The 72,089-nt window shown below is 33.6% G+C and overlaps 1 protein-coding gene across 1 annotated transcript; it reads right to left on the bottom strand.

Annotated features, from left to right (window-relative positions):
* Nucleotides 1-19,488: 19,488 nt before the first annotated feature.
* Nucleotides 19,489-52,532, bottom strand: LOC118184584 (transcription initiation factor TFIID subunit 10-like). The gene is made up of 5 exons (XM_035354289.2): nt 52,311-52,532; nt 40,865-41,034; nt 33,450-33,514; nt 28,288-28,396; nt 19,489-19,683 (listed from the first exon to the last, which is right to left on the bottom strand). The coding sequence occupies exons 1-5, from the start codon at nt 52,345-52,347 to the stop codon at nt 19,594-19,596; spliced, it is 471 nt and encodes a 156-aa protein (XP_035210180.1). The 5' UTR covers nt 52,348-52,532; the 3' UTR covers nt 19,489-19,593.
* Between the last annotated feature and the right edge of the window lie 19,557 nt (nt 52,533-72,089).

Here is a 72,089-nt window from a genome sequence, read left to right as displayed (position 1 = left end):
GGTCATTTAGTGGTCAGAAAGACTTTAAAAAGGGTACGCGGGGCGGTATATTTCCCGCAATTATACAAAATAGTAACGGCGTATGTCAGGTCCTGCAATCAATGTCAGTTAATAAATGATATTAATTACAGCCCGGCCGGGTACTTAAATAGCATTCGCGCTACATTTCCGAATGAAATTTTAGGCATAGATCTTCTTGGTCCCTTCCCCCAGAGCGAGTTAAATAAAAATCGTTTTCTTTTAGTAATAGTAGATCATTTTTCAAAATGGACAGAAATTGTTCCACTTAAACGCGCGTCAGCCAAAACAGTCGCGGATGCATTCTTACACAGATACATTTTAAAATACGGTGCACCAATAAAAGTCATTAACGATAACGGAAAACAATTCATTAGTCAAATATTTGAAAACATATGCAATGGACTTGGCATACGCCATATCAAAATGGTTCCGTATAGACCACAGGCAAACATAGCAGAAAGAGTGAATAAAAACATATTAAAAATAATTCGCAGTTACGTGAGCACACATCACAAGCGCTAGGATGGCTACATAAATGAATTAGCTTATGCTTTAAGAACGGCAAATCACGATACTACGGGAAAAACCCCAGCAGAATTATTTTTAGGCAGAAAGTTAATTACGCCTTTAGATAAATTATTCTTTGTGCAACAAAGAGAGCAAGAGTTTAAACAGAAAGATGTGCAAAAACTGATTGATCAGGCGCTTAAAACCTCGGATACGGCAAGAAACAAGCAAAAAACATATTATGATAGAAAACGCCGTGAAGCAGATTTTAAAGTTGGAGATAAAGTATTGAAGCGGAAATTTTCTTTATCAAGTGCCCCAGACAATTTTACGGCAAAGCTAGCTCCAAAATTTGAAGGCCCCTATGTAATTCAGGAAATCAAAGGTGTCGTATTATATCTTAAGAACGAGAGAGGGGAGGTCTGTAAAGCAAGTCCCGACCAGGTGAAAAAATACTATAATCCAAATGATTTTGAAATCCTTAAAAGTTTCTTGCAGGACTCAAGTCTAAACGAAATAGAAGGTCCAGAGATAACAACAACTGTTCCACCACCCAAGAAGCAGAGAACTGAAGAGAGACCTAGCACTTCTACAACCCGGACGACGGTATCAAAAAGAAAAAAGAAAAACTTTCAAGCTCCAGCATTTAAGAAAAACAAGAATACAGATGCACCGCGTAAAGAAACCGTGGTAAAGAGCTAAACTCCACCTACAACGGATCGCAGGAGAAATTATACATCAAGGAGAACGCGCCCAGGGCCAGAGAGTCAGGTGCCAGCAAGGCCGCCGTTCCGGAAACTGAAACGGCAACAGGAGGAACAAAAATACCAGGAACAGAAGAAATTCAAGAAGGACTCCAGGCCGGAGGACGTCAAGACCACCCGTCCCATGGAAAAACGGAAACGACAACAGCCCGACGATTACTCCGCCAAGAGGCCAGCATGCAGAGGACGCAAAAGAAAAACTAATGTGGACGACACTCGGAGGTCAGTAAGGAGAAGATTGACGTCCATGAAACCTATAACTTGGGAACAATATTGCCACAAAAGAATGACGGAGTTTCAAGCATCGAAAACTCAAAGATAAGTTAAAATCTTCTATAAAATTTTTTTTTCTCTTTTGTTCCGAAATGTTATGCATAAGTACGAAGTTCTATGTTTTGACGAAAGTCAATATGTCTCGGTTGAGACTTAGTTTTGTTTTACTTTATTTAGCTAAGGCGAAAGTATTATTTTCTTTAAGCATAAAAGCTAAGAACAAGCATTTTCTGTTGGTCGAAAGACTAATTCTGTTATGTTAAAGACAAAATTTGGCCGAAGATAAAAATAACTTCGTATTCTTGTATTAATAAGAATTTTAGTTTCAGTGCCGCCAGCTTGGCGAAGAATGAGTAAAGTAAAAATTTATTTCTCTTATTCATTTTATGGTAAATTGTAAAAATCATATGTGTTAAAATTTTGTAAATGTACGTAAATACTTGAATGTTATGTAAAAGTAGAATTTAGTCTAGAAGCATAAAATTTTAGATGCTAAAAGTAAAATGCTCAAAAGGAATGAATTCAAAATTTAAGTATTAAACTGTAGATAAAGTCATGCTTTAGAGCGAAAGCCTGCATGTTCAAAGATGAATGAGGGGGAAGTTAGAATGAATGTGTTTTGTAGGGTTCTCCACCTACACTTGAATTTTTAAGAATGTTAAAGTAGCTCATTGAGTTGTAGAATGTCGAGTAAGGTGTGTCTATTTGGTCGTTAAATTCTAACAAATCATGGTGGTTAGGGGAAGTGTTGTAAGACTAAAACACGAATATTCCCGTTTGACACCACACATGGTGGAGAGCCAGGGTAAAGTTAAATTAATGCTTGAAAAATTGAATGAATGTGAATTAAGCAATAACTAAGGAAAACGAATCGTTTAAAAACAAAAATTTATTGTGTCAAGAAAGTGTAAATTATAATGTATTTAGAAAGATACTGATACTTATTCCTTCCAGATGCTGGAAGGAAAAGACCAAGATTGATTGATGAAGTCCAGGAAAAGTTGCTGTAAGAAGAGAGAGTTATAAGTATACACAGAATTTTAGTATACAATTTGTTACATAAGATTTTTTTTGTGTAAACGAGGTTCTCGAGAGTTAGTTCAGAATTATAGAAACTTACAACAGGTCGTTTGTAGGACCTGCTTCCAAGTTTTCCAAATTCTGGCAGCGGCAAATGTAGGGTTTATATTTATTTTAACTAACATTTATTTTAAGTTTAAACTACCTTTCCTGTCAAGCCTTACTTTTCCCCTGGAACTGCCAATGCCAGAGTATGTAAATTTTAGTAGAACGCGCAAGGGTTCAAATTCAGCGGAAGTATTCTGAGTTAAATAGAAAGGAAACGAGTTCAAGGTGTGCTGTTCTTACTTCACGAGCGCGGAAGTAGTTAGCCAGAAATTGAAGAACCCCGTGTTTCGGCCTGTGTGCTTGCCTGGAAATATTGTTAATCGTTCAACGTGATCTTCAAGTTTGCTGAATTAGCAGCGGTATCGTAAAACGCGGTGAGGTTAGTTACTTTTAGAGAGCCTCGTAGTTAGAGTCTTGTCTTTGGTTTCTTTTCAGGTTATTATTTTTATTTGACCGTCGAGTTGGCGCAGTTTGTGAGCGTCAAGAGCACGCACTTGTAATTTATTACATTGAATAAAAAGGGACTTAAACCCTTAACAAGACTCTGTCTTTTATCCAGTTTCAACAGTCACCTCTTGGTTGCGTGCAAGTTGGAGGCGCGCAACGCTACAATGTTGTAGATATCATTCACATTAGGCGTAGGCTGGAGTTGAACTTGGTAAATCGGAAACGGAGCTTTAGTCTTGAAATTCCGAAGGTGTGCAATTTTGTGCACATTAAAGTGGAGTGCAGAAAGAGCATGATGAATCTTATCCACAGCAATATTAGCAGGTAAACCTTTTATCACAGTTTTAATGGGTCGGACGCTTTTATGCTTGACAAGGAAGTATCCGATAGCGCGTTGGCTTAAGAGGTTCACAATTAAATTATAGTCATTAAGCGTTTCAGGGATTACACGTAAACACTCAGGATGAAATTTACCAATAAACGTAGCATCAGTGCTTTCGCCGATAAGAGAAAGTATCTGGTGATGTTCATCTTTCGTGTTAATCATCACATGGGCTCAGTACTGAAACTGGGCTCGGAATCACATTTTCCACATTACTGCAAGCTGTAGTGTCCATGCTTTCGTCAGTACCTAGAACATTAAACTGATTGTTCGTTTCTATCTGCAGGGCAGGTTCAGGACTATTCAGTCTAGCGAATTTCTTCGGCGTGATAAACTCCTTATCAGGATCAGCTTCAACATTTTCAGGTTCAGCTTCAGTATTTTAAGCAGCGGCACTTCGGGTATCCCAATCCGCTTGCGAAATAAGCAGGCTTCAGGATGGTTGATGCTGGCGAGGTAAGTTTCATATTTTCCGTGAAGGAAGTCAATATCGGATTTGAACTGGTTTCGCATATTGATAATATCAGCACGTCCGTTAGCCAAAAGTTCGAGATATTCAGGTTTCAGCTTCTTAATCATAGTATTTGCAGCAGCGAGATAGTCACGAGCTTGCTTGATATAATAGGAAGAGCTTGTACTGCAGCGTCATAGTCAGTAGGTTTGCGCGCACTAAATGCACGACTAAGAGGTAAAAGTAGATCACATTCATAAGTAAGTCCATTAGAAAGCGTAAATTTTATCGGGAAACAGGAAGAATCCATCCACAGAGGGCAACAAACTTGAGGTAATTCGTATCGCACGCACGATGAAGAATTTAATAACTTGCTTTGCTATGAGGTCATCTTTAGGGTTATCAACCAGATCATGAAGAAGTCTTGAGGGCTCAGCCTGGCTCTGGAGCTTTGAAGTTTCACTTTCCAAGTTACCAAGTTGTATCATTAAACTCATCTTTTCTTGTCCATCGGCTTCCCCAGTGGGGCATTGGCGTTAGCAGTTTCGAAGGCTGCCCGTAAGACATCCAGTTTGGCTAACTGATGGTCATAACGCATTTTCATGAAGAATCACATCCGCAGTTACCGTTGAGTAATCCGGGATTGATTCAGTTAACGCTGCCTTAGGATGTGATGGTATCGACTTCGGCATTGAAGACATCTCAAGCAGCAGAATAACTACCTTTCCGAAATTATATATCGAAATGACCTGCCTTATGGAAATCGGCGTAAAATGCTGGTACCTGGGCTGACTGTGCGCATGCGCGAACGTAGGTGGTGTGACTAGCCTCTTAGTTGCACCGTCGGGTCGATTAGCTACTGCGGATGCTTAAGGGGTCGATTGTGGCTGAATATGCATCGGCAACTGTTTGGCATAACCAAAATCTGACTATTTGGAAAAAATTGTCAATAAAATAGATAATTAATTATTTATTCATATAAAGCTATCATGTAATAAGGAAGAAACTGCACATATATAAGAGAAAAATACACAAACATTATTTAATATACTTTAAAAATCAATAATTCATTTTTAAATACATAAATGTTTTGTGCAATAAGTGGAATATAAAAAAGTAAAATGTAGATATACAGAAAAACACAACGAAAAAAGTATGAAGAACGCGAAATTAAGGAATCACGAAAAATCTGCGCTTATTCTATCATACATGAAGATCGTTGAAACTTGTTGTTAAGACAAATTCTGTTCAAATAAATGCAAATACGTCTTCAGTATGTAGCGTAGTCTTTACAATTCAAGAATTCCACAAGCTAACAACTGATTTCTTTTCACCACAGGAGGGGAAACTTTTGCACCCTGTTACTACGTCTGCTGCGGATACTGCTGCTCAGATAAATAAATAAAATACACAGCAGAAGGGATACCAGCCATGGAGGTAGGAAGTAAGATGGAGTAGCCATAACAGGTTTCTCCCGTAACCTGCTCTGAAGCACCGGCGATCCCTACGTGGTGACCAAAACATTGGGTCATTTACCATTAAGTTCAATGGGTTTTGAAGCGATCGGATGTTAATATTTTATAATTACGTCGTAAATATACATATAAATGTACATATTTTCTTTTTCTACAACACTTCAGAGTCCTAAGTATATGAAAACAACATATTTTTAAACAACATTTCATTCTGAATGGAATTAAATGCTATACTTTTCGCAGAACAGTTTTCTCAGAATGGTTTTTGGATGAAATATTTTCACACGTTTTCGTTAATTACATTATAAAAAAAATTTAAGGTAATTCGATTTTATTCGGTTAAGGTACAAAAATAAGGATCAAAGTTTATTGTATTATTAATATTAAAATTATGCATTATTTCTTTTCTATTTATAGAGCTTCTTCCTAAAATACTTTCTTAAATATGACATGATTTTTTTGGCTTCTGAGGCATCTTTTAAATCGAAAAATGTAAGTCAATTTATAATTAATGCTCTATTCGGTTCATTTTAAATTAGAGACTTATTAGGAATTAGCGAAATACTTTAAATAGTACTTGACTTTCTCTGAACATTTCTGAAAGGGAATAAATTTTTTTTTTTTTTTTTTTTTTTGTTTTTAAGTATTATTTAAAACTTGTAACTGAGTTATTATAAAATATAACGGGAATAATTCTTTTAATTATACTTATCAGATTTTTTTTTTACCCTTCATTTCAACAATACATATTCCAAAACTCTTTATTACGTTCTTAAGTGCACATCTCATAGCATTTGCTTTACAATACCTTTTAACAGATTGCTTTCCAGTACGAACAATTCTTGCTTAAATAGTTTTACAACGTATTTGTGAACAGGATTTCAATTTACGTTTACACTTCAATATTAAGGTTATTATATATTTAGATAACATTTATAATCATTATAAATTAGATACATTTAATAATTAGATTTCTTCACAGTTGTTCATAAATAAATAAATTCTTCATTTCAAATACATTGATAAATAATTTAATGAATATTTATGTGTTTTGTTAAAGGCAGATACATGCTTTTTGCAAGCACATGCATAAATACCCATATATATTTCATATTTTTCATTTCCGGCATGTGCAAATCTTTAATTTCTGTGCAATCACTATATTTTTTTTAATTAACCCAAATAAGTAAAACGTGTAAGCCCAAAGGGATTATTTTTCAGATATATAAAATTAAAATAATGAGTTTAAAATGAGCAACAGTAAAGCCTCTCCTCTAAAAAATTTTAAAAGGTACATGTTACAATAATATATGGATGTGAAAAAATTTACTTTATTTAAAACATTTTGGCCTTTGGAACATAAAATAAAAGTAGCAAATACTCTATCAAGGGTATCGAAAGACGTATACAATTTTAAAGGTACCGTAAGGTATTTTTCATTCTTTAAGCATAACATTTTTGTGAAAATTTATATTCTTGTAGTTCAACAGCTTAGAATTTTATAAAACAAATTCATAATCAAAATCGCTGTTGTTAGTTATCGAAATATAACCAAGATGTGATTTTTGCGTAAATGTCACTAAACTATACAAATTGCTATTATCTATCACACTATGAATGTTTCTTTCATGTGAAAGTGTCCCTTTTTCGATTTGTATGGAACTGTCGTGTGTCGAAATACTATCAGAATACTGCCAAGCGAGCTTCTGAATGTAAACAAAGAACTCCCCATCTCGTGACCGAAGCTTTGAAGCAGTGCTTCACTTCTAGTGCCGGTTGGCCACTCCTTCGTTTCTTACCTCCATGATACCAGCGATCATAAAACAAGGTATGAGCGTATTCAAAGTTATTTGCAACTATCGGCTACAAGAGCTTACACGCCGTTGTAAGAAAGGTTAGTCAATTTGAATGCTTCCATTCCTAAATTTCGACATTTCAGTTTAGGGATTCTCATGAAAAAAGAAAGTGCCGACAATATTCTGAAGAATATTTAATGCTTGGCTTTATTTCATTACCGAGAAACAGAATATTACCTTTCTGAAAAAACTTTAACAACGATGCAATAAATTTTTCAACAGTGAATGACCATTTAACAAGACTATATGCAGATAAATAAGTAAAACAGTATGCAGTATTTTAAATCGGATATTGTTCGGAGAATAGCCTTGGATGCGCCAACTTGGCTCCTTTAAGGATATGGGCGACATTTAATTATGCCAACGGAAGTAAATATCATGTGAGGAATAGGCGCTAGGGAGAAAAGAAAAATATATAGGGAAAAGCGGGATTAAGATGTGTTTATATTTGTTTGTATCTGATTTCTAATTTGGTTCTGTGATACTGCTAAATTAACATTAAAAGTCGAGTAATGTGCGTTTATTGCGAAAACGCAGGGCAACTACTTTTTGATCCGATTTCATATAAGTATTAATATATCACATTCCTGCTCATATGATCTACAAATGTATCAGATAACTAGCTACTTTTGACACTTATTTCTGCATGTGTATTATTTTACAACTTTTTCTGCTTTGAAAACCCAAGTATTGAAAAATTATGTGTATGCTTTTGAAAATGTTATTTCAGATATTCTTGTATAACTAACTATACTATAATCTCATATTATTCAGTTCTCATACAACTACGATAGAAATATGCTTCTATTATTTACTTTAAAAATGCAGTATTTGATAGCCTTCCACATAGTAGCCATTCTAGAATAAGTTCTGTAATATTATATAATGTTCATTAAATTGTCTTATGCATTATTTTGTCTAAATATTCATTTTCATAAAGAATACATAATCAATGTAAAGAATGCGAGTTCAATATATTTTAAAGACAGAGATAAAAAGCAAAAAATAAAAGGGAGACTACACATGCAACCAGATAAAAGTGACCATATTCTAAAGAAAGTTAATAAAGATAAATTCAAAGATAAATTTTCAATGCTCTGAAAGCGAGAATCAAATTACGTTTGACACCATCGACATCTAAGGATTATGAAAGAGAATTCAAAGTTTCATATAACATTTCCTATTTAACCGAAAAAGGAAGATGCAAGTATACAGTTGCTAAAAATGTATTATTACCAATGTTTTGAGAAGTAATGAAAATGAAGCCGGATCAGATTTTACAAAGTCTACCGTTTGGTATTGTTACTAAAAGAAAAATATTAAATATGACAACTATATATGTTATTATGCACACTGCGCAACGCCTTAGTTCAAGCTTTTTCAGAGTGTTTCTTGTTTGTCTTTAATTTACGTTTGTTAGCATTAGGAGACCTATCGTGGTGCCACGAACGTGTATTTAGGGGGAACGAGTACTCATATTAAACGATATATGTTAGTTTCCAGTGGCGAAGCGCTTATTATTCTTTGAAGTTCGTTGAATAATGGCAACTGTAGTATAAGAGTAATAAATACACGAACTTCTTTAAATAATTTTATTAAGAAGAAAACAAAAGTTAAGCAAATGACAGTCAAGTTTTTTTTAACAAAATTCAATTGTTATTATGTATTCCGATTATTTCAGTTGCTCCACTTGAACAAAGGAAAAACGATGTAAAGACTGATAGGTAGCGCTAGCGATTCAGTACGGTAGATCAGGGATTCTCAACCGCTATCCAACGGACCGTCACTGGTCCTCTGTTAATATATATGCAATGATTTTGTGATTTTTTTTTTATAATTTTCTGTGATTTTTCTCAAAGGTTTATTTACTTATATAATTATACTCGAATTACAATATTAACTCATCTTTACATTCAAAGCCGGATTTACGTATAAGCTACACAAGCTATAGCTTAGGGTCCCCACTTTCTTGGAGGCCCCCCCCCAAAGTTAAAATATAGTATAAATAATATTAAAATATATTATAACAGACTTATAAAGGGCCCCATATCTCAAATAGGCCTAAACCTGGCTCTGTTTACATTTAATTATTGTAGGTAAATGATAATAAGAACGTTACAGTTAATTTATGTAGTAATTCTTGAACACCTTGTAAAGTTTTTTTTTGAGAGGGGGGGGGTACCCACAGGTCTACGAAATGTTTCGAAAATTATATTCGCGGCCAAAAATTGTTCAGCACTGGTCTAAACCGCCATTCCAAGGACTGCTAAAAACACAAAACTGATACCCCCCGCAGGTCTGTGAATTTCGATAAAGAAAATATCGCAATGTTTAGAGATCACGAATTTTCCCCAAAACTTCGTAACAAATACTGTCCTGAGTCCTATCAGAACATATATATATTTTTTACCAGGAAACCTTACAGTGTGGCAAATACATAAAGATTAGGATTTGTAAAGATTTAAAAAAGGTGAATCAGAGGCCGATGATCATTAAGTAGAGGCTTTATTAAATGATGGAATATCACGCACATGGAACAGCACATTTCTACATATCACACCATGACCAAAAACTACTACAACTGTTGCCAGATCAACCTAAGCAAAAGTATAAAACAGTTACGGTTAAAATACATGACATTAAATTAGAAACGGGGAGTACGTGTGATTGTTCTTAACAGGATTTAACTGATGTGCTCAAATACATTAACATGTTTTGCAGGGCTTGCGTATGTTTGTAAATTTCACATAAACCTCTGAAGTCGAAGACCTGGCAGATTCCATCAACTAAGTTCAGCGCACAGCATAATAAACTTCAACCAAGACCTTCCAATAACGTCATAGATAAATTTAGTATTACCAGCCACAACTTTCTATTCCCATTAACTCTATGAAATGCAGTCATCCAAAGATTAATTTGATGAATTTCAAGATTCCTATTAAATTATTGTCACCGTCGCTGACGGAGTGGGTATTCGAAATTTCGGATCATACAGAGGTGAGAGGCACAGACGCAAAGGTTTTAACAGATGAAAACTTCAAGTCATCCGAAATAAAGTTTTCTGGATATTTGCAAATGCCCATATCTTTGTGCGAAACAACGTATTGCACATGGAATTAAAAATTCTCTCTACAGCTGAGGAAGTGCAACAAAAGCCTTTTCTTTAAAACCGTTTATTACTCGAGAGTGAATTATTCACCTGTTTTCAAATATAACATTCTCCATAAAAATAGGTTCATTAGGCCATTTGCTGTACATTTGCTTTGTGATCAAATCTTCGCCACCTAATACATTGCCCATATTTCTTTGATATAGTTTCAATTTGAGAAGAATATCCCAGTTCAAGGACACGAAAATTATAAAGGGATTTAACTATTAAAATATGGTAAAGTGCAATGAAGAAAGGAAAACATATACTCAACAACTGAATGGGTTTTACCCAGTGAGCTCTAAGCGAAACTCTCTAAGCTTCACTTAGAGTTCACTGAATTTAAATTGCAGACAGGGCCGGCGCTGGATTTTTTGCCTCTGTTGTCAATCACTCAGACTCCTAAATTTTTCCGCGCAATGCTAGTATATATTTCGAAAATTTTGCCATCCTTAAATTCAGCCATCTGCCACGGATGTACTTGCTTGCACCAACTGGCAGAACTCAACAGGATTAGGATGTATACTCAAAAAAAAAAAAAAAAAAAAAAAAAAAAAAAAAAGTAACCTTTTTTTTTTAATGTGTTTCTGTCACTGTCCAAGAAAATCCTTAAAAGAAAGGTAACTAGGTTTGCAACTGATTATGAAATTTGTCCTCAATTAAGAGGTATCCCTGAATATAGATTTCATTATATTGCATTATGTGATCTTTAAGCTAATTTTGAGAAAAATATACCAGTTTAATTCAGGGTATTATGATATGTTACCTCGACTTAATAATAAATCTGCTATCAAAGAATTAAAAGAACAAGAAACTCACTCGAGTGATATAGGCAGATAAATATCAGTCAGTTATTAAAATACTTACATAACAAATAAATAAGAAGAAATAAATTCCATAAATTTATTTGCGGAAAGAACTTACAATTTGAGAAGCGAGTAAACGGATAACAAATTTATTTTTGATTGGATTGTTATGAGTAAAATATTAGGAGGAATAAAAAGATACTCATATTCCTATGATTACGACAATTTTGGACTACTCCGAAAACAAAAAAATTCTGGAATTTGGGAAGGTTAGATATTGATGACGAGGTGGAAATTCAATAAGGAAAGGAATAGGGAAGAAATACCGTGACTTATCAATAGCGAATGGAGGTCCAAAGTCAGCGTACCTTGAATTGATAACAGTGATCTTAGCTGATAATAAAACGATCTCTAAAAAGAGACTTTTCATGACCATTACAAAATTAACATCAGTGAGAAAAATTCGCAGAATGTGATGCAGATTTTGATGAAAGGGAACATTTCTTGTAAGGCTAAAAAAATTTCTCTCTCAACACGTCTAGAGAAAGGTCCAAATTTTCTTGTCGCTTTTCCTTAGATTTAGAAAAGGAAATATAGAGGTAATGTCTGACATAAAAAAAGCATTTCCTGAAAATTTTTACAAGGCATAAGGAATTTTTAAGATTTCCATGAAGAAATGAAAGAAATTATATTATGAAGAAAGGAAAACGAACATTTTTAGAAATGTAACAGTAGTTTTTGGATCAAATGTAGTCTTTTCTCTTAGAGCCCATGATTAATCTCCCTCTCGAAAATGGTCTACCAGAACTGAGATATTACAAAAATACTTAAAACATCCTCTTATTTCGACAACTGCGCAGCTTCAGTTGACACAAAAGAGGAACTGAATCATTTTGTCAAAGGGTGTACAAAGTCGATGAACTTGGATAAATTTAAGCTGAGAAGAATGGGGGACAACTTTCGATAATTCTGATGCCGAACCCGCAAATGTATCGAGATATCTTTGGATTAGGCAAGGTTAAATAATTAAGCGCACAAGAGCCATTTACTAAAAAAGGATGTCTCTGCGAAATGACTTTCTAAGGGAAACGGTTTCGTATTCAAGTTACAGACAGGGGAAAGCCATCTACCATGCAGACATATATGGTTAAAGCAAAGCCGGCACTGTTACATCCATTTTAGCATATTAGGTATATGGGCCTTGGCAACTGTTAAGTTCCCCCCCCCCCCCAGAAGGAATTCCAAAGCAGAGCACCCTGGGAGCCGGTCGAAGGACTCCCACCTCTCTTTTCCTACCAAACTCTCGAGAGGACAGAGAATTCCTCCTCGCAGTGTATTTTGAGTGCCCTTTGCCGCACAGACACTAGATGCTAACATATTGGGTTGAAATATAAGTAATGGCAGTTTTTTTAGTTTAAAAGTTATTTTAACAAAACAAAAAACAATAAATAATATCAGAGTTTTTGGACTTTTCCCATAGACCCAAGGTATCGAATTATAGTCATTTGGCTACAACCCATTCGCTCGGCTAATTCTAGAGTGGTTTGACGCAAGTCTTCGTGCAGAAATCGATTAAAACGCTCTTCATCAAACTCATTTGGTCGTCCAGAACAAGCAGCGTTTTCGAGGTCGAAATTTCCATTTTTGAATTTGGCAAACCAGTTTTTTGCAGTTCGTTCAGGCACTGCACCTTCTCCATACACTTCACAAATCTCTCGGGCAGCTTCTGCACCATTGGCGCCTCGATTAAACACAAAAAGAAGGTGGGTTTTGAAACTGCTTATTTTTGTCGACTTGACACTCCATTTTAATAATCTGAAAAATACCAAAAAATAGCTCAGACAAAGAAATCAAATACGCCATCTTGTAGAGGAAAAGATTCTCTTTCGAATAACATAAAACAATATGTCAATACATTTTATTTTTACAGCGTAATTTTAAACACAACATAAATGGCCAGTACTTATGTTTCAACCCAATATATCCATGCCTTCTCGAAGCCTAGGAATATACTTTCTGAGCTTCAAAAGATATTTGAATATATCAATAATTCCAAAAGCTCATACTGCAAGAAAGCTAAAAGACATAATTAAAGTGGGATGAAGTTTACTTAAAGAATTAGAGAAAAATTCCATGAAGTGGTTAAGAGATGCTTTACTTTTGGCTCATGTAAATACACCTAGGATGAGCGATACTGTTATACTGCAGGATTTCTTACAGTTTGGGCTAAGCACATAAGGGGCGTTACACAGCAGCTGCATACTTAAAAGCGGTAGGAAAAGAAAATGTAAATGTTACGATTTTACAGGTCTCTTGAAGAAAATCACTGTACTTAAGCTGGAACACCAGGCATGCAATAATAGTGCCTGTTTATACAATTCGTTAAAATAAGTCCTAGGTTTATTGGTGAAAATTTATTTCCGAACAGATTCTTTCACTTCATTGAATTGGATAAGGAATGAATAGCTCTGGAAGACTTTCATTCAAAATGGACTGAAAGAAAGAACTTTTAAAAAATCATTCTGAAAACTGATGGCATGTCCCTTCTAAACAAAATACAGAACTTCCTTCTAAAACAGAGCTTCTTAAACTATTTTCAATCGCGACACCTTTTCATCAGAGAATTTTTTCGCGATCCCAGATATTAAATATAAAATAAAGATATAAAAATAAATATCCTCCATTAAATAATTTACTTCTTTGGCAAACAATACACATACAAAAAGAAGTAGTTTTAGGATTTATTTTAAGCAAGAAAAAATTAAAGAAAATTCTAATGAGACAGATGTGTGTGTTTTCTGCTACACAACAGATTAAATGTTGGTGTGATATTTGACACTGCTGGACATAAAGCATCTTAAACATGTTTCAACCTTGAACAACATTTGGTTTTAATAAGCGTTAAAGCTGAAAAAGTAATTTCATAAAAATATGTAGTTCTGAATGAGAGAAGAACATTTAATGCCATTTCAGAAATAGTGAGAAATCTAGTTTTAACTCCGATCCAGAATTAATCAAGGATTTTTGTGAAAAGTCAAGTTTTAAGTTTGAATCGCTACATAGCTTTACAAATTCCTTTTGCACTTTATATAACAGGTAATTAATCACATTAATAATCAATTATTGCAATGTCTTTAAAAGTCTGATCTCATTAATGTCAATTAATGTAATTTCTTTAAGTCTTATAATTACAGTTTCTTTAAATTCAATTATCCAACTGAATTTTCATTACCCCAAAATTTCAATTTGCTATCTCATTTGGAGTCGCGGCTCTGAATTTAAGAAACTCTGCTGTAAAGGATGTTCCATAGAAGCCTCGAACGTATCTACCTGGTGGGTAGGTCCTGCGTGGCTAAAGGATGAACACAATTATCCAGGCAAATATGTTGATCTGGTAGATGAAAGAGTTGACCAGTTAAGGTTTTGTTATTTGAATACAGCAAAGCAGTGCTATTTGCCTCCGGGATGGCCCCTTTATACGGAAAACTGCCTTGTATACATGTTACACATGGGAAAAAATAAAAAACATGAAAAACGGCCCTACAGTGAGATTGAAAACTTCCAAGCAATTTACTGGTCTTAACCACTCAGCTACTCGTGGGGATGATGAGTAGGAGGAAAGAAGAGTAATTTTCTTCGCCAACACGTCCGAAATTAAGTATTTGGAGAAACTATATGCATATAATAAAACAGTCAAAATAACGTGTGGATTGTTAATATATCAAGAAAGGTATCATATATACGTGTGGATTGTTAATATATCAAGAAAGGTATCATATATAACAAAATCAAATTTAATGATTAAAGAGCTACCGAGTGTTGAAACGTAATTGATGAAAATAATTCGAAAGGGATTGTTTAATGATGACAGTTCTAAGAAATTGAAATCTTTATGTATATTTGAACGCACTGAAGAATATTTGCTTTAAAATTATTGTTGTTGTTTCTTGTTTATTAATTTCATGGAAGAATGGTTGCCAGAGCCTCAAGAAGGTTAGACTTCTATTCCCACTCCAATTTTGAAACCCGACACTGCGGGCAGTAGTCCGAGGGTCTCCTATTCCTCTCCCCTACCACCAATCCATACGAGAGGATTTTCAGCTCGCCATATACTTGGAGTAGCCCCATGCCCCAAAGACAGTATACATTTACAAACATCTATGCTTTCTCTGGGATTCGAACCTGGGCCCTTCGGTACCGCAGTAGGCTACCCTAACCACTATACCGTCTGAGCAGCTTTAAATTAGTGTAAACAGCAAGCATACAGTTTTAAAACTATGCTTTTGCATCTGTTTTAAAGTCTAAATTTAACAATCCTAACTTTTCATAGCCAATTGGGTGTCACTTTCAATTGTACACCCGAGGCAAGTGCTTCACTTGCATCTCTCTTGTCCCAGATCTGATTGTGTAGAACGGGGATAGTCAACCTGCTCCCTACCGCCCCCTAGTGGGCGATTTAGGCTTTAATGGTGGGCGGTAAAGACAGTTTTGACCATCCGATGATTAAAGTCAGTTCATCTGTGCGCAGCTCTCTTCATGTTCCCATATATTTGTAAGGATTTGCCACTTTTCTTTATTATATCTTAACAATGCGTAAGGCTAGAAGAAATTTTTCTGAAAAACGAACTTTTCCTTTACCCACCATTGAAAGTATCCTAGCCGAAACAGTTTCGCTGGAACTGATGTCCCAGCTAGCAACGTGGGACGTAAATTTTCTGTCTCTTATAAGCAAAATATAAACAAGTGGATAAAATTAACTATGCATATTTTTACTATGCTTCCATTAAAAATATTGCTTTGCTTTTATGCTAAATTAAGTTACTCCAAAAAAGATGGGTGGTACGGAAATTTTACTACCTACAAAGTGGGTGGTAATAAAAAAGGTTGACTTCCCTTGGTTTAGATCAGAGGTTCTGAACTATTAGGGAATAGCATAATTTCAGGGTAGAATACAGTCTGCTTTTATTTAGCTATTAAATATTAGTTTTAGTTTATGGGTAAACAGATTACTTTGATTCAAGTTTTGGTATTTACCAATATTTTACACACTTTTTGTTGTTTAATTTATAAAGCATGCTAAAAATAATTTAAATCTTAATAAATGTATATATGTATTTTTTACGTTTTTGAAAGGAGGGAAGGGCGAATGAATGATATTCTAGAAATTGTGAAAATGATGCATGAAGCAAAGAAGGCTGAGAACCACTAGTTTAGATACTGTTACGAATTTTGCACCTTATGTACATAATTTTAGTGAAATTATACTACTTTTTGTAAAATATAAAGTGGAAATATAAAGAAGCAAACTTATCTCACTAAATTGGCCAGATATTGCCAAGTTGGCGATTAATTTTTGCCGCCTAAGTTGGCGAGAGATCATCAAACTTGGCGACCATTTGGCCTGGTCCCTTTATAACAGTGTAATGAGGCATGTAATTTATCTTATAAGTAACTGTATCTGACTCTTCCAGTAATTTCGAGAAGTAGAAGGTACTAGCGATTTCTTGGCGGCTGAGGGGGGGGGGAAACTACATAAGGTAGAAGAGAGCTCAGTTTCTCAGTTATTACACATATTAGCACAATTTAAGACTATTCAGTTCAGCGTTTGGAGTAGTGAGATATTTCCATGTCAGCTTTGCTCTTTAGATGTGCTTAGTAGTTTGAAGTGTAACAACTGAATGTGCTCTGTGATACTGTGAAGAACAGAACGAGTATTTTAGTAGAAAGTTCCATAACTGGTGAAGTGTTTATTTCGGTAAAATGAATTTTATTAGGCTATCATCCATACTGTGTACATTCAATCTATTACAAGCAAATACATTGGAATAGCTAAAACATTACGCCCACCTCCCCTTAAATCTCGACATCCACCTGATGGTAAAGCACATATAAGCCTTGGAAAAATATAAATCTAGTGCAAAGAAATCACAATTACCATACAGATTATTTTGGGCTCTCATTATGGGTTGGACCCCAGATTTATGTGAATTTGATATGCCTGAACATTTTTTTGTAAATGACCATTGTGGTTGAAGGTTCACAGACTGCTGTAGTATCCACAAAAAGCATCTTACTGATGGTGAAACATAAATGCCAAGGGAGTGGCCATTCCTGCATCATCAAAGATAAAAGGTGCCATAGGTTTTCACATTTAGTTTCATGCAAATTAGTGTAATTTCATAGCTCAGTTGACAGCTGATTTTGATGTACAGCAAAGCAGAAGTCATTCAAACCAGCCAATTCATGTTTCTGTGAATCCCTACAATAAAGGATAGACTGCACTACCAGATGCTCTCCCTCAAAAAAGTCCTCCAGTGAATACATTAGCTGTAATTTTCATAAGGTCTTTTTTCCCATTTCTATTGCCGTGAAACAAAATGCATCATTCTTTAATCCCATATAGATATATCGCCTTCACATGAACTTCAAAAGGTAACAGTTATATATTTTGATTCTATTTTTGCTTATTGATACCTAATGTGTTCAACCAGTGCCTTCAAAAATCAGGACCTGTGTACAGTGGGTTCAACTTAGGCTGATGGTGGTTCAATTGCTGTGGAGGATAGTTTACTATAGACTATAGACAAAAACCTATGTTTACCATAGACAAAACCAGGAAACCTATAGACTACGTGAATGTCATTGCAGACCAGTTACACCCATTCATGGCACTTGTCTTACTAAACAATGGACTGTTAAGGCAGAACAACACTCCTCCCAAAGGCCCAGATTGTATCCTCAAGGTTTTAAAAGTCTATTTCAGAATACAACCTATTTTCCCGGCCACATAATTCCACAGATCTCAATACAATATAGTAGCTGTGTGGCATCACGGGATAGTTCCTTTGAACTTATGATCCACCTCTATGCAATTTAAAAAACTGACAGACATGTGCTCTGACATTTGATATGCATTTTCTGTGGACACATACCAGAAGCTCACTGAGTTCACAGGCATTGAAGTTGCTGAGTGAACTAAAAGTGGGCCAACAAGGTTTCAAATAGAACTATTTAGAGCCAAACAGGTATACATACACAGTGTCCTTATATGGACTTTATTTTTTTTTTTATTCATAAGTCCTTACATGGACTTACAATCTTTTTGTTGCAGACATAGACTTCCAGTTGGTAAAATATTTTAAATGCTTCAATTAGTCATGTTATGATAGAGTACTTTGTCAATAAGCTCAAAACACAAAACAAATATAAATCATTAAAACTAAGTTTAAAAAAAAAAATTAAAAGAGAGAGAGAGATACAATACTAAACAAATAAAATAAACAAAAAATCAAATTTACTGTGCTCATTCATGATTTGATGACAGTAAGTGAAGGTGGTAAAAGGGAACAAATTTTAATGGAGAAGAGTTTACTTTTATAAGATCATCAGGTTATTGTCTTTTAGCAGGCTTCTTCATCTTTTAAGTACCATTCAACTCCGCTTGAGACACACTGGGCCTCTGTCTCATTAAAAATTTATCTATGTGATTTCTTTTTATGTATATTTTAAAATGCTTTTAATATGAGACATGGCACTGCCACAAAAAATGCTTATCCTGTGGCTTATTACTGATTTATTAGGGTAATACTGCTCTATAAAATTTCACAGAGAAATGAACTACGGCCATTTTTCTGTCTTTCCTTTGCCTCCACAATTAGACTTTCATTGTTATTTCTCTACTTGCAACAGTCTGGTCATAGTTTATCTCAAGATTGAATTCATGATCCTGTCAGGGTTTTTCTTGGTGAGAGTTAAACAAAAAAGAATATTATAACAATGTTTCCAAATGTCTCTGAGTGTTACCTTCTGTATCAAAGATTACCTCAAGTAATATAAAAGTCTTTGTTTCCAGCTCATATGTCAGTTATTTCAAACATCATTCATCATGGGAGATGCTTTTTGTTCAATAAATTTGTTTGTAATCTGATGTTCTCCTGAGATTTAAATTTAAAAAAAAAAAAAAAAAAAAAAAAAAAAAAAAAAAAAAAGTTTATTTTCTAAATGTTACAGATTATAACTTTTTTTATATAGTCTTTCCATCCCTATACTTACATTTAGTAAGAGTTTATACCATTTATAAAAAAATTATGCATTTAAAACAAAATACACTTTTATAGCTTTAGTTCTTTCAACTGAATGAAGTATATTTTTTGCAACAAAAATTAACATGTCAACTTAATAATTAATTCATTGACCCTCAATCAGAATATTTGAATAAATGACACATAAAGTAAGAAAAACACATTTATTTAGAACAAAATTTAATTAATTAAATTAATAAAGCACCACATGCTTCTAAAACATAAAAACTATTTACAACATTTTCAGGTACCATTTATGCAAAATAGTGTGGTTTTTTGACATTAATTCCATATTCCGCTAGAGCTGGAGTGAGATCTTCCATAGTTAAAACATACCTCTTGTCCTGTAATATATACATAATGTTTATTAACAACAAGAAATTATAATTTGTATAATTTCAATGTAGTGTTGCATAAATGCATTAGTGGATTTCTTAATTACAAAATTCAAGTGAAAGAAGTACAAAAATACTGACAAGTTAAGAAAAACATAAAATACACGATGCCAGAATATCATAACTTTTACTTTTCATGGCAGAACTCATAGGCAGGGTTATTCAAAATTATTTACATTATAATTAAGGGTTCATACACACTTCTCCATATGGAAATCGAGTACTTTTAAGGACCATCAATGAAAAAAATTAAGGACCTATCAAGCAACTGAATAAACTACATTCATACTTCACTTTTGTAATTTGTAAGAGTAAAATAAATCTGTAAGATGCATTATTATGAAACATAATTTAATATTTAACTATATCATAAAACAAATTAAAAAATTTAAGTAATTAGCATTCAATTATAAAATTTCTTGAAACATTTGTATTTTATACTTAAAATATTTCCACATATTTTAAAGACGATTAGTGGGTTTTTATTTACATTTTACAAACAGTTAGCTTTATACTGATTGTTTCTTTTATGCCTTATTTCATCACATACTTGCACAGTCCAGAGGTATTTGCAAATTTTATGTCAAGTGGCATTAAGTTAAATTGTGAAGTAAAATAATAATCAGAATGACTCATAACAGAAGTCTGGCTATTGCCATTGCAACTGCTTGCTTAGAGACAGACAGCCCCTGACCAGAACACACAATTGTCTGTTGTTGGTTGGTTAAGTGTTGAAAGTTATCTGCACTTTCTCTGACACAGTTAGTACCATAGTTTCATGTAGATTTTCTACATAGTTTCATGTAGACAGTCAGTACCATAGTTTCATGTAGTTGCAACCCAGTTAATCCATAGTATTTAATATAAAGTTCCAATTAGTCACTGAAACACCACAGATGATAAGTTGTTTTGTACAGTCAAAAGTCGTTAATCCGGACTCGTCGGGACTTCGGCGATTCCGGATTATCGATTTTTCCGGATTATAGATCATCAGTTTAAATCTGGTAAGATGGCATGCAAAAATTACAAAATTAAAAATATGAAACCGTAATTTATGAAATAAAGAACAATTATGATCTAAAGGGTATCAAAATTTACAAAAAGAAAAAACTTAATATTTATTTGTTTACTTTATTAAACATTTCCTTCAATGTAAGTTGCTTCGTTTCATGTGATAATACTTTCTCTTTAATTCTATTAAACAGACATAATTTCTTGTTTAGTTACAAAGTTCCGCTGTTCAAGTCCTATAATTGCTGTGTTGAGAATACCCACTAATTTGTCAATCGAAATGTTTTCGTTTTCAATAACCTCTGGGTCACTTTCTTCACTATCCGAAGCGAATTATAATGACAAGAAACTTGATTTAAATCATATCAAAGAGGGAGTACATCCAGATGAAATACTAAACTTAGTACGAATTATAATCCAAATAAAATAAAAACATCTGCTCTGAAGATAAGGATAGTGTTGACAGATCAACTTCCAATCCATGGTGTGAAATTGATAAACAGATTTCGGATTTCAAAACATACTTTCGCTTTGTAGATACAAATTACATATTAGTAAATATATATTGGAAATTCTATTTGACATAATCTTTCTAATCTATCATAATCTAATAATGACGTTTCTGCCCCCCCCTCCTCTGCCACAGAGCAGCGTGAAATTGATAAACAGATTTCGGATTTCAAAACATACTTTCGCTTTGTAGTAAATATATATCGGAAATTCTATTTGACATAATCGAAAGTTCAAGCTTACTTTTATAAAATTGCTCTAACAGTCTGCAAAAAATAATAAGCCGGATCCAATTCGAAGATTAAGGAACAACGCAATCTGCAACATTAACTGAATTAGATAACTTTAGCTTAGCGTATAACTCCGTTACACATTAAACGCGCATGCGCACAAACATATTTGCAGCCGTAAGGGTCTTACGCGCTCTCGTAAATGCCTGTGCGCATGTGTGAACGCGACGCATGCGCAGAAAGTTTGTAGCTTTGAGGTCCGGATTATAGATCATTCCGGATTATGGGTGTCCGAATTAACGACTTTTGACTGTATTATTTTAAATCTCATTAACTGTAAGGAATAAAGTTTTATGTTAATTTTTAAATTTTTGTGTTGTACTTTGTGTCCACAATAAAGATTAAGGAAAGAAGATAACTTCCTCTTAATGTACACAGATAATTTATAAAGGTTCGCAGTTAGTTACAAATCATTAAATTATGTAGTTAAGATACCCTTAGTCATAATAATTTACAAGGTTAATTTTTTTTTGTTTCTAAAAAACATTCATTAAAAAGCCCTAAGAGGACATTACAGCACTTGTAATTTATGATACTGATTCTAAAATGATATTAGCGTAACTACACATTAAAAGCTATAAAACATTTAAGTTTTGTAGCAACGATAAACAATAAAATGTTTAAGTGTCTTTATTTGTTTCAATAAACAAATAAATGTTCCCACTAGACTCTGCTTCATCTCCTAATTTGTTACTGTTTCAACAATGTACCTTTGAAGAATAATTTTCTCTTTTTTTAAAAATGTTTCTTTTTAATGAATTTCCTCTTCATGTTAGAATTTTCAAATTTATTTAAACATTTAAGATATTTCAAAGAACTTCTTGTATTTAGAATGTATAGGGGGAAAATAAGTTAATTTTATGTCTTTAATAATATGAGTATCAATAATAAATATGAAATGATATAAGGTCAAGACTGGCACTGGAACTAGTGTGGCAAAATTTTTAGAATTTAATGAAGCACTGAGCAACAAAATTTAGCACAGGCACTTAAACTATGCATGGAGCATTAAAACATATATGATGAATCTTTTAATAAATCATCAGTTTTCAACTTCTTTGCTTTCTCTGATTGCTTCAATACTTGTATTTAGTGGATAGATAACAAAATAAAGGGAAGATAAACATATTAAGAAACAGAATTCTAGGACCAAAAGGAGAAAATTCGAATAATTTTTTTTTTTTTTTTTCACAGTTCTTCCAAAAATTGTCTAAAAGATAAGAAATAAATCACGAATTTCCTTTAAAACACGTCCATCACTTGTTGATACCATGCAGACACTTCATTTCATCTCATTTTTCTGAAATTGTAGATCTATAAATCTTGCCTTTAGAACCAGGTGCAAGGTTTAAAATGCAAAATAAAAATTATCCCTCTCAACTCTGTAAGAATAAAAAGCCAGAAGATTTTTGAAAAATTCAGGAAACAGAAGTGTAAAGTGAATTTACAACAGAAAACTGACACACAATTAAATATTCTGAAGCGACTATATGGGGAAAAAATCTCTTATGAAAATAAATAAATAAAGAGGACAAATGAAATTAATTTTTAAATAACTGCAGTAGCACTTTTGTTTTTACTAAAACATGGTTCAGAATTTGTGCCTTTATAGCCTTTATTATCTTGTTTATTTTTCAGAATCAAAATATTCCCAAGTAACCAAAATGGAAAGTAATGTCACTTTAAATTATGGTGTGAGAAAATAAAAATGAAATAAAACATTTTTATGATATTTATCAAGGCAAGATAAATGAAATGTTTGTACAAAAGAATCGTCAAAATTTTGCAAATGTTCGAATAAAAAATTTTGTATACACACTGATCCTGATATTGCGAAATTTAATGCTACATAACAAAAGAAATCTCATTTCCAAAAGAGAAAAGTTGTTTTTGATGTAATATTTTATGAACTCTTCATACACAAAAAATAAATAATTTAAAATGTTTATGTTTCAATCAAGGCAACGCCTCATGCCTGAAACTCCAGTATCCACTATTAGAAGCAGGAAAGAATTCAAACGCCAGCAAACCAAATACATATTTGTCAATGCATTGTTAAAAAAATACTCTTCCAAAATGGCAGTTGTAAAAAACAAAAAGAAATGTCAGATGAGTAAAATTAAGGACCTTTAAGGAACAAAAATTGTTTCCGTGTAAAGTCACTGTCTTATTATCACACTGATGTGTGATTTGATCTCATCATTACAGATGATGGAAAATGATACCTTTACAAGCTCACATGAATGTGGATGAATAAGAACAAATTGGATAAGTCTTAAAACAAGGATCCACCTATACAAGGCAAATTGCGTGTTAGATGGAATACACTGGCCATAATGGCTTGTTATTACAGACACACTGTAGTGCTAGATTAAACCTCTAGCAAGGCCTAGACAAATTTTAAATTGAAGCTCCACTTATAAAAGCCTCTAATAAATTTCCATAATTTTCCTTTCAGCTTCTAAAAATTACTTTCAACATAATCACTAAATACAGTCAAAAGTCTTTAATCCAGACTCGTCGGGACTTCGGCGATTCCGGATTATCGGTTTTTCTCGATTATACATCATCAGTTTAAATCTGGTAAGAAGGCATGCAGAAATTATAAAATTAAAAATATGAAACCGTAATTTATGAAAAAAAAAAGAGCAATTATGATCTAAAGGGTATCAAAATTAACAACAACAACAACAACAACAACAAAAAAAAAAAAAAAAAAAAAAAAAAAGGCTTAATATTTATTTGTTTACTTTATTAAACATTTCTTTCAATGTAAGTTGTTTAAGTTGCTTCGTTTTTTGTGCCAATACTTTATCTTTAATTCTATAAACAGACATAATTTCTTGTTCAGTTACAAAGTTCCACTGTTCAAGTCCTGTAATTGCTGTGTTGAGAAAACCGCCTAACTTGTCAATCGAAATTTTTTCATTTTCAATAACCTCTCTATCACTTTCTATCGGAAATGCGCATGCGCGCATTAAACGTGCATGGGTAAATGCTTTACGTGCATGCGTAAGTTTGTGGCTTTCAGGTCCGGAATATAGATCATTCCGGATAGCAGAAGTCCAGATTATGGACTTTGTACTGTATTTACGTATTTTGTTAAAGGCAGATACATGCTTTTTGCAAGCATATGCATAAATACCCATATATATTAAAAAAAAAAATTATTTTCAGTGTGTGCAAATCTTTAATCTGTGCATTCCCTATCTTTAGAAATTAGAAAATTGCAACCAGAAAACTATTTGATGTGTATTCGGGATATTTATAATAATGAAGAATTTGATTTAAATCATGTCAAAGACGAAGTACATCAAGATGAAATACTACATTTAGTAAGGAATCATAAGCCAAATAAAATAAAAAACATCTGCCTTGAAGATAAGGATAGTGCTGACAGATCAACTTCCAGTTCATTGCATGCCGTGACGTTCCCCCCTCGCAGAGCAGTGTGAAATTGATAAACAGATTTCGGAATGGTTAGAGAAACAAAGGATATGCCTTTATCCATTTTTTACAGCAATTTCACTTTTTGTTTGATGGACATCGAAACATGCTTTTGCTTTGTAGATCCTTTGGCAGCTCCAGAATCAGAAATTCTTTTTGACATAACTGAAAGTTCAAACTTACTTTTATAAAATTGCTCTAATAGTCTGCAAAAAATAATAAGCCGGATCCAATTAGAAGATTAAGGAACAACGCAATCTGCAACATTAACTGAAACACATAATTAGATAATTTTATCTTAGCTTACACTGTCCGTTATAAATTAAACGAACATGCATAAACGTATTATGCACATGCATAAAGGCATTATGCACATGTGTAAAAGCATTATGTGTTTACGCATGCGCAGAAAGTTTGTAGCTTTGATATCCAGATTATGGACGTCCGGATTAAAGACTTTTGACTGTATATACTTCACAGTGATTTGTTTTTAGTTATGAAAATGCAAAAGTGTAACAAAAGAAATTTAAGCACAGTTTTGAAAGATTTTTTAAACATTATTGTTGTTTATCCTTACTTTTGTTCCCTGCTTTATTTTCTACTGTATGCTAATTTAGAATCCCCCTTCTTTTTCTTTCATTAAAAGATGCTATAGTATTCCTGCTATTTTTTAGCATAATGTTTAGCAATTCTTTTTCTTGTTAGTCTTTATTTTTGCTTTTTTTTTACGTTGATGTTCCTGCTATTTTTTTAGCATGATGTTTCACAATCATTTTCTTGTTTGTCTTTCTTTTTACTTTCTCTTCTATTGTATATTGATAATGAATTTAAGTTTTTTTTTTGTTTTTTCCTTTTCATTTATTGACAATGATATTTCATTTATTGACAATGATATTTTCATTTATTGACAATGATATTTTCATTTATTGACTGCTATTTTTCAGTTTTTCATGCTTTTCTTTTCATTTTTGAAATCTCGACCCACAGTATTAATAGTTCAAAATATGGCATTTTGTAGAATTCTGATAAAAATATGGAAAACCATTTTAATTACTTTTTTCCCTCCTCAAGTAAACTCTTCAAACACTTTGGAGAATCTTTAAAACTGATCAATATATATAATAAAATTCAGGAATTGCTCCTGCATTATACCAATTTTTTAACTACCTAAAAATATCAGCATAAAATGATTTAATGCTTTTTTTAAATATTTTTTTTATTTGATGCAATATTAATGAAGCTCTTGGATATGTTATATAGATTAATAAAACATAAGTAAAAGGTATTGTGTCCAACATGACACACAATACCTTTTACTTATGTTTTATTAATTTTATAATTGCTCTGCACAATGCAGAACAAGCTAAGAGGGCTGTCTGAAAAGTTTCCGACCTCAATGTGTAGATGGGAACTCAAATCAACAGAAGTGGGGGGAACTTGTTTGGGCACAACTTGAAAACTACCAATAAAAATTCCAGCTATTTTGAATGTGAAGTTTTTGTTTGACTATTACTTTTGCGAGTTAATGTGGCCATTTTTGTAAAAATGGAAAACAAATCGAGTATCGTGCTGTCATTAGACATACCTTTTTTGAATATAAAATGCCTACTTAGATTAAAGTCAAGTTGGACACAGTGTACATGGACTATACACCATTATTTACTACAGTGGAATTTTGGGCAGCTGAATTTAAACGTGGCTGTACCAACTTGGATGCCTATGAACGTTCAAGAGAGTAAAAACTGCAACCACTGACGAAAACATCCCTAAAATCCACCAAATGGTGCTGATGACCATTGATTCATGGTTAGAGAGATAGCAAAGGCTATTAGCATGTCCAAAAAATGTGTTTGCCACATACTGAACCAGTATTTGGATATGCACAAGCTGGCTGTATGCTGGGCGCTGCATTGGCTGACTTTGGACTGAAAATGTGTCAGAATGAATATTTGCACCTTCTGTTGGCACAATAAATCAGAGTGTTTTCGACTATTAATCACTGTAGATGAAACCTGGATTCCAACATTACAGCCAAACAAAAACACAGTCAAAACAGTGGACTACATAGGGAGAATTGGTTCTAAAAATGGCAAAAACTGTTCCTTATTCTGGGAAAGTGATGGCAAGTTTTCTGGGACAGCCATGAGATTGTCTTAATAGATTATCTTGAAAAGGGAAATCCATTACCGCAACATACTATGCAACGTTACTTAACAAGCTGAAGGCAGAAATTGCGAAAAAACGGCCACATTTACAAAAGAAAAAATTTTGTTTCACCAAGCCAATGCTCCATCTCACACCTCAGAGGTTGCAATGGCGAAATTCCACGAATCACGATTTGAACTGCTTGATGATCCGCCCTATTTGCCAGACCCAGTTACTCTTTTGTTTTTGTTTTGTTCTTTAAACTAAAAGAAGCAGTTGGAGGACAAAAATTTTCATCAAAAAATTAGGAGACTTAGGAAGATTCCACATATTATTTGGGCGGGTTATAAGGATGAATGCCCTGCTGGAAGAAATTGATAGACTTACAAGGAGACTATGTCGAAAAATTAAGTTAATTTTGGAGAACAAATACCTTTTTTCTTTGTTAGGTTGGAAACGTTTTGGACAGCCCTCGTATATATATATAAATAGTAAAAACCATATTTAGTCACAGATTTCTTTCCATAGTGCATTTCCCCCAGTTTTCTCAGCATATAATTTAGAAACTTCTGATTTTGTGTAATAATGTAAAATGTCCATACAAATACAAAAGTATATTGTGCAAGTAAAAATAATATTATTGTAATTGATGTCCTCTGAAATACATAATATAATAATATTAGTGCATTTTCATGTATGCTTTTTTGTGTGTTATGTTTATTATTTAAATTGTCTCTAAAGAAATAGCATACACTGCATATTCCCCCCTTCCCCCCATTGTTAAAGAGGGGTAAAGAAAAAAGGAAAATATGTGAGTAAATACAGTGTATGAGAAATAGCACATTTTAACATATTATTCCTTTTCTATAGAAAGCTTAACCCTTCAAACAGGCAAAGGATTTTGTCCCAGGCCATTAAAAAAAAAGACATCAGTCAATGGCATTTCCTTGATTTAAGTCCAAAACACACCTTTCCTTCCAATATATGCAGAATTATAACTGTTGGACATTTTTTAAAATAGTATGTTTGTCGACTTAATATATCATTACTATCTTATTTATATATACAATACACTTATTTATATATACAATACACTTAGGGGGTAATGTATTGTACATCCAAGAAGAGTACAAGATGAAAAAAATGGTACCTTAGCTGCTTTTTTGCTCTGTCCAGCACCTCTCATTTTGCAGTGTTGTAGAGCATCATTAGCAATATCTGATATGAATTTCTGAGCTGCAATTGATATTAACCGAATTCTAGAAAAGACAAAAAAATAATGAAAAGCTTGTCATTAATATATGTTTACAGATAATAAAAACATGCAAGAAAATTGCATTGAAAATTCTTAAAAAAATATGACAAAAATCAATGATAAAATTGCTAAGGCAGGTCAGCCATGAGAAAAACAATGCTTTTAAACTAAGAGGATATGCATTTATAAAAATTATATAAAATAGGAAAGCTTGTCTTTTGATTCTTTTACTTATAAGAACAATCATATACATATGAAATTTTTAGCAAATTCCTAATGCACTGTGATAGTACATGCCCTGAGTATAACAGAATCTATCTGATTAAACTGATATTGTTAAGATGAATACTGAATATCACTGAGTTTACAAAGGCCCTCTTCAGTTTCTAAAACTAATAATTTTCTGCCATTTTTTTAGAGGTACATAAATGCCTTATAATGAAAATAAATATGTGATCTTAGTACACTACATACAAAAAATGGCGATTTCAAAACACAGGAAGTCTTGGGTGTTATCAGGATTCAGGTCAAGAAATATAAAAGATCTTAATTCTTCTTCAGACATTATAGGCTGAAATATATAAATTTATGGCATTATTTTGCACTGATTATAACATATAACGTCTAAAAAACTTATTTCCCTTCAATCATTCATTTGTAGATACAGTGATATGCTTTGTAATCATAAAAGGAAGGAAATATTAATAGAAATTCATAAATTTGTAACTTTAAAAAAAGTGAATTACATTAAAAATGCTGATAGATAGCTAAATTAAAGGATTTATCAGTCTCTAATATAATTAAATATTATTTAAAGCATGACTTGAAATATCAGAGCTCTCATTTGAAACACAATATGACAATTTTGTCAAAAATATTAAAACATAAACAATACTTTCTGATTAACAGGACATTAGTCATAATTGGTGCCAGAATGCCACATAAAATAGCTGATCACATTATGAATCTGTGAATCAAAAGAATATTTCCTATTAGCTGTGTCAGAAATTTCAGTGAAAATTTGACTAAAACAGTACAAGAAAATGGGCAAAGGAAAGTACAAGGCCAGTCGATTTTTGGAAAGTGTCTAAAAGTGGATGAACCAGTATGAACCAGTAGCTGCTAGATATGAACAACTGTGAATTTATCATAAATGTAACTTTATTGATGCTAATAATGGATACTACATGAAAATTATTGAAAGGCTGTGAAGAGTACAAAATGTTGAAATGCCATTGCAGCACTACCTACCACTACTTAGATTTCTAGCTAATTGGAGTTATGTGTGGTCGATTGCATGAAAAGATGCAGATGTTCTGTAATTTTAAATAAAATCTACAGCTTCAAAGGATCTTTCATGTAATTTGAAATAAGTCAGGCAATATCCATTTCATATTTTTCTTAAGATTTTTTGTACTTGTGTTTTGTGTTTATTTTGGATTACAACCATTCTTTTCAAAAAGCTGTATATATCTTTAGCAAAGCCTAGACTTGATAAGGCTCTAACTACTTGAGATATGGGACCCTTTATAAGTCTTATAATATATTTTAATACTATTTATACTATATTTTAATTTTTTGGGGCCCCCAAGAAAGTGGGAGCTCTAAGCTATAGCTTGTGTAGCTTACACATAAATTTGGCCCTGATCTTTAGAGTGGACTTAATTGTAAATTTTTTCATAAAGCTGTATACATCCTTAGGGTAAGCAACTAGTTAAATTATGTGTAAACATTTATGTTTAGTCCCAAATGGATCTCCATAAACTGGAAAGTACCAAATAACTGATAACTCAGCAATATAATTCTTACAGCAGTAGAATGTTAAAATAATAATCTAATCAGCTAGCTATAATGCTTATACAGAAAGGGAAAAACAATAGAAAGGGAAAAACAACAAAGTAGGTGCTATGGTAATCACATTCATAGAAAACATTAGTGATTATGCTACTCATGGATATTGTGGTGAAGAGGGCAAAGTACTGAATCTTTTCATGACACCATTTTTCCATTCAATACAAGAAGCTCAACACTTAAGTTGTTTTCAGTAAAATCCTTCAGTGCAAAAGACAGTTAGGTAAATACATGCTTTTAATATATACAGGGTGATTATAATTAAAGTTTAAGTTTCAAAACGCTATAAAAAAAGAACCACTGATGAAAATGATGTGAAATTTGAAAGGAATGTTATTGAAGAAGGCGGAAAGCGTATGGCAGAAGAAAAAATTTAGTTTCAAAAGTTAGCAACAGATGGCGCTGTAAGCGGCAAAATCACGACGAGAAACGAGAAGCGATTCGTAAAACAATGGCTAAGGTGGAAGTTACACATTAAAATGCATTGACAAATTAGAATTGTTGAATAATTTTATTTGCATGACTGTACATATCACATCGAAAGGGACAAATCGGTTTCAAGAGTTTTGCGGCGACATACCGCATAAGAACCATTCATCAAAGAAGTTCGGAACTGTCGCGAGACTGGCACAAAACATGTTCAATATGGTGTTGTGTGCAACAAGTTGAAAGCGACAAACAGCATGTTCCACAACGGATCGCAGTGTCTCCGGGGTGATGTTCAGAATGTGTTGCGAAATGCGTGCCTTTAATTCCGCTAAATTTGCAATTGGAGCACGGAACACAGCATCCTTCAGATATCCCCACAGCCAGAAATCACACGGAGTAAGATCAGGCGATCGGGACGGCCAGGCTGTAGGGAAATGACGGCCGATAATTCGAGCATTTCCGAAATGGCGCCTCAGCAGCTGCTTCACGGGATGTGCAATGTGTGGAGGAGCGCCATCTTGCATAAAAATGATTTCATCCACGCTGTTGCAGAGCTGGAATCACGTGGTTGCGCAAAAGAGACACATACCTCTGACCAGTGACGGTTGCAGTAACTGGACCGGAAGCACTCTGCTCGAAAAAATGTGGTTTTAGGATGAATGATGCCGTAAAGCCACACCATACCGTGACCTTTTCAGGATGAAGTGGTACGGGGTGCGTTGCCAGTGGATTTTCTGTTGCCCATATTCGACAATTCTGGGTATTCACGTATCCTGTCAGATGGAAATGGGCTTCATCTCTCCACAAAATTTTCCACGGCCATTCATTATCCACTTCCATGCAAGCCAGGAATTCTAACGCAAACGTCTCCCTAGCTGTCAGGTCAGGCGGAAGCAACTCCTGCACATGGCCAATTTTGTACGGATAGCATTGCAGGATGTTTCGTACAATTTTCAGCACCGTGCTCGTAGGCCTGTCCAATGTTCGGGCAATTCCTCGTGCACTGCACGGTTGCACACCACCGGCCGACCCCTCCTGTAATGCTGTGGCCACTTCTTCAACTACCGTCGAATGCACTCGTTTTCTCCCTCTACCAGATTGCACATCAAATGAACCTGTCGTTTCGAATTTTTGCATCATTTTCTTTAGACCTACGACACTCATTGGACGAACGCTTTCTTTTATACCCTTCAGTGTCCTGAATTTTTGCAGAGCTACTCTTGCACAATCATCATTCTTGTAATACAGCTTTACCAGCAGAGCGCGGTCCTGCAGTGAAACACCCATGGCGAACGTCTGAGACGCGAAATGAGGAACAGCCTGGTATCTGACGGCTTTATAACACTGAAATTTAACTAACATTTTAATTTGTCTTCTTCCGCTTGCAGCGCCATCTGTTGCTAACTTTTGAAACTAAATTTTTTCTTCTGCCATACGCTTTCCGCCTTCTTCAATAACATTCCTTTCAAATTTAGCGTCATTTTCATGAGTGGTTCTTTTTCTATAGCGTTTTGAAACTTAAACTTTAATTATAATCACCCTGTATATAATTTTACCGACTTAAAATTTTTGATGCTTTGTCAGGAAGTTAAAAGAGACTGATGACATTTGCGAGTTGCTGCATGTAGCATTTATGCTACCTTTCTCAAAGTGTTTTCAATACTGTTATTATATGTACAGTAGAACTCCAATTATCCAAATCAATTGGGACAAGACCCTATTTGGATAATCAAAAATTCAAATAATTGGATTTTTTCCGTACATAGATCCTTTCTTAATTAAATACCATATTTGACAGCATATAAGATGCACTGGCATATAAGACACACCCTTATTTAGAAGGCCACACACATGTAGATGTAGAAAAAGTTATGCGTGTCTAGATCTTTATCCGGGCTAAAAATAGGATTCAGTATTGAAAGTTAACCTGTGTCCTTCACATATAAGATGCAGGTAACTTTTTGAGACCAAATTTAGGAAAAAAAGTGCGTCTTATATGCCGTCAAATATGGTACTTAAATTAATTTTTGTAATCTTAATTAATTACCGTATGTACTGTATGTTGAAAATGGAAGGGAAAAACTAGCTTTAAAGAAAAAGCAGTTTTAGTTAATTAAAATGTAAAGGCAAGACTTTTGCATACATGTTATGTAGTGTACTATACAGTACTTACAAGTGCAGAAAGTCATTGCTTGCTGAACATCTCGGTCAGAGTAAGCTGTTTGACAGGCACCGTGCCCGCACTTAAAATTTTGTAGCCAGCCATTACTTGCTTTAAAGGATGAACAACCAAGCTTCTGAGCTAAGATTTTAGCTTTTTCACAAAGAATCGGACCTGAAATTGGGTTTCCTATAGAATACTGCTGCAAAAACCACTTAAAAACAACGTCTTCTAAATTTTTCTTTGTTGCTGCATTGATTTTCTTGAAGGACTTCCATCTTCGCTTTCAAGGAGTGCCACAATGTTTAAAAATGTAGGTTTGCACCTTTTAATGTCTGAAATCGTTGATGTATTAAAAGTATTTATTTTTACCTTAATTTGCTGAAAACAGTCATTTAATTAATTTTGATAATTTGTATGTATACACACATTTCTGAATCCGGTCCTGATAACAGAAAGTACTGTATTTCTTAATACCAGCACTTAGCATTATATTAATTGTTATAATATCGATCCAGAAGTCCTAATTTCATCAAGTTTAAGTTTACCGATTTTAAACATACCTAATAATTAATTTAAACCAAAACACATACATTATATAAGGGAAAAAACTTACACTCTTGTATCTGTTGTTTCAAAACCAGCAGAATGCACATAATATGAAATAACAGGATCTGGTAACTGAATCAAAAGAAAAATTATTAGAAATACAAAATTTTACAGCAATTAACATTTCAATGGTGTTAATTTTACCATGAAAAAAAATTTTTTTTATTAAGCTAGAGAGGATGTCCTTATGCCACCTAACATGCAAGATAATCGTGCTGCCATGTCAACACCAACAGTTACGACGACATCGATTCAACATGATTTGCCAACTCACAGGAATCCCAGGATATCCAGGAATGTAATTTGCAGAAGATTAGTGTGATGCAGAACTCAGATCTTGACGTCGATTAAGATGCTTGCCATTGATATTCCACTATAAGCAGTGACGTCTTGCATGATGCAGTTCTCGCTTAAGCTGGACAATGCCTGATTAGATAAATGTGATGTTTAGGCATGAATCACATTTTTCTCTCAATGCTGTATATGTGTTGGAAACTTGGAAACAGAGAGAGGAGCAGTCTCATTACCATTTATTACTGAGTACAGGAAATGACAGCCTAGGGAGTGATGAGCTCGGATAGCCGTTCACCATTAGTCGTGCTGCGAGGTACTCTGACTGCTCATAGGTATGTTGACAATATTTTGCAGTTGATCGGACTGCCTACGTTAGCAAGTTGTTCAGGTTCTATTTCCCAGCAGGACAATACTCAGCCATATACAGCATGACTTTCCCAACGTCTTCATCTTAACATCCTTATCTATTGAACATGTTTGCTACATGTTGGGCAGGCAAATTCAGCCATCTCAAATACATCTCAACTTGCTCACCAACTGCTCTACTTGTGGTACTATCTACCACAGAGGGACATTGTCAACTTAACAGACTCCATCCCCTTTCGAGTATCTGCTTGTATAGCTGCCAGGAATATCTTAACCATCTGCTGATTCTCACATTCTTTGTATTGCTACTCGTAAATAAAATGCATTTTTTCACCCTAGTTTTTGATCATTTGCTTTTATCTATTCAAACACTATACTACTGGCAAGTTTGTAGTTGTGGCTTAATTCCTTCTGGGTGCACATACTTTTTTTTGCAACAGAGTGTATAACAGATGAGAAAAAAATATACATTACCTCTCAAGAAAATTAAATAAATTTGCATTATGCAGTAACTGGGGGGGGGGAGAATACTACTATAGATTTAAATGAAAAATTAAGGTAAGCATAAAATGTAATTTAGTATTGTATTAATTTATTAGATTAATATTATACTTTAAATAATAAGGCTACTTAAAATGTATTGCATATAAAAATAACTATGTTTTATGCCAAACCTTTATAACATCATATACAAAATTTAACTAAAAATAGAATAGCATGTATTTTGTTTCTGAAAATCTAGCTTACAAATTTCTCGACTGCAAAGATGCTTGCAAACCTAGCAAATTTTTGAAGGAAAAAATATTTAAGATAAGAGTAAAAAATTATATGTTTCAGAATTCACTGATGACAAATTAACAAATCGGCACAATTTCAGATATTTTTACACAAACACAGACACAAAAAAGGTAAAAAACTACATTTTATACATAACAAATCATTAAACTACAGCAATTTCCATAAGATTTTCAGAAAAGGTATGTACTTTAACAGAAAATTTCCATATCACCACAGCTAATATTTAAAGTTCAGATAGGTCAACAGCAGCCAATACAGGAAGTCACTAAAAACCAGAGGGGGGGGGAACTATTTATGTGCATTTTTTGTGAAAACTGAAGTAATAATGCTATCTAACAGGCAATAGGAATAGTTTCTACTTTATGAAATTGCTTCAGGGAAAAAAATGTATTCATGTCAGTAACTGTAATCAAGGAAAGATTTTACATACTCAGGAAAAGCAGCTATGGTTCATATGCCAAGAGGAAAGAAGTATTGTTAGGGATTTTGTATTTAATTTGCTATTTTTAGTAGAATTATAATTAAAATTGTTTTAGATCCCTGTGCAATGAAGCACAAGACTTATTTTAAGAGAAAGCTATGCCGGAAAAGTAAAAATACAGGAGTATGTGCATTTAACATTTAATAAATAGATATCTCATAATTTGAATTGAATAAATGTAATTGACTACTGTGCTATCTGTAACCGTAATTCTACTCTTTTGCTTTCCAGAAGTCTCGAGAAGCAAAAAAATTACTAGAACTCTCTTGCGACCGATAAGAAAGCTTTAAAAAAGCTGAAGAGAGACATCGCAGCTCAGTTGTTTAGTTAGTTGTTGTTGTTGATTGTAGTGAACGTTTTTAGTAGTCTGGAGAATAATTACTAATTATATTGCATGATACTGCGTACTTGTACGAATATCTCTGAGAAAATTCCAGCATTTTGTTACATTTCTTGTGATGAGAATAAGTTTTATTAATCTTTTATCAGATTTGTGCTTTCAATCTATTACAAACACGTACTCATGCAACAGTATTTATGTCCCAACTTCTTTTATTAAGCTTATTTATGTTTGTTCATCTTTTGTAATGATGACATGTTGGTTTTGTCCATCAGCTCTTGAGCAGTACTCATGAATATAGAAAGTGAAGATTCCAACATAAGCTTCGATTCAGTGGCCGAGTTTTCTGCCAAGAAGAGGAAGAAAATAGGGAGATTCTACAACATTATGAAAGTTTAGAGTCATTATATGCAAGTTAGGATCTGACCATACGTGCAAACATTTTCAGCAATTTTTTGTTTTGTGGATATGAAAAACAATGAATTTTCAAGGCTTTTAATGAATGCAGGAATCATTAAAAATCACTGGTATTATAATAATAACTGGTATTATAATATTTTTGCATGCGATGTAACAATGCTCGTGTTTAGGAAATGTGGGATCTTGCATCTTATTCTTTCTGAGTATATTGCTTTCAAGATGGGCAAAGTAACAATAGGCAAATTTGTTTAAATGCTTCTGCTTCACTCCGCAGCATAACATAAAATCGGGTTCAGCATATAAGAGAAGCTTTACTATCGACCTAAAAGTACTGGTAGACAGCAGAGGATAACATGCAAACAGAAACTGTGCGATTCCTGAGGAAACCATTTCTAAAATAACAGAGTTTATCAGTTGCTTCAAAGGGAAGAAGTTAGTATTTCTTAAAAAAGAAAAATTAAATACATTCTAGAAAAATTAAACACCACAAAATTATACAACATGTACAAAATGAACAATTCAGACAATCCAGCGTGGATCCAACAAATTCAGAGATATAACTGAATTCTATGGTTTACATTGGATTCAGTTACCCAAGAAAGAAATACTGGTAAGCATCTCTTTGATATCTGATATCATAGCTGCAATGGAGTTCATAACTATTTTGCAAATTGGTCTTCCATTGTATTGTTACCTAGTGAATCTGGGAATCATAGTAACAAAGAGAACTCCATGTTGTAGTCTTGAAATTCTTACTTAATCTTCCTTACAGAGTGGTACACAGCATTTTTTTTTTTTTTAATTTTTTATGTGGGCATTAACATGTCCGCTTTTGAGTACAATAGTTCACAAAATATCTACTCAGACACCTAACAACAATGTTCAGGTAGATATCAGCTGTCAGAATTTGTTCTACAGAGATGATTCTTAAGAAATGATTTGCCAAACATTCCAGACAATCTTCTCACCCACTCAGATGCGGCCCACATTGCATCTAGTTTGGACAGAATCCTTCGATAAATGTCAAGCATGTTAACTTGCCTTACTGAAGCAGCAAAAAAGGAATTTAAATCATCGATAATTAAACATCAGTGATTATATATATATTGCATGAACAGCTGTTGGTAAAACAAAACAAATGGATATACATCTATAGAGGCCAGAACCTTGTCTCAGATCAGCTTTTCTTTCCAAGAGACATCTAGAACCAGTCTAATATGGAGTAGAATATGACCCACTTACCCATAAATGGAGATATCATTTAAACTAAGCATGAGCTAGAAATCAGTTCTAAATAATTTCTATTAGATGTTGATACTCAGGTTTTGATCTTGACTTACTGAATTAACTATAATCAGACAGATACGTTGATAGCAAGCATCCACATAAAATGTCTATGTGGCAATGGCATAGGCAATGCAGTAAAATTAAGCGATAAAGAGAAGATCACAGCTATTTATGAGCAAATTACTCATTACCATATTAAGTAGATTCATTAATTGGAGTTGTACAAAATATTATATTTCAGTTAATTATAAAATTGCATTTCATTCTTAAAACACAGAAAAATAGTTGACGTTAGGTGTATGGTGCAAGATGACCATTTGCTACGAGAGTGTAACAGATGGCTTAAATCAGTTTCAAAACATTGGGTTTTAATAGATGTTTCCCGCCACCGCAACTGTCCATGCAAACAATTTTTGTTGCCAGGTTTAATTATATTTTGTCAAATGGTTTTTGGCATTTGAAAGAAAGAGATTTCCTTTAGAACATTGTATGGTTAAATTGGTAAAAAAATATCATTAAGTGCAAGGTGTCTGAAATGGAACTATCACACTACCAGATCAGAACCATTATTTACTTCTAGTTCTCTTTCAAAAAGCCACCGACAGAATGTCACTAAATCATGTGCATAGCTTTAGGTACTAATGTTGTATCATATGACACTGTGAAGGTCACTTTGAAAATCAAGGACTATGACATTCAAGAAGGAGAGCGCTCTGGCTGGCCTACTGATGTTGATGAGATCTGCCTGCTAGAACTTAAGGAAGAAGATCAGTATGCAACCACTCGAGAGCTTGCTGAGGAGTCAGACGTTAGTGTCATGTCCATTAGTCATGCTATGCATCACATAAACTTGATGTACAAGTTCAATCGCTGGGTGCCATATGAGCTAACTCAAGCAGATAAGGACAGATGTGTTCGACCTGCACTAATCTGCTTAAATATCAACACAAGGACAAAGTTCTGTACCAGACCATAACCTGTGAGGAAAACCAGACCATAACTTGTGACAAAAAGTGGATTTACTTCAACAACACAGGCTGGAAAGAGGGTCGGTCTGCACCCGGTGAGCACATTGGCAGCGTCGTAAAGTGCAATTTGACTAACAAAAGATCATGCTTGGTATCTGGTGGGACTGCCGTGGCATTATCCACAAAGAGTATCTGGAAAAAAAAAACACCCTTGACAAGAAGGTGTACAGTGAGATGCTAGTCTGTGTTGATGCTGCTATCAAGGATGAATGTCAAACTGAGTTCTGGAGCAAAAAGGTAATATTCCATAAAGATAATGCAAGATCACATGTGTCTGTATTCACTCACTGGCTGGATTCTGGCAGCTGCTATCTTCCATTCTGCATAGGACATCCGAAATGAAGTTGATCTGTTTTTGGATTTGTGGCCAACAAGTGTCTGGGCTGAAGGCTTTGAAAAACTACTAAAACACAGCAGAAAATCATAGATTTAGGTTGTGATTACTACCTGCACTAAAGGTACTGCTTTCATGTTTTTTTCCCTAACTTTATTGAGAATGTTTTTTGGTGGAAAACTTTAGTTACAACCAGATTGATTAATTTCTTCATTAGTCTGCAATAGTGATCGATACTTTTTACGATAATCTGCATAGCAATGCTTGTCACTGTCATAAATTTATAAATCTTTTTTGAAATTGATATTTCATATTCAATTCTGTACTTGCAAACAGACTGCTTTCCAATTTGTGTACAAATCCTGAACATTATATGAAACTTTAAATATCTCTGCCACTTTTCATCATATCGGAGTCAAGCTTTTTTGTGTTTTATTTTTTATAATGAGTATAAACCTTTACTAAATATAAGATATGGGGTAAGGGGCATGAAAAGTTAAATTCCCTAATTTTTATAAGATTAATTTGTTTAAAATTTTAAAATGGCAAAACATGAATACTTGCATCATTTATTGCATTTAAGTATATATTTACAAGCTAGTGGTTGCAAAAATAAAGGCTGTACAGTCAAAAGTCGTTAATCCGGACTCGTCGGGACTTCAGCGATTGAGGATTATAGATCATCAGTTTAAATCTGGTAAGATGGCATGCAGAAATTATAAAATTAAAAATATGAAACCGTAATTTATGAAATAAAGAACAATTATGATCTAAAGGGTATCAAAATTTACAAAAAAAAAAAACCTTATATTTATTTGTTTACTTTATTAAACATTTCTTTCAATGTAAGTTGTTTAAGTTGCTTCGTTTTTTACGTGAAATACATTCTCTTTAATTCTATAAACAGACATAATTTCTTGTTCAGTTACAAAGTTCCGCTGTTCAAGTCCTATAATTGCTGTGTCTACCGACTAATTTGTCAATCGAAATATTTTCGTTTTCAATAACCTCTGTCACTTTCTTTGCTATCGGAAGCGAATTATAATGACGAGGAATTTGATTTAAATCATATCAAAGACTGAGTACATTGAGATGAAATACTACATTCAGTAAGGAATTATAAGCCAAATAAAATAAAAACATCTGCCCTGAAGATAAGAATAGTGCTGACAGATCAACTTCCAATTCATTGCGACCCCCGCCCGTTGCTGCGGGGTTAAAGATAAACAAAGTTTAGATAAACAAACGTTAAAGTTTAGATAAACAAAGGATATGCCTTTATCCATTTTTTGCAGCAATTCCACTTTTTGTTTAATGAACTTCGAAATATACTTTCGCTTTGTAAATCATTTACATATTAGTAAATGTATATCAGAAATTCTATTTGACATAATCGAAAGTTCAAGCTTACTTTTATAAAATTGCTCTAACAGTTTGCAAAAAATAATAAGCCAGATCCAATTCGAAGATTAAGGAACAATGCAATCTGCAACATTAACTGAAATAGATAATTAGATAATTTTAGCTTACCTTATACCATCCGTTATATATTAAACGCGCACTCGTAAACGTATTTTGCGCACGCGCACAAGCTTATTCGCAGCCGTAAAGGTCTTGCGCGCATCCGTCAACGCGACGCATGCGCAGAAAGTTTGTAGCTTTGAGGTCCGGATTATAGATCATTCCGGATTATGGGTGTCCGAATTAACGACTTTTGACTGCATAAGGATTTTTGATTAATTCTTTTCATTGCAGCATTAGAAAATTGAGATTTGATGTTTACAAAATAGGATTTAAGAAAATTAATGAAGGTTTTTAAAATGATCTACAATTGTATAAATATATAAAAATGATTACCAACATTGTATCAACCTTGTGAATTCTATATTAATGTTTGAAGGGGAAAAATTGCAATAATACAATTATTTTTCTTCGCTAAAACTCTCTTTGAATAATTACATTTTTGAAAAATTACAAATACCCATTAATGCAAAAAGATATTTTATAAAAAAGAATTAAAGATCAATATTTTAAAAGTAATATTTTGATATAAATGTATATACACTCAACTTACTGTAGGTGTATATTCTTCCAGTTGTAAAACAAATTCTGATAAGGACTGCCCTGCTGTTTTTGACAGAGATGGGGTTGGAGAGGGTGCACTACTAGGTGTACTTCCAGCAGACGAAGTAGCAAGTGACTGAGACTCTATGTCCATTGCTTCTGGAGAAAGTGGAGCATCAGCTAAAAATTTATTAAAGTGTTACTTTAATAATTAAAAGCAATTTTTTAGGTTATCATAAATGTATTTTATGAAATGTTCATATAACTGAAAAAAATCTTAATACTGAATGCACTTAAAAATATAATTAAGAAATATTTACTGGTTTTCTCCTAGCTTTTTTATATGCGATCAAAAAATTTCTGACATATGATAACACTATAAAAAATACGGACATAATGCAGAAGTACATTATGTAACCAAAATTAATATGTGTAACTGACTTTTAAATACATAATACTAAGGCAAAATCAGCATTCACATCGTGATGGGTGTTGCATGGAAGTTGATAACTTTAATGTCAAACATCCTCTCTGGGGCCCTTCTCATACAAACCTCAGAGGGATTCAAGCATGTGATTTTGTAGCTGCCTAAGATTTTACGTTGTGCAGTGACCCATACAGTGTAGCCAAATGCATAGCAAATCGAGGCCAGCCACAGAAAGATCTCTGGTAAAAATCCATGCGATTTACGTATTAATAACTTGAAGGTAGTTTATGTGACCATTACATCATTTCATTCGAATTAGGCAATATTTTATTTCTACAAACTAATAAGCTGAGAATGAATTTGTATCAGACCGACTGGATATCTTTGAGGGAAAAGTTATCTACTAACTTTCAGTATACTGTAGATTTACATACAGAAAATCAGACAGACAAATTAATTACACAGACTACAGAAAAACTACATTGAGACGAAGGTATCAGAGTGAGACTCATAATGAATTGGAGAAAAATAGACCAAGCATCATTTACAGAAAAGAAGAAGAGCTTTACAAGCTTAATATTCATAAAGCCAAGGTTAATTCCTGGAATAATTTTTAAGAAAATCTTTCTCCCAAGCTGCCATTTGGAACTTACTACAACATGACAAAAGGAAAAAGCATCTACCATTTGCAACTTTATGAAATAAAGAAACAATGGAATACATTATTTTCTTTCACTTCCCACAAGATGATATGTTGGCAGATTACTGCATAGCATGCTTTGATAATAAAAAGGCTGAACTCAAAATGATCTCTACTTTACACATAATGAGATTAAAGATATTTTTAAAATGGCAAATAAAAGTAGAGTACCAGGTATCAATGGAATTACATTAGAATTAGTTGAAGAACTTTATCTGGCAAATAGTGAACTTTCCTTACATATCATAAACTCTTGCCTTAAATTTAGGTATTTTCCAGAGTCATAGAAAGTCACTAATTTAGTGCTGTTTCCCAAAAAAGTAAAAGATAAATCAATCCCTATTGTCTACTGACCTATATGCCTTCTTACTATATGGGGCAAAGTTTTAGATAAACTACTAGCACAAAGACTTACATACTTTCACTTAAATAATAAACTATTACATCAGTATCAATTTGGATTTATGCGGAATAAAGGAACAGTGGATGCATTGGACAATTTTATAACCATCATAAAAAATAATTATACTCAAAATTGGCACACTTGCATAATTTCTCTAGATGTAATTATTTGGCTTTAATAATCTTTGGTGGTTGGGTATATTTGCCACACTTCAAAATCATAACTGTCCAGCAAATCTTTACAATTTACCAAAGAATTATCTTCATAATAGAAAAATCATCTATAAAAGAGATGGTGTCAAATGTTTTCAAAAAGTTTTACAAGGGCTCATCTCAAGGATCCAATTTTGTGGAACAATGTGGCTCAAGTTAGGAAGAGATGTCACTCTCCAAGCATATGCTGATGATTTCATCATCATTGTTGGCAATAAAAATCATACAGACTTAGAAAGAAAAGTAAAGAAAGCATTTAATAGATGGTTGCCTGTATGCCTGTTGCATTATAGCGGCACAGTAAGAGTAACAAATAAATTGCTACAGTGCTTCCACTAGATATTAAAGCATAACAGGAATCAAAGTTATTTTGTCTCTTTCACTTTCAAAAGGATTGCATGGTAGAAGAATTAAATATTCCAAGTTCTATAGCAGAATTAGAAGTCCTAAAATTTAGCTAACTCCCAGCTCAATCCACACCAATCATTTGGCATATGAAAAGAAAGGAAATGGAAATTTTTACACATGGGTCAATGATTCAAGATAAAATTTGAGCTGTATTTATAACTTAAATGCTGCTGAAAGGTAAACAAATTATAATATGTAAAAAATTTAGACTAAATGATTCAAGCCCAATTTTCCAAGCCAAAGCAATACATTTGAATGAAGCCTTTTTGTGGCTAAATGCTTTTCTCGGAAGTCACAGTATGTGAGCATTTATACAGATAGTCAAAGTGTTTTTAAAGGCATTATGTTCCATGAAAAAAACTTCTTATTCAATCTTTTCAAGAAACAAATAATATGGAAGTGAATATTCATCCAATTATCCTAAACTGGATATGGGGACGTACACATATAATAGGGAATGAAGCTGCTGATACAGCAGCTAAGGATGCCACATTAAAAGATATGATTCATATCTATCTTCCTATTTCAAGACTTACAATCAAGAATGAAATTTCTAAACAAGTTTTAATATAAAATCTGAGAGCTTTCAGGATTTACATTATGCCCAAAGGGGTGTTATTTTAACATTTTGTGTGCTGCCTTTATTTATTAAATATCATGTTCTTTGCACTTAAACCATAAAATTAAATTCAACAGCAATATCGCAAAATAATTTTAAAATGAGCATATCTTTAGAATTTCTGATACGAAGTCTCGCGCATTGGAGATTAAAATGTTTTTTTTCTCTGTACAGTATGGCCATTGCTTACTTCAAAATCGTTGAGTGTGTTAATAAAAAATTCGTTAAAGTGTTACAAAATACAAAATTGATAATAAAACAAATTTCAAATTCCTAATTCAGGCTTTCAGGCACCCATATTCCATGGAAGATTGCGTTATTCTAAATTTGATGGCTCTAGGTAACATTGTTTTATCACAGTGCGAGAAACATACATACATTTATGCAGAATCTTCATTATTTAATTTCTTTAAATATTAGGCAGGGCTGTAATATTTGGTGGCAACAATTTGTAAAGTGAACCAACATTTATAGGTTGGATTATAGGAACCAACATTTATTGGTTCACAATGCAAAATGCCAAAACAAAATTAATAGCCCTTCTGGGCTAACGCCCTTTGGGCTAAAAATGGCAAAGAAGATGGGACAAGGCAGTTACAGGAAGATGAACTCATGAATATTTCCCACAAGTATCTCTAAAAAGAATAAAAACAAATTTCTTCCTAGTACAATTAGCAACAAATCATGGAAATTTTTCATCTTATTTCGAATGATTCTTAGGAAGAAATGTTAAGATGTAGGTGCGGAACACCAGAGCATCTAGCAGATGCTAAACATTATACGCTGGTGTGCAAAACTTAAGCAACAATATAAATTTTAATCAGACAGCCATGAAATTGCAGAATAGGGCTTGGCGACCAGTACAATGAACACACAATTTAATAGCAAGGTCATGTGTATGCAAATGTCAGGAATACAATGTCACAGACGACGTGAGTGTACGCAAAATGCATGCGGTCAGCATGCTCAACTCAAGACTACAATAAAAGGAAGGATGAAGACGGAATTAAAGACATTCGTAACAAGTGCAGAAGAGTTCTTTCATGAAATATGGCTACAAGAATTCACCTAAATGACTTCACATGTAGAAGAATAATCAGAAAACTGGAGGACGGGGGCAGAGTGTGACCAGTGTAGCTGAAGAGTTTGGAATCAACTAAAGTGCTGTTTCATGGCTTGGAAAGCTTTTCAAACCAGGTACAGCTGTTAGGAAGATTGGTGGTGGTTGTCCTAGTAAAACAACTGCAGTGGATGACTGATATATTAGGTGAAAAGAAAAACCAGTCAGCAAGTACCAAGCTCAGCAACTGTGTACAGTAACGAGGCGACAAGTGTCGCGGTTTACTGTGTCCAGACGCCTTCACAAAGGTGGCCTATTCACCCACCATCCTGAACGTTAAATCCCTTTCAAAGTTGCCCATCGGCACAATCATTTAGAGTGGTGCAAGGAGCACAAAAACTGGATATCTCATCAATCGTTTGTTCATCAATCTCATCAATCATCAGTTGTGTCATCTTTACGGATGAGAGTCGTTTTAAAACCATAAGTGATTCTCAATGCCAGTTGAGTTGGAGGGAGGTCGGGAGACGGTCTGATCTCAGTAGTATCATGGAAAGAGATCATTATAGTAGTCCCGGAGTTCTCATTTGGGGAGACATTTTGCTGAACGGGTGGACAGAGCTCCACATTTTCGACAGAGGTTCAGTAACTGGAGATCGCTATTGTCAGGAGGTTGTCTCCCCCCTATGTGTGTCTGTTCTGAGGTGCCACTGGAGCAGACTTTGTTTTTATGGATGACAATCCTGCGGTTCAGAAGCTATTGGAAAGGGAAGGTACCACTTGAATTGATTGGTCAGCGTACTTCTCTGATTTAAATCCCATAGAACATGTGTGGGATGCTTTGGGGAGAAACCTTGTGACATGATTATTTCTCCAGGGAACACCCAACAACTGAAACAGATGCTGATTGAGGAATGAGCACTCTTACCTCAAGATCTGTAAGACAATCTGGTGCTGAGCATAGAGAGATGGTGCGAAGCAACCACTGCAGTAAGGGGAGGGCATATCCCATACTAAGAAACATCTGCTTGTTGTTTTTCCTCCTGTACTGACAATTATGTGTAACAATACTTTGAGTTCAATACAGTCTTTTTTTTTGTTTAATTCCATACAGTATGCATTGTATTCATTTTTGTGCATCTATGCTTTCGTCATTGTTTAAATACAAAATGCTGTCTCTCATTTCTGAATTTCATGTCTCTCAGATGGTTTCTTGTAGAGTTATGGCAAAAAGAACACCTGTTGCTAAAGTTTTGTACACTGGTGTATATGGCAATATCCATTACTTTCAATTATTAGAGCAAAACACTTACCAGGATTTGCAACAAAAATTCTGGTGAAAGATTTATTCTAATGAAATGTATCAACTTGTCAATGAACTCAAAATGTATGAATAAATATAAATACATAAATTCAAGTACTTTAGTGTAAAATAATTAAGATAACAGCAGAAGAGGAATCTGATTCAAGAAAAGTTGAAAACACAGTTGCTTCATCTGAAATTGAACACAAGATCTTCAGATAAATACACTAATGTCCATATTTATCTTTACGTAACCAAAATAATGATATTCCATGAAATAAACAATCATTGTAATAAATTTTTAAAGGGAATATGTGAAAGACAAATTAATTAGCATCATCTAATTGAAAGTGATCAAACAATTTCTGATATGCAAATCAAGGTAGTACAGTACAAAGTCTGTAATCTGGATGTCCATTATCCAGAATGATCTATAATCTGGACCTCAAACTTATGCATGCGCGTTTAATGCGGCATCCGCTAAGCATGCGTGTAAACCGTTTACCCATGCGCACTTCCGATATTGAAGAAAGTGACAGAGACGAAACGAAAACGAAAAAATTTTGATTGACAAGTTAGTCCGTATTTTCGACATAGCAATTACAGGACTTGAACAGTGGAACTTTGTAACTGAACCAGAAATTATGTCTGTTTATAGAGTTTTCAAACCAGGTACTCTTTCTGATCGAATGCTTCACATAGTGACCATCTGAACCTTTTTTCCTACAAACCCATTCAAATCTATCTAAACGGTTTTAACACACACCACCAAAACGCTTACAAAACATCCCATGATTCAAAATTTGGTACTTTTCCGTTTGGTCGGCGCAATTTCCCATTTCGCCAGCGCAAGCGATAAAGTCGCCGAAAATGGTAGAACTGATGCCAAAGCGAATATCATCGCTGATAACCTTTCACGGCACTTTTTCAAAACAAGTCGCTGAGATTTATTATCAGATTTACCTTTTTTTTTTCAATATTGGCATACAGTTACAGAATTTTTTAAATTATAATATTGAAATAATTCTTGCATTTAAACTCGTATTTCATACTGAGATTTAACTTGAAATTAATGTAGATAATTCCTGAGAGAATCAGATTTTTGTAGCATATTTTACGTGAGATGAGATCGTTTGGGATCACGTGATATTAACCGGCGAATCAAGAGGTTATACCATGAAAGCATAGTAAATCTTTAATTTAACGTCTTTAAATTCTTAAATTAACGTCTTTTACAAATATGTCAAAAATGGATGAAAAACCAATGAAAATTTGGGATTTGCCCAGGACAGAGGAAGAAACCGTCAGATTCTTTCAAGCGAAAGGCGTTTTGCCTAACATTGCTATTTTTGAAAATAATCATGAAATGAAATTATATTTCAGAGACGAAATTCAATGGCGTTGCAACCTTTCAACTTGCCGCAGTAACAGAAGTATACAGAAAGGCACATGGTTTGAATCATGGAGATTGAGTTTCTTGAAGTGTTTAAGATTTATTTATGGTTGGAGTGAAGAATTAACTTCGGTTGATCTTTACAATATGGTAACTGGTAGTTCGGCGACATTTTGGAGGCGATAAAGGTTACTACCTGGGACTTTGGTAATAATGTGAGCAGTACTCAGTTCCGATTACGCATTATTTTGTGTGAGGGAAATGAGAGATCATGGGATATGTCGTGATATTAATGGACGAATTACGGTTCTTTAATCGGAAAAGGGGGGAAATCGGGAAAAAATCTGGAAATTTTGTATTTGGCTTTATTCTGTGTTGTGTGAAACAGTGTTCGTGAATTTTTGGATCCCATGGCCATAACTAAAGTGAATTCGAAATGGGTATTTATGTATGTATTAATTTAATGTATGTGCTCATTTATATTTTAAGTAGTGTTTTTGAATTTAATTATATTTTAATTAAATGATAGTTATTTTGTGAATTTTATGTTTGTAGGAATTTGGTATACGTTTTAGTTGAAGTAAACGTGCATGGAAATAATTTAAATATCTGATACTAAGTATTTGTAATGGTTGCGGTATGAATTCGTTGGTGACGTGTATAATGTAATAGATGATTTAGAGGTAAAGGTTTTTGGATATTTTATTTATTTTATATGTGGAAATGTTCATATTTGGAAAGGGTAAATACTTTTTCGCGATCAGGTAATTTCATATATGTTCTTTTTACCGGGTTTAAAGATTGAGAAAATTGTAATGTATTTTCGTGAAATTTTTCTAATTTATGAGAAAAAAGCAGTATACATGGATATAGTGAAGAGTGTGCGCAATGCCATTTTTGTGCAATTCTGGGATGTTTTTTTAAGTAAAAATAAGTTGACGTGTACATGGTTTAGTGATATTTTAATTAAATGATAGTTATTTTGTGAATTTTATGTTTGTAGGAATTTGGTACACGTTTAAGTTGAAGTAAACGTGCATGGAAATAATTTAAATATTTGATACTAAGTATTTGTAATGCTTGCGGTATGAATTCGTTGGTGACGTGTATAATGTAATAGATGATTTAGAGGTAAAAGTTTTTGGATATTTTATTTATTTTATATGTGGAAATGTTCATATTTGTAAAGGGTAAATACTTTTTCGCGATCAGGTAATTTCATATATGTTCTTTTTACCAGGTTTAAAGATTGAGAAAATTGTCATGTATTTTCGTGAAATTTTTCTAATTTATGAGAAAAAAGCAGTGTACATGGATATAGTGAAGAGTGTGCGCAATGCCATTTTTGTGCAATTCTGGGATGTTTTTTTAAGTAAAAATAAGTCGCCGTGTACATGGTTTATGTGTATGTGTTATTTTGAAAAACGCGTAAGGAGTATGGTATTGTGCACTTTTTCCCAATTTTGCAGTGAATATTTGTCATGATTAAGCAGTTTTGTTAGATAAAATTTCTAGCATAAGTGTAATTCGGCTAGCAGATTGTTGGAAGAAGTGTTCAGTAGATAAAAAGAAAAGAAACATGTCTTTACTTCATGAAGACAAAATGGCGGCGGGAAAAAAAAAAATAGAGGGTTGCTGTAGAAGAGTTGGTCGCCAAAAAAACGCCAAGTTATCATAATGTAAAGATCAACCTTAACTTCAGTTAAATGGTGTGAAAAGCAGTTGGAAATCAGTCATGGAACAGTTGTGGATTGGAATAACTACATGCAAGAGGTTTCTGTGGATTCTTTACTTAAATGTCAACAACGCAAAACAGGAGGACCTGGTATGATCGTTGAAGTGGATGTAGGTATGTTCACAAAGCGCAAAAACAACGCGGGATGGATTTTACCACAACAGTGGATCTTTGGTGGAGTTTGTCGTGAAACAAACGAATGTTTCCTTGTGATGGTGCCAAACCGATCCATGAGTATTATATTAGAGGCAATAAATGAAAACATTGAAAAAGGAACTACAATATATTCCGATTCATGGAAATCATATTGCACTGAAAAACTGGAAGAGGAAAGTTTCGAACATTTCAAAGTGAATCATAAATACAATTTTGTAGATCCGGAAACTGGAACACACACGCAAAAAATTGAAAGACTATGGGGAAGCGCAAAATGGCGGAATAAAAAACCCAGAGGAACTGCTCGGCATCATCTGGAATGTTACCTCGCCGAATTTATGTGGTGAAAGGACACAAAAGACCCATTTGAAAAAATTCTAAATGATATTAAAATATTTATGCCTCCAAAATAAAAAAAAATAAAAAAAATTCTTAGAATTAACATTTTTTATGAGTATATTGTGTGTTGTCACCAATAAAGTCTGCTTGGCGAGATTTGCGCCGGCGAAACGGAAAAGTACCCAAAATTTCCCAGAATCATGCACCCAATTACGTCACAATAGGGTTTCCATAACATTCAACTACTCAGGCTACCATAAATGAAACAACAACTTGGCGATAAATCAAACAACAACTTCGCCATAATACAAGGGGTACCTTAAAGTCTACTCTACCCAAGAGGTCCTATTTCATGCCAGATAAACTAAGTATTGCTGAACTATCATTCTTATCTGTCCATGTCAGTTGGAAACATAATCTCATATTGGCATGCTGGATCTCATCAAAAAAGACTGTTTTAAGGTAAAAATACCATTGACTTAAAATGTGATCTTGATACACACATTTTGGTGTTGACTTTGACCTGCAGCCGAAAAAAGATGCCAACATCAGTTCTAGAATCGGCTCTACTCTCATATGCTCCCTAAGATCACCAAATGTGGTGATATGTGTTCTGCGCTGGTTTTTGGCGCAATTGCGTGTTATATGGCAAACCTTTTGATGTTGAAAACTCTTTTGCATGAGTGATTTAATTGCTCATTGGTTCGTGTCGAGAGTGTTTTGAAATGGTCTATGTTGCAATAAGAGACTTGGTTGCATGAGTGTCTGGGAGATTATTTTTAGTGGCTGTGCATGATAGAAGTAAGAAAATGCTAATGCAGTGTATTATAGAGTGGATTGAGCCTTGTACAACTATTTTTTCATATCGCTGGAAATCTTACAAGGATATAGGAAAAGAAGGTCTTAAATATTTATTTGTAAACCATAGTATGAATTTTCTGGATAGTGTCTCTGGCTGTCATATAAATATGATAGTGATTACGTGGCGGCATGTTAAAGGCGATATGAAATTGGTATTTCTCGTGTTCGAAAAAGCATTCATTCATGGTAAGTGCATTTTATTTTATTCTTGTTCTTATTTTGTACAATGTTTTGTTCATTGTTTTTTTTAGTATGAATTTCTGTCGTTATTGTTGTTTTTTTGAATAGTTTGAAATTAATTTTAGTTATTATAGTTTATTTTGTTGATTAGTGTATAGTGCATAGATTGTGCAATTCTTAGATGTTTTTTAAAGTTGAAACAGAATGCTGTATTGGTATTCTTTGAAATTTATTGTTCTCATGTTAATTTATTAAAGCAAGGTGTGTGTAGTTCGTAGATTCGTTCGTTGCGTAGACTGTGCAATTCGTAGATTTTTTTAAAGCTAAAACATATTGTTGTGTACATGGATTCTTGTCAAATATTTTTGGTTAGAAACTTTAAGTTTTTGCTATCTAATTTTTTTTGGGGGGGGGGATTTTTAGCTTAAATTGTGTGGTCAAAACATGGTTTTTTTAGACATTTTAGGCTTAAAGTTTGAAATGTAGACAAAAAATTTAGATAGTAATATGGCAGCGTGGAGTTTCTCGCCAAAAATGTTTGGCGAGAAATTTGTCGCTGCATTTGGCGACCTGAGGGTGCATATAAGAGTAGTTCTCTTGAATCTTCTAGTAACTGATGGTAGTGTTTCAAGACCAAAGAAAGTGTACAGTTCTATGTCTTGATATAAGCACTATAACATTTAAATTGATTAAAGCCCTTATAACATAGATAACATTGAAACAGCCCTTACGGAAATGTTAGTAGTAAAACCAGAATAGAACTGCAATGCTAGTTATGCCTATTGCTTGAAGTCATTCTTAAACAGTGATGCTTGACACATCTAAAGATGATGATTACCAACTACCATATCAGTTAAAAGTCACTTTACCTATGCTACACTCACTACATAATCAGTTCTGTCAAGTTCCACAACTGTCTCTTGCTATATTCTTATTCTTTTAAAAAACATTTAAAATGGAAACTGCAAGATCATACAGACACTCTCCGTATTTATCATTATAACATGTATCATCACCACCACAGTGAGAGAATTAGGAAATTTGCCACATTTGCTATATATGCAAAACAGTTTTCATTCATATATTTTTTAACATTATTCTTTACTTACCACTTAAGATCGAAATGTTGGTGTTGGTGTGTTGAGTTATGGCAAAGCACACGAAGGCTATCTGCCTAAGGGGAGGGATGCCTTCGTGGAGGATTTTCTAGGGGAAAATGACTCGTATACACGTTACACATGGGGAAAAACCACGAAAACGCCCATGCAGCCAGAGCCAGCCCGTTCGCGGGATTCGAATCTCGGACCGAACTAACAGTGTTCAACGACTTTACCGCTCGGCCGCTGGTGGGCTCTTAAGATCGAAATGAAACTTGCTGTTAAGTGGTTATAAATATTACAGAGAAGAGAAGCTAATAATTTTTAACTACCTGAAAATATTACTGCATTAGGAATAGAAATCATAAACAGTAAAGTTCTACAAATTGTAACTACAGAAAAAGAATAACTCTTACGGAGCATGCGAACTTTCATAAAACACAAAATATACAGTTAGAGAAAAGGTGACTATAAAAAATTGCTACGTTAAAAAAACACATAATTTTACATTTTTTAAAAAAATGATTCAACAGATACATTAATGAACTGAAATACAATCAAACCTGAGTTAGGAGTCATTGATATACTATTCGACGCCATTCTAAGTAACTTCAGATTAGCAGTAAAAAAAATTATTTCCCTATTTTAGAGTTAGATATAACTATTAGAAGTATTAAACAAAACACGGCGGTTTTGAAACCTGAGAAAACGATATGACACTTCCTTCAGCAATTCTATTAAATGACTAAACAGCCGAAACACAGCCGAAATCAACAATAAGTGGAAGTTGTAGTACTGTAAATGATTTGGGATGTGGCCAATCGCCTAGCTGACGACTAGGTCTTTTCCTGTTCACGATGATAAACCGAAAGAAAGAGAAATGCATGAAAATAGTCTTAAATTAAAAGCGCAAGATAATCTCATGAGTGTAGATGCTGAGTGGACCACAGTTAAACGCACTAAGCGTGTTAGAAAAAACAGCGGATCCTCTGTAGAATCTTTTCTAGTGAGCCCTCCCGTATAGCGCCTTAAACAAAAATCAAAATTCAGGTGACCCCGAAATGGATGCAGATTATATGCCAACACACTAGATTGCCGCTAAACAGCATCTCAAAAACCCACACATGAAAATCCCGCCGCTAGTCATAACTCAAAATAATATAAATTAGCTACAATTATGCAAAGAATAAAGCAATCTCTCGGAGTAACCAAACTAGAAAGTAAAAGAGGGTTATACCATTAGGGTGCAACTATTTAACATCGACGACTTCCGCAGAATACAAATAAATTTGGGAAAGAAAAAAATAGCTATTTCTTCATTTCTTCTAAATCCAGAGAAAAACATCAAGTCAGTTATCGTAGGATTGATAGCAAACATGCTAGCAGAAGAAGTTAAACAATAATTATTTAACCTTAATGTTTCTGTTTTAAAATGTCATCATTTGAAAAGAATGAGCAGTGGAATTCATACACTACTGCCAGTATTTTACGCAGAAATCTTGAAGGAAAAAGTCTACGAAGCGTGAGTCACTTACTTGATATGAGAGTAAAAATTGTCACGAAGAGGAGTTGGTCTGAGCTGATCCAATGCAATCTTGCGTACTCCCGTAATATTTTTAACGTTACCGGCGTACGCAAAGAGCTTGCTATAACAAACCTCGATGTGTAGGTGCTTTGAATAGCACAGATCACACGAGTGCCATATAAAAGGTAAAAAAGAAATTGCTGCCACATGAATGCTCTGCGCTGGTCCGCATGCGACCAGTAGCATTTTATACCCAAAGAGACGGGAAATAACGTATCAAATGAAGAGGAAGAAAATAACAAAAATGCAGTTTTTCTCGTTACTCCAAACATAACAAAAGCAAATTTATAAAATAACAGGGAAAGGAAAACATACGCAGCCACTTTTGCAGCAAAAAATGAGCATAAAAATATTAATAGGTCCCAGCCAGAGTAATAGAGTTAAAATGTAGAGTCTGAGTATAGCAGTTCAGATTCCTTTGAAGATTTGAAAAAGATGTTTTTAAATTAAAAGCACCCTATGGCAACTTAAAAATCAGCCAAAATAAGCAAGACATGATTGAATTCGGTTTAGAAGCACTTGAGTTATTCATTAAAATTTCTCAGGACTCGGCAGCCGAGTGATTTTAAGCAGTGACCAGCAACTTATCGCGAGTCCGATCCCAGGCGAACTTGTAAATATAAATATTTTTAGGGATTTGTATATATTTCCTACTTTCATTTTATTTGCTTTTTTATTTTTGAAGACTTTATAAGATATTTCTCCCGCCTTCTTAGCACGCCTTCGTGGTGTAGTGGTCGGCACACTTGCCGCGTATTCGAAATGTCCGAGGTTCAAGTCCCGGGGAGGACACTGCTCATTTTTCATGTCTGTTACTTAAAAAAAATATCCTAATGACTCTACAGTGCGCCCGAACTAAAACAGGTAGTGGATGATGATTCTCCACCACCAGAATTTGGCGACTGGGTCCCCCAATATCCAGTCATCCTTTAAAGGGGGGAGTATATAAACTATTTCTCTCACCTTCTTAGCTAGCATGCCTTCGTGGTGTAGCGGTGAGCACACTCGGCGCGTATTCGAGAGGTCCGAGGTTCGAGTCCCAGCGAGGGTATTACTCATTTTTCATATATATTGCTTCAAAATAGCCTAATGTCTCTACAACTTATTGTATTTTATAGATAACATGTTATATTTTTTATGCTTGTTTCTATTAGAATTGAACTTTTTAGTTATTTCGTCACTTGATTGCTGCGCTATTCGGATACTACCTAGATGACATGTCGCCATGATAATTGTTTACACAAAACTTTTAAAAATTTCAAATCTTTTTATAGTTACATTTTTGTATATTAGAATTTAAATGTCCTATAAAAGAAAATAACATTAGGTTTCACAATAACATTAAAGAAACAAGCTTTGAAATGCTGGGAAAAATGCATACAAATTAAAAAAGTGGGAAAAATTTAAAATGGTATAGTAGATTTCATTGAAATAATTTTAAAAGCTAATAAATTGTTAAACTCTGTTCATCTTGAGGTTTATCTATAAAGAAATTAATCTATAAAGAAGGAACAATTTTAAAAGGCCGAAGACTTCTATAGTAAATTTAATTCCTTCGGAAGTGATACGATGAAGTGAGGGAAATAGATAAATAAACAAATAAAATTATTAATTATTAAAGAAATCTATACAGAAGCAAGAAAAACAGCGTGACTTATAATGACATCGTGACTTCGAAACCCCAAGCGAATCACATTACGACAAAAGAAAAACTGCAGTTTCCTATTCCGTTTAAAGTGTGCAGTATATAAAATTTTAAAATGTAAAGAAATATCCTAATTAACATTTTTACTTATGCTTGTTTTAAAAGAATGTGAAGAATTTGTTTCATAATCTGTGAAAATTTCAAGACTTTGCAGCCGATACAGTTTGAGATGTTGAAATTTTGAAATATGAATGCCAAATATTAAAAAAAAATAGAACACTTTTACAAAATTCAGTAAAAATCAGAAATTATTAAAAAAATTTAATATAAATTTCATTTAAAGAATTTTCTTTCGCGTTCTATCACATGGTGCAAACAGTAAAACTCTGAGATTTTTAGTTTCTTCGTTAATTAAGGTATGAAAAAAAAGGTCAACAGATCATCAGTGGTTAAGCAGTGAAGTCACTGAAAACTGGTAGTTCGGTTCTGGGCGAATGGGCTGGTTGAATGGATGTTTTTGTGATTTTCTCCATGTGTAGTGGGGATACAAGCCAGCTTCCCTTAGAAAATCCAACACGAAGGCATCCTTTCGCTTAAGCAGATAGCCCTCGCGAATTTTGCCGTAATCAAACAAACCAAACCAACCAGATATTTCAGCATTAAATTAAAAAAAAATTCGAAATCACAGCTTCACCATATTGTATTATCATCTGCAAAAAGTGTATGTGTGTAAAATTTGAGCTCAATAGCTTATCAGAAAATAGTCTAAAAATCGATCACAAATTTTTGACCATAGCGATGAACGCCACGAATGAGTTAAACAAAAGCTTATAACAACAACAACAACAACATCAATAATAATAATAATAATAATAATAATAATAATAATAATAATAATAATAATAATAATAATATAATAAGCCAACTGAATCGCGGTTACTTTTCTGATTAAGATCTGTGCTATTTGTTTCAAAACAGGGTGGATCTATTAACTGGAATCTACTGTATATAATTGTTTCTCGCGTTCAATGTGGCAAATCACATTGAAGGATATTGTCTTTCTTTTCCATTTGCTTATGAAGTTTTATTTTCATCTCAATCAATGCAATATTTATGATTTTTTCCAATGAAGTTGCGTTTTATCTTTTTGTCCGCAAGTGGTATAGAAAATATTTGTCATCTTTACATAAAGATGCGAAGTTTGTTGCTATACCAACGCTTTCGTCATCAGACGTGGATGACAGGCTCTGAGATACATAAATTGCAATACGTTATGAAAAAGACAAAAATGGAATTATTTAGTAAGCAAATAATCAAGAAGCATTTCGTTTGACTTCTAATTTAATTGGACCAAAACATACTTGCAGAGCAAGCAGTGCGTGTTAGAAATTTGGTTTTTAAATGATCCTCTCTAATGGCTAAGTAAACACTTAAATACTGTCATCATTGCATACATTTGTGTTACCATGGATCTGTATAAATTTCGTGATTGTACCCAGAGGATAGTTTCAAACAGTGAATCTTCAGAAATTACGACATTTCTCATATGAGGCAATAACATGTTAGGAGGAATATCTGCAGTGGTTTGAGTTTTAAATGTATATAATTTTCAAGGGAAATTCATTCTTTAAATTATTGCATTAATGATTAGTAATATTTTTCAGCTTTAAATTATAAGAGAAACTATGCGTAGGTTATTTACATTCCTATTTCTGACAGCAGCTCTTGTCTTAAAAATGGTAAGCAAAGGAATTGTTTTAAAATAATTTTTAGCTGTAAATATATTCAAACTGCATAACTTGGATCAAATTAAAAAAATAATAACTTTCTGTTTCTTGCAATACTTGTTTATATTTATAATTAAAGTAGTTCAAAATTAAATAACCAATTTAGAAATCAATATTTTCAACTGAACGGCGTATGGGGTTATATATGTAAATATATTTACGTATGTAAGTTATATATAAGTTAATATATATATAACTCCATATGTAAGTTAATATATATACATAATCTAGTAAATGGGAAGTACTTACTAGGTTGTTAATCATAATTCTTTTAAGCAGAAATTCAGGATTAACTGAAGTAATTCTTGAAAATACATCTAGTATATTAAAATATTTGTCTCTAACCTACAAATTTATTTTTCTCATCATTGTATTTTTTCTCATAATAAAAAACTGGAATAATGAAAATAAAAAATATGCTCTAATATTCATAACAATTGCTTTTAAAAATCTGAAAATAATGTCTTTTCCCGGTAGATAAAAAGGAGCAGAAACTCTTCTTCCTTCTTGCCCTTAACCTCTCGTGAAAACTTTAGGCTAGACAAATTTTAAGTACCGTCATTCCAAAAAGTCACTACAGTCATAAAAATTCCATTCCTTACACGGGATTTATGACGGATATACATAAAGAAATACAGCAATTTCCATTTCAATTAGTAAATAGCTAATACATGTAATGGTATGTAAGTAGAGTATGAAATCGTTGTTCTTGAAAATAATTCTTTCGTTAATACTCATTGTTTATTTAGGTCTGCTTTAATTTAATTCTCTTCGTTCCTTAAAATTTTGATTAATTCTAGGAAATTCTAAAAAAATAATTATAATCATTCATTACAATTTATAAGCAAATACAATACTTCTATTAAGATAGTAAATATTTACATATATTTTCGTCTCTTTCAGAAATTACTCACGGAGGCTCAGAGTAAGTTTATTTGATTAATTGAAAATGTGATTGTTTATATATAATTAAAAGTAATTTTCAATTAAGAATATTTTTCAGTGTTATTATTTGATATGACGTGAAAATTAATGTTATTATGAATTAAAATTTTGCAAGTGAAAAAGGACCAGGACAAAGTTCCTAAATTTAACTTGGCAATCCAAAGTTGTACGAAGGAAAAATATATATTTACAACTGATTGTTTTTAAGATAACTTTTATTTATCTGTATGCTATTTTTGATATTTAATTTTTACTGTACATTGAGTAATAATTTTGAATTAATGGTAAACTGTATGAACATATAGTGATTGTGTTTCTTTCTTATAATTTGAAAGCAATTAAATCAGATTTTTCGGCTCTTTGTTATTAGAAAATAATTAATTTTAACCACATATTTCGAAAGAACTGTTTTTACTTCAATAGCTTAATTTTGTAAACTAGATTACAAAATTAGAAGATGTAAAATCAATTCCAAGAAATTCTAAATTTTCCATAAACTTCCCCTGTTCTTTAACTCGCAAGGAGGTATTATCAACGGAAGTTTTGATTCTTTTCCATCGAATAAGGGCAAAAAATGTATTTATTTATTATTTTTCCCCCTGACTGAATTGAGTTCTATCTTGCCACACAGAGGCATCATTTCGAAAATTCATATTTTTGCCATGTCTAATGAAAAATTCTGAAAATAAATTATAAGATGTTTCTCCCGCCTTCTTAGCACACTCGGCGCGTATCGAGAGGTCCGAGGTTCGAGTCCCGGCGAGGGCAATGCACATTTTTCCGTCCTCTGCTTAAAAAAAAACCTTATAACTCTAAATTGGAGCCCGAACTAAGAGGCTGGTGGTTGATAATTCTCCACCACCAGGATTTGGCGATTGGGTCCCTTAATCCTCAGTCGCCCTTTAAAAGGGGAGTATATAAGGTATTTCTCCCGCCTTCTTAGCATGCTTGTGGTGTAATGGCCAGTACACTCGGCGCGTGTCAAGAGGCCCGAGGTTCGAGTCCAGGTGAGGGCATTGCACACTTTTCCGTTCCCTGCTTAAAAAAAAAAAAAAAAAAAAAAAAAAACCTAATAACTCTACAAAATCTTAATGAAAAGTTAAAAAAACTAAATTAGTGTTCATATAAATATTTTGATATACTTACTCTCAGGAAAGAATCCGGACATTGGCATATGGGTATTTAATCTGTTGAGAAGTGATCATTTAGTAAATCATTGACATTTTTTAATTAAGATATAATACTAAGTTAACAAATATTTTAAGCAGTCAGGGCTTTTTTGTAGAAAAACCTTTTTCTCCTTTTCTGATGTAGCGGGGTTAGTAACTTAATGGTTTTAGATAAATTACTAAAAAGAAATAGTTACACTTTTCAAATTTTGCACTCGAATAAACATTAGAAATGGTCATATTCAAAGATGAAAAGTAAATATCGATTAGATTCTGCCAAATGAACACGAGGAACTGGACTTTCCAGACAGAATTAATAGCCATTCATGAAATCGTGCCTATTCCTCACTGCAGAAAATGCTATATATCTTTTCTGGAACTTGGAAACCGTAATGTAGATAGATGGAAGGAAGACGGCTTATCGTTCCATCTAACTTCTAAATACAGTCAAAAGTCGTTAATTCGGACACCCATAATCCGGAATGATCTATAATCCGGACCTCAAAGCTAAAAACTTTCTGCGCATGCGCTGCGTTGGCACATGCGCACAGCCGTTTTACGCGTGCGCCTAAGACTTTGACTACTGCGCATATGCGTGTGCGCAAGTGCAGATTACGTTTTCGCCTGCGCGTTTAATGTATAATGGACGGTGTAAGCTAAAATTATCTAATTATCTATTTCAGTTAATGTTAATGATTGCGTTGTTCCTTAATCTTCGAATTGGATCCCGCTTATTATTTTTTGCAGACTGTAAGAGCAATTTTATAAAAGTAAACTTGAACTTTCGATTATGTCAAATAGAATTTCCGATGCTGGAACTTCCAAAGGATCTACAAAACGAAAGTATGTTTCGATGTCCAACAAACAAAAAGTGGAATTGCTGCAAAAAATGGATAAAGACATGAAGAATGTGACAGAGAGGTTGGTGAAAACGAAAAAATTTCGATTGACAAGTTAGTCGGTATTCTCGGCACAGCAATTAACGGGACTTGAACAGCGGAACTTTGTAACTGAACAAGAAATTATGTCTTTTTATAAAGAGAAAGTATTATCACATAAAATGAAGCAACTTAAACAACTTACATTGAGAGAAATGTTTAATAAAGTAAACAAATAAATATTAAGCTTTTTTTTTTTGTAAATTTTGATACCCTTTAGATCATAATTGTTCTTTATTTCATAAATTACGGTTTCATATTTTTAATTTTAGAATTTCTGCATGCCATCTTACGAGATTTAAACTGATGATCTATAATCCGGAAAAATCGATAATCCGGAATCGCTGAAGTCCCGACGAGTCCGGATTAACGACTTTTGACTGTATAAGAATCATGACCTGAAAATGAAGGAGTAAAATAAACCTGTTTATTACATATTAATTTTAGCTTTACTCAAAACTTAATATTCCATTGTGATCAATAGGAGCCCATTTTAAAATGCTTAATATTAAGACCCGTGCATATCCCTTCAAAAATCTGACTTTTAGCAAGGCCTCAGCCTGCAAATGCTTTCACGAAAGCTCAGCGTTGTTTGCCTCCATTTTGAAAAGTGATCTATGATTACTAACAAAAATTTATTTAATTTATTATATTCCTAGGATTTGGTCCTAATGAAATAAACAGATATCCGATAAATAAATGAATAATGAATAAATTCCGGCTATTTTATTGGGGCAGTTTGCTTGTGTGTCATTTAAGAAAACTACCAGGGTATAATTAATATCATTAGATAATTGGCATGTATCACAGAACTTGACATATTCAGGTACAAAACTTTTCTGTTTAGGGAAATAAATTGATTTCTTCTACTTCTGTTTCATCTTTCTTATGTCCAAATGACCTGACAATTATGCATCATGTAGCTTCATTTAATTTTAGTGATGCTGATATTACCAGTCTATGGTAGCTTTCCTACTATGGATTCGTATCATAATATTTATCTCTATAAATATCGGTGAGTTCTAAATTTTTTATTATTAAGGTAGGATAAATAGTTTTAAACTCGGGATCTGTTTTCAACCCTTTAATTACCATCACTTGTGAATCTAAAATTTTCGAAGTTATGACTGCATATTTTATTTCCTTTAATTCTCGTCAAGTCATCAGCCACAACATTTTCCTTTCCAGGGGTATATTTTATTTTTAAACTGAACTTTTACAATTTCATTTTCTGTCTTAATGTTGGCAAGTTGGCAATAATTTCTTTCCTAAATGCAGATAAGTGAAAGCAGTGTCTTCAGTGTATACTATTCTTCATCCACTTAAGTTCAGCTCTTTACCGAAATACACCATAAATTTCTGAACAGATAAGAAAACTGCCAATGTTCCTTTCTCAATGACCGTATATTTATGTATTTCGTTAAGAGTTTTACTAAAATATTTTGCTCTTATCGCGAAACAAGACGCATCTACAGATATCTTGAAATTACCCTCTGGGTTCAGGAAAGTTCAAGAAAGGAGGTTGAATTAAAGCAATTTTAAGCTGCTCTAAATTTGTGATGGCTTCCGAGGATCAACTAAATTTGGCTTTTTTCTCTTTAAAATAAAGAATGGCTCTAGAGCATTAGAGAAATTTTTATTGAATGTCCTAACGCCTTTTCTTCGAAACTGTGGTGGTTAATTTTTAATTGCACCACAGATTACGTCTAAATTGCACTTAAAGTAATCTCTTCTCCCGTAATTTGCGGTGGCTAATTTTTATTTGCAGTAATTTTCATTTACCTCTTTTTTATCTCTCTGTATTATATTTTGTAACTTAAGTAATGAAAAATACTTTTATTTTAACCTGTTTATTTTGTTCGTTTCAGTATTTATTGGTTATTATTATCATGTGCTTACGCTTGTATTGCATCGTGTGTACTATCTGGCAGTCAACAATTATTTTAATTTTTCTGCTTTTTTGTGTATTACGTAAATGCATATATCTACTCGCTATTTAGTAGTAATCTCAAACATGACAAATATTTAATTTTCCCAATACAGTGTAAGATATTAGTATATTTTTAATATGTAATATATGTAGGCATATTTTTAATGATCCTTAAATAAAGATTACCTGAGAAATTTTATTCTTATTTTTTTGTAATAGTAATGAAAGCTTAGTAACACTTGAAATTTTCTACCATCTTTATTTTGAAAATATTATTTCTGAATATCGTAAATGTTATTCAAAGATTATGCTATATCGTTTTATCGTTTTTTAAACCTACAGAATCTTTATATTACTTCATAACTTAAAAAGAATACTTTAAACTTTCCTTGCAGTTTCTTTAAGAAAGTGTTAATTATTTCTTTGGCACTTAATCGTAATATATTTGATAATTTTGAGTTTTTCAAGATTCTAACCTTTTGTATACTACCCGAAATCTATTTCTGGTTCAAGAATGTGTTAAGCTGAACCATGAGTCTACAGAATTTCGGTTTTCTGCTGAAAACTACAGCGTGGCAGATATGACTCCATCGCACTGCCAGTCCCTCTGTCGTCAAGGCAACTTTTCATATGCAGCAGTTATGGTTGATAAATACTGTTTGTGCAGCTACACCAATGAGAGTAAGTATACTATTTTAATAATTATTTATTAATAAAACAGTCTTAGATACATTATTATATTTATCGAATGTAGCTATCAGGATCTTCAAACGTATTACTACGCAGTATTCCTTGCATAGAAAACCATGAATTTTATAAATAAAGTCAGTGTAATAACGAGCTGCCAGAAAGTCAAAAGCTATAAAAACAGTTTATGTAAAATACTTCAATTATTCTGTAATACACGCTTTCATAAAATTTACCTGTATATATAAACATTGCGATAAGTCTATAAAATGCGCCTGACATTAAGAAATCTTAATTCTATCGCCAGTTGAACGCAAGACAACATTATAAGAAAGTATATCTACAGTAGTGCTCACCAGTATTTTAGCATTCCATTTAGCTCATTCCCTTCCTTCGAAAATGTACATGTTTCTGGCGCACTCCTATATGGTTAGGTAAGTCTATAGTTATATTATAATAACGGTGTTCTTAAACTTAATATGTTTCACAAACAATAATCAATCAACAAATGGACTGTATTCCTACACTTTTATTTCATTACACTAATTATAAAATAATATGTCAGCGATGCGAAATAATTGATACAAAATAAGCGAGCCATTCTACATGGCTGTCACAAACATAATTCTATCAATCAATTATCTTGTTGCCACACATAAAGTTCAAAACTAAAGGAAGAAAAACAAAAGAAATTTACGCTGTTTGCAACAATAAAATGAAGCAAACGATACTCACATAAACATCCTGGCCCTCGTTGAAATCTCAAGGGATTTCAACAGTTGGAGCATTTTGAAACTTCTTAGTCTGTAATAAAAGATAAACATAAGAAAAATAATACAAAATATTATATGCGAAGCAGTTCATAGTTTTTAGTCTGAATAGGAAGAGAACACAATTTCACGACTGGTTGTTTTATGACACTATAACGTTGCGCGCCTCTAACTAGCACGCAACCAAGAGGTGACTGTGAAAGCTTGTATAAACCACAGAGTCTTATAAAGGGTTTAAGTCCCTTTTTATTCAACGTACTAAATTACAATTGCGTCCTCTTGACGCTTACAAACTGTGCCCAACTAGGCAGTCAAAATAAAAATAAAAACCTGAAAAGAAAGTAAAGACAATATTCTAACTACGAGGCTCTCTAAAATAACTAACTCACCGCGTTTTACAAATACCGCAGCTAATTCAGCAGACTTGAAGCTCACTGGAACAATTGCAACTACTTCCCGCCAAGCACATAGGCCGCAACGCGGGGTTCTTTAATTCTCGATTTCTACCTCCGCGCTCGCGAAGTAAGAATAACTCTCTCTCACCGAACTTGTTTCCTTCTATTTAAATCATACTACTTCCGCTGATAATTTGAATGCTTGCGCGTTCTACTCAAATTTACATATTCTGGCATTGGCAGTTCCAGGGGAAAGTAAGGCTTGACAGGAAAGATAGTTTAAACTTAAAATAAATGTTAGTTAAAATAAATATAAACCCTACATTTGCCGCTGCCAGAATTTGGAAAACTTGGAAGCAGGTCCTACAAACGACCTGTTGTAAGTTTATCTAATTCTGAACTAACTGGCGAAAGCCTCGTTTACACAAAAAAAATCTTATGTAACAATTAAAATTCTGTTAGTCGTTACAAAGCTTTCTTCTTACAGCAACTTTTCCTGGACTTCATCAATCAATTCTTTCCTTCCAGCATCTGGAAGGAATAAGTATCAGTATCTTTCTACATACATTATAATTTACACTTTCTTGACACAATAAATTTTTGTTTTTAACGATTCGTTTTTCTTAGTTATTGCTTACTTCACATTCATTCAATTTTTCAAGCATTAATTTAACTTTACCCTGGCTCTCCACCATGTGTGGTGTCAAACGGGAATATTCGTGTTTTAGTCTTACAACACTTCACCTAACCACCATGATTTGTTAGAATTCAACAACCAAATAGACACACCTTACTCGACATTCTACAACTCAATGAACTACTTTAACAGTCTTAAAAATTCAAATGTAGGTGGAGAACCCTACAAAACACATTCATTCTAGCTTCCCCCTCATTCATCTTTAAACATGCAGGCTTTCGCTCTAAAGCATGACTTTACAGTTTAATACTTAAATTTTGACTTCATTGCTTTTAAGCATTCACTTTTAGCATCTACATTTTTATGCTTCTAGACTAAATTCTACTTTTACATAACATGCAAGTATTTACATACATTTACAAAAGTTTAATACATATGCTTTTTACAATTTACCATAAAATGAATAGGAGAAAATAAATTTTTACTTTACTCATTCTTCGCCAAGCTGGCGGTACTGGAACTAAAATTCTTATTAGTACAAGAATACGAAGTTATTTTTATCTCCGGTCAAATTTTGGCTTTAACATAACAGAATTAGTCTTTCGACCAACAGAAAATGCTTGTTTTTAGCTTTTACACTTAAAGAAAATAATACTTTTGCCTTAGCTAAATAAAGTAAAACAAAACTAAGTCTCAACCGATACATATTGAATTTCGTCAAAACATAGAACTTCGTACTTATGCATAACATTTCGGAACAAAAGAGAAAAAAAAATTATAGAAGGTTTTAACTTATCTTTGAGTTTTCGATGCTTGAAACTCCGTCATCCGTTTTTGACAAAATTGATCCCAAGTTAGAGGTGTCATGGATGTCAATCTTCTCCTTATTGATCTCCGCGTGTCGTCCCCGTTGATCTTTCTTTTTCGTCCTCTACATGCTGGCCTCTTGACGGAGTAATCGTCTGGTTGTTGTCCTTTGCGTTTCTGCCTGGGACGGCTGGTCTTGACGTCCTCCGGTCTGGAGTCCTTCTTGAATTTCTTCTGTTCGTCGTATTTTTGTGCCTCCTGTTGGCGTTTCAGTTTCCGGAACGGCGGCCTTGCTGGCACCTGACTCTGTGGCCGTGTGCGCGTTCTCCTTGATGTGTAATTTCTCCTGCCATCTTTTATAGGTGGTGTTTTCGTCTTTACCACGGTTTCTTTACCCGGTTCATCTGTATTTTTGTTTTTCTTAAACGCCGGAGTTTGAAAATCCTTTTTTCTTTTTGATACCGACGTCCGGGTTGTAGAAGTGCTAGGTCTCTTTTCAGTTCTCCGTTTCTTGGGTGGTGGAATAGTTGTTGCAGTCTCTGGCCCTTCTATTTCGTTTAGACTTGAGTCCTGCAAGAAACTTTTAAGGATTTCAAAATCATTTGGATTATAGTATTTTTTCACCTGGTCGGGACTTGCTTTACAGATTTCCCCTCTCTCGTTTTTAAGATATAAGACTACTCCTTTGATTTCCTGAATTACATAGGGGCCTTCAAACTTTGGAGCTAGCTTTGCCATAAAATTGTCTGGGGCACTTGATAAAGAAAATTTCCGTTTCAATACTTTATCCCCAACTTTAAAATCTGCTTCACGGCGTTTTCTATCGTAATATAACTTTTGTCTATTTCTTGCCGTATCATGAGTTTTAAGCGCCTGATCAATTAGTTTTTGCACGTCCTTTTGTCTAAATTCCTGCTCTCTTTGTTGCACAAAGAATAATTTATCTAAAGGCGTAATTAACTTTCTGCCTAAAAATAATTCTGCTGGAGTTTTTCCCGTAGTATCATGATGTGCCGTTCTTAAAGCATAAGCTAATTCATTTATGTAGCCATCCCAGCGCTTGTGATGTGTGCTAACGTAACTGCGAATTATTTTGACAATGTTTTTTATTAACTCTTTCTGCTATGTTAGCCTGTGGTCTATACGGAACCATTTTGATATTGCGTATATCAAGTCCATTGCATATGTTTTCAAATATTTGACTAATGAATTGTTTTCCGTTATCGCTAATGACTTTTATCGGTGCACCGTATTTTAAAATGTATCTGTGTAAGAATGCATCTGCGACTGTTTTGGCTGACGCGCGTTTAAGTGGAACAATTTCTATCCATTTTGAAAAATGATCTACTATTACTAAAAGAAAACGATTTTTATTTAACTCGCTCTGGGGGAAGGGACCAAGGAGATCTATGCCTAAAATTTCATTCGGAAATGTAGCGCGAATGCTATTTAAGTACCCGGCCGGGCTGTAATTAATATCATTTATTAACTGACATTGATTGCAGGACCTGACATACGCCGTTACTATTTTGTATAATTGCGGGAAATATACCGCCTCGCGTACCCTTTTTAAAGTCTTTCTGACCCCGAGGTGGCCCGCTGTTTTTTTTTCGTGCAACTCCTTCAAAATGCTTAATCGAAGCGAGGCTGGGATGACTGGCTTATACTCAAGATTTTCGTTCGTTGTTTTCGTATAGAATAATAAATTATCTATTATTTCATAGTTTTTTGCTCTATTTCTTATCGCATCGATATCTGTATGCTCAAAGCTTTCGGGGTCTTTCAAATAAGCATAGATATTTCCAAATTCAGGACCAGCTTTCAGTTCAGTAATAACCGTATCTGTAGAATCTAAAATTTTTGAAGTCAACACAGCGCATTTAAGTTCATTACGTTCATCGTCCAGTTTTATACGAGAAAGTGCGTCAGCTACATTGTTTTCCTTACCCGGTTTATATTTTATTGTGATATTATATTCTTGGAGTTTTAAAGCCCATCTTATTAACCTGGGCGTTAGGTTTTTTCCCGAGTAAAGTCTACCAACAGCCGCATGATCCGAAAAGACTGTTACTGGCGATTTGCCGAAATAAACTCGAAATTTGTGTACAGCCATTAATACGGCTAATGTTTCTCTTTCTGTAGCTGTATAATTCCTTTGTGTTTGATTCAATGTTTTACTAAAAAATGCAAGGGGATGGTTATTTTGCATAAGAACCGCACCCACCGCATAGTCTGATGCATCTGCCGCAATTTCCAGGTTTTCGTCCCCCTCAGGGAATTTTAAAACAGGGGCATTAATAAGCGCTTCTTTTAATCTTTCAAAAGCCGTGTTAGTTTCCGCTGTCCACGTAAATTTACTCTTTTTTCTTTTGATTACTAAGAGTGGTTCAACAATATTAGCGAAATCTTTTATGAAAGATCGATAGTAAGAACATAGTCCAAGGAAAGACGAAAGTTTCTTGGCGGTGTTGGGCGGTGGGAAATTCTTAATAGCTTTTATTTTTGAATCTTGCGTTTCTATACCCTTTTGCGAAATTTTATAACCGAGATATTTAAGTTCTTTAGTTGCGAACTTGCATTTTGAGGCGTTAATTGTAAGACTGGCCTCTTTTAATAATTTAAAAACTTGTTCGAGGTCACTAATGTGTTGTTCCAACGTACTACTCGTTATAATTATATCATCTAGATAAATTAAAGTTGATTTTCCTAGGACAGGGTTTAGAACAATGTCCATAGCTCTCTGGAATGTTGATGGGGCCCCACACAACCCAAAAGGCATGCGTAAAAATGCATAAGTGCCCGATTTTGTTATAAACGCGGTTTTATGTATATCTTCGGGTCTCATAGCTATTTGATAGTAGCCAGACGTTAAGTGCAAAGTAGACATATATCTCGTCGATTTGATCTGTCTAATGATCTCGTCTATAACCGGCAAAGGGTAAACTGGGAATTTAGTTATGCTATTTAGTTTTCTATAATCGATAGCAAACCTCCAAGCCCTTTTATCCGAAGGAGGAAACTCGTTCTTTTTCCTACATAGTACGACTGGACTCGCGTATTCACTATTTATGGGCGTTATTATTTTATTCTTTAACATCTCCTGAATATGTTCTTCGATGATTACGTCTTTTTGTTTGTCATAGCGGTAAGGTTTAGTCCTACAAGGTTTTTCGGCATTTAATTGAATCTTGTGAGTCACGATCTGACAGTTTCCCGGTTTTTCTGAAAACAAATTAGAAAAATTACTCACCACTTGCTGTATTGCTTTACTTTCCTGGTCATTCAGATGGCTAAGGTCCAATTCAGGTGTCTCTGCAGGTTCCACCACCCTCTGGTCCATCTCCAGCACCACGGAACTATCTTGAAAATTTAAGTTGGCCCTCGCGGCCCTTAAAAAGTCCATACCTAAAATAAGAGAGTGTTGGAGGTGTTTCACCACAAAAATTAATACTTTGAGATTTTCCTCTTTTACCTGTATGTTTAATGATACTTTCCCGATGCAGTGACATGTTTTTCCTTGCGCCGCTATAATTTCCGTATTTCTGGTTTTAAAGAGTCGTATCCTATAAAAATTCTTTTTGAAGAACTTTTCACTCATGAAATTTCCTTCTGCTCCTGTATCGATGAGGGCTTCTACTGGTACATCGCCAACCAGGACTTGTATAATTGGTAGCTGTGAGTTTTTTACGATGACTGTATTTAGATGTCTACTTGAGGGTTTTCCGGGTCTGGACCCTCCCTTTCACAGGCCCCTCTAGTCGTTTAAAGCTTTCCTTTCAATCTGTGTCTTCTGGGTACGCGGATGCTTATTTTCAAATTTTCTTTTTGGGCCTTGCCCTTCAAGTTTCGATGCGTTAGCTTGATAGTTCTTTCCCCCATATGAGCGATTTCCATTTCTTGTTTCCTCCTTCCTTCTGGTACTTTGAGAATATGTTTCCCCTCTCGCTCTTTCCGCGATTCTGCGATTTTGAAACTTCACCGCCAATTCGAAGAGTTCCTGCAATGTTCTTGGGTTTCTAATTTCAAAGTAGTCTTGGACAGCGGGTAACAATCTTGGTAATATTATTTCAATAATCTCCGCATCGGGTTTCTTGCCATACAGCATATCCGTTAGCTTGATTTTTCGTAAAATAAAGTCCGTCAATTGTGCTGTATCCCGTTGATAGAAACTATATAGCTCGGCTTCCAGCCGTGCGCGATCTTTCACTATGGGGAAGGCCTTTACTAACGATTTTTTGAAATTTTCAAATGTATACGTCGGGCTTCCAAATTCACCTAGAAGAAATTTGCCTATATTTTTCCACCATAGCGCGGCCTGTCCTCTTAGTGCTGATGTGGCGATGGCGACTTTTTGTCTTTCAGGCACAGGGTAGAGCTGAAAGTGGTTTTCTATACCTTCTAAAAATACGGACACCGAATTTTTTCCGTCGAAATAGACGTTTGGCTTGATTGATGCTCTCAAAGTCTGGACCAGGTATCCAAATCCTTCTAACTGAGTTGTCATTTCTTGGTGTTGTCCAGCGGCTTCCATCCAGTTTTCGGCCATTTCAGTTCGAGTCCCTGTTCGGGCGCCAATATAACGTTGCGCGCCTCTAACTAGCACGCAACCAAGAGGTGACTGTGAAAGCTTGTATAAACCACAGAGTCTTATAAAGGGTTTAAGTCCCTTTTTATTCAACGTACTAAATTACAATTGCGTCCTCTTGACGCTTACAAACTGTGCCAACTAGGCAGTCAAATAAAAATAAAAACCTGAAAAGAAAATAAAGACAATATTCTAACTACGAAGCTCTCTAAAATAACTAACTCACCGCGTTTTACAAAAGCCGCAGCTAATTCAGCAGACTTGAAGCTCACTGGAACAATTGCAACTACTTCCCGCCAAGCACATAGGCCGCAACGCGGGGTTCTTTAATTCTCGATTTCTACCTCCGCGCTCGCGAAGTAAGAATAACTCTCTCACCGAACTCGTTTCCTACTGTTTAAACCATACTACTTCCGCTGATAATTTGAATGCTTGCGCGTTCTACTCACATTTACATATTCTGGCATTGGCAGTTCCAGGGGAAAGTAAGGCTTGACAGGAAAGATAGTTTAAACTTAAAATAAATGTTAGTTAAAATAAATATAAACCCTACAACACTAATCATAAATAATATGTCAGCGATGCGAAATATTTGATACAAAATAAGCGAGCCATTCTACATGGCTGTCACAAACATAATTCTATCAATCAATTATCTTGTTGCCACACATAAAGTTCAAAACTAAAGGAAGAAAAACAAAAGAAATTTACGCTGTCTGCAACAATAAAATGAAGCAAACGATACTCACATAAACAAACGGAAATAAAATATTATATATGTATACGTATATATGCACTTTAAATTTTATATTCGTAAATCATATATAATAAAAATAATACAGTATATAATAAAATAATAATAATTCTTGTTTAAATAAATTGCAAACATTTCGTTGGGTAATTAATGAAATGCTCAAACTTGTGCATTATGCACAACTTCAGTCCTGATGTTATTTATAGTTGCAATCTAGCCTCTTATATATATATATATGCATATATAATAAAGTAATAGATAATATAATTTATTTTTTAGTCCTATTAAATAAATTTTAAAATTCACTAATTTTAAAGTTTTTCTTTACTAATATATATATTCCTTGCGGATGGTACTCTTTGTTGCATTTATAGGATTATTTGAAAATTATTAATTACGAATTTCAAAATTTTTGATCTTTGTGAAACATTAGTTCTAAATTTCTTACTTTATATATAGTATATATATAAACATAAAGCATTCAAAATTAAAAATAAAATAAAATTGGAATCAAGGCAAGGCAATTCTCTATTAATATTAATAATTGAAATCGTGGAAAAAGTTCTACATTGAAACTAAACATAATCAAAATTGATATAAGAGTTCGTCAGTAGAATAAATTCAAAAAATAAAAAAGCGAATTGGTAATAGAAATAAAAACTACAAATTAATCTCCTTTATCTGAAACCCTAATTCAGAACGCATCACGGAAAGTTGAATTAGTTTCATAAAAGTCGATTAATATGTCTCGAATACATGTTTCGTTCTTCTGAATCATTTGAGATCGAAAAACGATAAAAGATTCAATCAAATTAAAAAAAAAATTAATTTAAATAAAACCGAAAGACCGAATCTCAAATTTATTCAGAACTTTCCCTACATGCATTCGAAAACTTCGAAAAAAGAGAAAATGAGTTAAAAATATTATATTATGCAAAACTGACTGCTCTAAAAAACAGAATTGCCAAAGATACATTAAAATGCAAAAAGGACTCAAAAGAAATTACAAATTATTGAGTAAAAGAATAAACTTTGAAATCCAATTGTTATTTAAGCAAAACTCAAAGAATGGGTGGTCCTTGATTATGTGAACCTTTAACTCTTAATGTTATAAAAAAATGAAAAAACTTTTCTAAACAAATTTCCATAAATAAATTGTACCTAAATTTCTAAAGCGAGCTATAAAGAGCTTAAAAAAATGAAAACCTAGTAGAAAACAAAATTATTGAACAAAACGTAAACTTACTGAATTTCTTAAAAATATCATCGTTTTCCAAACTGTGAACTGGTGTATAAGAAAGTAAAATTCAAAGCTACACTTGGAGATGTAGAAAAGTTGAACTTCTTAGAAAAAGTATGCGATAATGGCCTAAGTGTACAATAGCAGATAACAATATTTTTACGTGTGTTCAATATTTAATAGGATATATTAAATTATCCTGGGGGTGTGAATCGTGGGTGGGATCTGTGAAAAGTACTAATGAAGAAGGATAGTGGCAACGCAACATGGGAGCAGAAGAAACTTTTCTAAAAGATAATGGCTACTGTAAAATCTTAAAACGCGAAAAATTTAACTGGCTTAAAGTTGAGAAAAAAGGAAAAAATCATGTTATAAAAGATAAAAGTCTTCACTTAATCGGGGTTCAGAACGTCTTTGAAATTAGGAGCTCTATTTTTTTAGTAAATTAAAGTTATTTAAATTATTAAA

This window comes from Stegodyphus dumicola, chromosome 10 (assembly GCF_044657685.1).
Source record: "Stegodyphus dumicola isolate Sdum_Otavi_A_Nest chromosome 10, ASM4465768v1".
Lineage (NCBI taxonomy): Eukaryota > Metazoa > Arthropoda > Arachnida > Araneae > Eresidae > Stegodyphus > Stegodyphus dumicola.
Note: the sequence above shows the minus strand (reverse complement) of the source record. Positions and strands in the feature narration are given on the sequence as shown.

Coding starts and splice junctions, on each gene's coding strand:
- LOC118184584 (XM_035354289.2), bottom strand. CDS start 52,347: ATGGCGTCGAATAGTATATCAATGACTCCTAACTCAG. Junction 41,035..52,310: donor ATCAATGACTCCTAACTCAG/GTTTGATTGTAT, acceptor ATAAATTTTTAG/CTGATGCTCCACTTTCTCCA. Junction 28,397..33,449: donor GAAACAACAGATACAAGAGT/GTAAGTTTTTTC, acceptor TGTCTTTTCTAG/AATTCGGTTAATATCAATTG.